At 33.5% G+C, this 72,089-nt stretch overlaps 2 protein-coding genes, 1 long non-coding RNA gene and 2 pseudogenes across 3 annotated transcripts; 2 read left to right on the top strand and 3 right to left on the bottom strand.

Moving 5' to 3' along the window:
- Window positions 1-7,280: 7,280 nt before the first annotated feature.
- LOC145562347 (U-box domain-containing protein 11-like) lies at window positions 7,281-11,689 on the bottom strand. Its single transcript, XM_081622595.1, has 4 exons — window positions 11,204-11,689; window positions 10,643-10,759; window positions 10,119-10,553; window positions 7,281-8,536 (listed from the first exon to the last, which is right to left on the bottom strand). Exons 1-4 carry the CDS (start codon window positions 11,522-11,524, stop codon window positions 7,460-7,462), a joined length of 1,950 nt encoding a protein of 649 aa, XP_081478721.1. The 5' UTR covers window positions 11,525-11,689; the 3' UTR covers window positions 7,281-7,459.
- Window positions 11,690-25,442: 13,753 nt separating this feature from the next.
- On the bottom strand, window positions 25,443-33,283 carry LOC145563779 (multicopper oxidase LPR1-like). Its single transcript, XM_081624204.1, has 6 exons — window positions 32,898-33,283; window positions 30,147-30,687; window positions 29,075-29,410; window positions 27,158-27,738; window positions 25,899-26,000; window positions 25,443-25,804 (listed from the first exon to the last, which is right to left on the bottom strand). The coding sequence occupies exons 1-5, from the start codon at window positions 33,093-33,095 to the stop codon at window positions 25,947-25,949; spliced, it is 1,710 nt and encodes a 569-aa protein (XP_081480330.1). The 5' UTR covers window positions 33,096-33,283; the 3' UTR covers window positions 25,443-25,804; window positions 25,899-25,946.
- Window positions 33,284-36,572: 3,289 nt separating this feature from the next.
- LOC145565035 (rRNA biogenesis protein rrp36-like) lies at window positions 36,573-39,416 on the bottom strand (annotated as a pseudogene).
- A 12,626-nt stretch (window positions 39,417-52,042) lies between these two features.
- Window positions 52,043-55,699, top strand: LOC145563778 (uncharacterized). Its single transcript, XR_014094602.1, has 4 exons — window positions 52,043-52,305; window positions 52,656-52,818; window positions 54,858-54,954; window positions 55,384-55,699. It is a non-coding gene; the product is annotated as an uncharacterized LOC145563778 (long non-coding RNA).
- Window positions 55,700-57,076: 1,377 nt separating this feature from the next.
- On the top strand, window positions 57,077-60,756 carry LOC145565034 (disease resistance protein RGA2-like; annotated as a pseudogene).
- Window positions 60,757-72,089: the final 11,333 nt, after the last annotated feature.

Below are 72,089 nucleotides of genomic sequence, written 5' to 3'. Positions count from 1 at the left end.
ACATGCTTGTCTAAACTACAACATCGAATGTTCATAATTAAGGCAATGCATTTCCTAAAATATCTCATATTTTAAATCATAATTAGATAATATCGTATATTATTCATGACCAATTATAAAATATCATATACTTTAACTTAGGCATGAGATAGGATCAAATCATATTTTATTCTTGAAGATAAATCATATTTATTTTTCGTGATTATCCTAACTTATTAAGAAGTTTCTATCCTAATTATTAGCCAATCAAATAATTTTAAAATCAATTATATCCTAATCTAATTATGGGATAATCACATTATTTAAATCAATTATTATCCTTTTGGAATATGCTTGGAATATCCTAACAAATCCTATCTAAAATTCAACATTTTAATTATGAATAATCACCAAATTTAACAACTTAAATATGGATAAATCAAATTAATCAACTTTTGAAATACTTGATTTTATCCTAGAATTAAAAAAAAAAAAAAAAAAAAAAAAAAAAAAAAAAAAAAAAAAAAAAACTGATTTTATCTCAAAATAAAAATCTGATTTTATCTTGAAATATTTTTAAAACAAAATAATTTTTTTTTAAATCCTTGTGCCACTATCGGCCACCGTGGTTGGCTAGCCAAGGCTAGCCACGGTGGCAAGCTGCATTTAAGCAGCCACCGTGGTTGGCTAGCTGAGGCTAGCCACTTCCGCAAGGGCAACAGCGAGTAGCAGCACCTGCTGTGGCTATATGCCACCGTGTGTGGTGATAAGTGTTTTATTTGTCCACTTATCATGGCTTTCTAAACACAATTTTGTACTCTTTCCCCTACTCTAATCCCTTTTTCTAACTCCTCTTGTGCTAATTTGCATCTTTTGGCTTCCCCGTTTCTTTTTATGTGTGTGCTCGTGCTTGTAGGTACGATGAAAAATGGGCTAATAGCATAAGCCTGAAGAAATACTCTTTGGAAGCAAAAGAAAGCAGGAGCGGGCGTGCAGCCTTTTAGGAGCGGGCGCTCCTGCCTGAACTGCCACATTCTGCCTCCCCTGCACTTTTAGGAGCGGGCGTGCACCTATATAGGAGCGGGCGCTCCTCCCTGTTTTCCTACAAACTGCCTCAAATTGCTGCAGGAGGAGAGGGCGCGCAAGAGCCAGGAGAGGGCGCTCCAGCCTGAGGAGCGGGCGCTCCTGCATGCAGACCCGACTTTTTGGGCGGATCTTACAATGTTATTTCGGGGTGTATAAATAGGACGCTTGGCTTTAGTTTTTCGGGGCTTCTTCCCCTTTTAGTTTTCTTAGGTCCTTAGTTTCTCTCAACCCTCATTAATTATCTTAGATCTTCTCAAACTCAATCATTGTAATAGATTAATTGAAGATTGTTCTCTTGAATTCAACATTTTCTCAACTTTGAAGCATTTTAAGTAATCTCTTTCCTCTATCTCTTACTCTTTAATTTCAGTTTTTATTTACTTTGAATTGTTAATTTCTCTCTTGATCTTGCTTAATTGTTGTTGCATGTCCAATCTACCTTATTCCTACTACTCCTCTTAACTTGTTAACTTAATGTTTGAATTAGAACTTGTTGTTTTGATGTCCCTCACCGTGATTAGTGAGTAGTTAATTAGCTAGGGGTTGGGTGAAGACCCAACCAAGCCATGGGTTGATTGTTAATTGTGCTTGCATGTTCATTTTGGGTTGATGATTGATTATTAAAGAATTGGTTAATTGCATGTGTAATTGGATGGCCACTTATTGCTCATGTATTCACTTCTATGCTTGCATTGAGAGATGGAGTCTAGTTGTGAGCCTATTCTTATATGATTATGCTAAATTCCTCTTGATTATGGTTCCTTGTTTGAATGATGTAGTAGTCTTAGTTGCAACAATTAGGTGAGAAATCCCAATTGTTTGTGCCTTAATGCTTTCTTGGACCGATTGAAAGACAAACCCGAGTTAGTAGTCTACTTCCCATCGTTAAGACTTGGTTGGCCTATCTTGTTAGTTGAGTTTGGTTTAGGATTGCTTAGTGTTGTGGCTTCGAAAGAAGGCAATGTTGAGTGCCCTCTCTATCACCCAATTTGTGTTCATGCTTTCCTATTGATTTGATCCGTTGGTCTGGTTGGAGTCCGTCCCTATTTCCCCCTAGTGTTTGTCTCCATAGTAGTTACCTAATCAAAACCCCCAATTTGTGACCGAACTAGATTGCAACCGTTTCATACTCTCGGTGTACTTACCCATTCCCTGTGGATACGATCCTCTACTTACCCTAGACTTGTCTTAGGTTGGTTTAGGTAGAAATATTGTTTGGTTTTAGGGTGATCGTCCAACGACCGATATATTCACTCTACCATGTGGCCAGCCAAGGCTAGCCACGGTGGCTCGCTGCATTTAAGCAACCACCGCCGCTAGAAGCAGCAGCAACAGCAGCCGCGACAGCTGTCGTGCAACGCTTGCACGTTGCTGCCCAGCCACCCGGAGCACCTACCCTCCCTCCCTCTTAGACTGGCCCTAGTTGGCAGCCACCGTGGCTATACCGCCAAGTCGTGGCTGCCGGCCACTTTTTTTTTTTTTTTTTTTTGCTGGGAATTTAATTAAAATAACCTTTATTAAAATTAAATTAACTCAGTCAAAAATTAAAATTATATCCCTATTCAATTTTAAAATTAGGGTTAATCATAAAATTCATCCCAATTTAATTCTAACTCTTAAAATTAAATTGATGATTATACACAAAACACTTTTATGCATAAATCAATCTAATTAAAATTACAAAACATGAATCAAATCGAATTAAATAAAAAACAAGCACAAAAATCAAAATTTTAGGCTATTATTTTCGAAAAATCCGAAAATTAGGATTAGGGTGTTCGAAAATTTCGAGCAATTTAGGGCTAAAATTTGTTCCTTTTTATGGCTAATTTGAGCATAATTAAATCATATTTAATCAACTCCAAGAGTTAAATCAAATTTACGATAATAATTGAACAATAATTAAATTAATTATCCCTCTTAATTGATTAAAAAATTATAAACATGGACTTCAAATAATTGTATTATTATAACAAGCATGTTCATGCAAGAGGCTAACTGATACCACTGTAGGACCTTTTAGGTACTTTAAGCATAATTTCATGAATCACATTCATACGCACCTATCAGGATTGCATGTATAACACACAAAAGTCACATAATCATACCTTTGAAGTGTGATCTCCACGTAGCTATTCGATCGGCAAATCAAGGAGAGAATAGAGCCCCAAGCGTGACTCCTCTACTTAGTCCACGTGATTCGAATGAGTCGTCCACCAATACTAGATTGGTCGAGTGAAGGGGAAAACTACGATCACCACCTTTATGGACAAGCGGACCACCACGAACGATCACCACCACCACTGTGCACCACCGGACGAAAGGAGAGAGAGGCGGACAAGAGTGAGAGAGAGTTTGAGAGGGGTTGGCTTGTGTTTGCTAATTAAGGTTTGATCTTGTAATACTCGAATATTTTATGATATTATACGTATAATATTTTATTGATAAATTGAGTTATTTTAATTGTTAAGTAACCTTCTTTATATACATAGTTTATTTTTGGAAAGTTTGAAACCTTATTTTTATATCTAATAGAACTTTTGTTTACAAAACTATAAATACTTGGTAACCTAGCTTAATTATTATTCTTTCTTATGTATAATAGCCGTGATTTCCATCCTTTATTCCTAGCAAGCAAAGAAGATCTTGTTTTTTAGCCAATATCAATTTCTCATCACTGATACACCATCGCATCATCACCAAACCCAATTTCCCAATGTAATTCTTTGATGATCAATCTCATACTTATATATATTATCATTACTTGACAAACCCATTATGATTTCTCATATTTTGAGTGGATTGGAGATGGTGCTGCTCTGGTTTTGCGTATAGTTATAATATTTGGATGTCAATTCTAGAATGGTAATCACACGACCTTAATTAATTTTTTTTTGATTTGTTTGATTATAAATTGTTAGTATTAATTGTACTCCGTATTGTTATGTGTAAATTTTATAATTTGTAAATTATTTATGATCATGATTTATATGTATATGATTAGTGTGTGGTATTATATGATTAATTGTCGCATTGATTGAGTATTTCTAGGGTTTTAATGTTGTTGCTATAGAGAGTATTGTTTTATTGAGGTTTTTGGGTTGTTAATGCAGATTATTATTTTTGGGTTGAGATTTGATTATATTTGGATTATTAGTGTTTTTTTTAAGAGTTGAGATATTATGAATGGAATTGTCATGTAATTTGGGAACTCGTGCCATTATTGAGATACTATGTATTAGTTTGTGAATAATTATTTTATCGATGTATGAGATCAAAAAGGTTGAGATTATTATTTTATTCTTGGTTTGAGGCTCAGCGTTATATACTTTGGTTCTTGGCATGTTGGTAATGAGATGATGATCATGAGTTAAGAATGAGGTACAATCTTTATTATTTATTTTTCTATGGTCCCCTACAGTGGAAATTGGCATGTATGTGGTCTGGTTCAAGGTATTTTCTGGTTATTGAGAGTATTCAAGTTTTTTATACTTGTTGGTTTATTTATTCGAATTACCCATGTCCAAGACTAGGTATATAACAAAGAGCATGGCACACTTATTGGTTATGAGTTAATTGAGTGAAGGATTGTATTATTATTCGAGGTTGAGTTGATAAAGGTTATTTTTTTCAGAGTACAATGTGTAATGTAGTTTCGAACTACATTGTTTAATTGATCTAATAATGTTAATTATTATATTATTCTTTGTATTCTGATATGTGGTGATTACTCAGCTTTTTGTTGACGTGTGTGTATTGTTTTGTTGTGCTACTTGTGTTTGCGGCCATGTCTTTTTCTTATGGTGGCCCTGCGACAATGTATTTTGGAATTTGTCCTTAATGGTGAGCAGTCAAGATTGTAACAGGTTGATCAAGAGATGATCGTAGCTAAAGGAGCTCAAGTGTTTCGATTAATTTGTTATAACCAGTTTAATTTATAGAGTTGTGTAAATACCTCACTTAGATTATTGGGTTGTAATTATTGGGATTTTGTAAGCCTTAACACTTGACAAGTTGTTAAGTGTGGCAGTGATACCTCCAATTTAGGTGTATGCTTCCGTAATTATTGGGATTTTGTAAGCCTTAACACTTGACAAGTTGTTAAGTGTGGCAGTGATACCTCCAATTTAGGTGTATGCTTCCGCAATTTTATTCAGAGGTTGTCTATTTTTCTTTTATTTATTGTTTATTATTAATAGTAAATCGGGGGTGTAACAGATCTAATGATCACTGAATGTTATGTTCAACTCCAAACACCTAGTCTACAAATAATCATATTATAATTAGACTAGGAAGTAAGCCTAAAACCTCCTAAACTCTCCATACGGTCGGCCACCTTGTGGGAGAAGGCCCATCATAGGCCTCTTCCTCTTATGCTCAATCTAGACCCTTTGTATGACCTTATAGAATCCGTCCAATTAGATTTTGGCCTATTTTACTAGCCCAAAGATCGTTAGTACCTCTAGTTATGATATAACATATTTTACCGTCACCACAAACAAAAACATCATCACTACCTAAGAAATTCACGTAGATGAGTAGATTAATAAATTTGGGGCAAATGAGAGAAAAAGGAAACATACAAATATACGAGGAAAATACCAGAAAAAATAAAGTTTTTGGGTGTTTTTTAAAGGTCACATGGAAGACATATGCAAATCAATGCTGAAAATGTGAGGTCAATGGTAAGAAAATTCGGATAAAAGTCCTCTCATCACAAACAAAATCCTACAAAAGGTAACTAATTTTGACATTATCTTTAAAATATCATTTGCGACAAAAGACCTATTATTTTTTAGGCGTTAAGAGAGCTATAAGGACGGATGATGAGAATCGATTTAAGGATCCCTGAAATCAAAAAGAAGCTCTAACTTGAGGTATAAAAGGTCCTTTATGACAACTATTGTCTTAAAATGATGGAGTATTGGTGCACAACAATTTTAAGAGCATCAACACTCGTGGTATAATTTTATACCACAATGTAAAACTCATCTAAAATCTGCAATTTTTTACTACATTGGTGATATAAAAGTATACCTTTTGATGGTATATACAATATACCATCCCATGGTAAACATTTGCTTTGCTCCCCGTGAAACATGAACCAATCATATCACGCCATGTGGCCTAGTTATCATATATCTTTTTTTTTCAATTGTATTTTAAGAAAAAATTATAATGTAAAAAATTATGAAAAAACTACCATTGGTCATAATTTTTCAAGACCTACACATAGACACCCATTGATATAGTTTTATATATTTTATCGAATTCGCTTTTTACTACCTAAATTGCTTATTTTACTTTAATTAACTTTACAAACATTAATTAGTTATTTTCAATAATAAAATGAAATATAAATATAATTTAATTAAATTAAATGTATTGTTAATACAAATAGGAGAGAGAAAGTGTGGTGGTAAACTTTTTTTATATTGTGGTATAGATGATGTGGGGGAGTGAAAAAGTGGTAGAGAGAGAGGAATGGTACTCCCTCCGTCCCTTTATTACATGCCTATTTCTCATTTTGTACGGGAATTAAGAAAGTTAAAGATTCCTTAAAACTAATAATTAGGAGTATAAATATGCATGTGGGGTTAGAGAGAGATAAAGAGAGAAAAAGTAGTTGGGAATTAGGAGAGAAAAAGTATTGGAAATTGATGTTAAAGTACAAAAAAGAAAAAGAAAAAGAGTGACAAATCATCAAAAAGAGAATAATATTGTAAAAAAGTACAACCTATAAATAGAAACAGACACTTAATTTTGATCACCCCAAAAAAATACAAGCATGTAATAAAGGGACGGAGTATAAATTTTTATACCATGAGTGATGATATGTGACCATGTGGTCCATGTCTTAAAAGTTGGAGGCAAGCCTGGAAAAGACATACGTACATTCTAATTGCAAGAACCGAAGAATACGCAATTCTCAGTTACAGAATTTTCAGGAGTTTGGAAATTTGATTCTGAAACGAGTTAGAAGCAAAAGTTACTTCCATGAGTTTAATACTTTAATTACAATCAAATTACAGGTAGAAATCTATCTCTTAAACTTAGCAAAGGAGAACTACATAATTCTTTAAAAGGGGAGGAGATAAAAAGAGAAAAAAAAATATATCATAAGAAGAAACAAAACAGTAAAAAACTGTATCTACAATTATTGATTAAAGATGTAAGCAATAGCTTCGTATAAAATTGATTACAAATAACAGATGAATTGAATTTCCTTCACACCTTCACCAAGTAAAAAGGTATAAATACAAAATACAACAGCAAGAGAATGGCTTTTCATTCTCATGCGTAGAGCTCGCAATTTCTAGATCTCGAAAGAAACCCTGTATTGACAAACAAGAAAGAAAGGAGCAGATTGAGGATGAAAAAGAAACAACACAATTTAATTCTGTTGTTGCTGCAGCTTTTTTAGCAATTCCAATAATGAAGTGGCTTTCCTCTTCGCTCTCTCTGTGCCACTCTTCGCAATTTCTGTTAAAGGTATGGCAGCACCTAGCCTACTCAAAGACGTGAGATTCTCCATATCTCTCTTACACAACGCAAGCAGAATAGCTGCAGCATTCTCCTTGTTCCTTGGGAGACCTGTTCTTAAAAGATCAATCAACACGGGTATTGTGCAGGCCTTAACAATGACGATCTTAGCCTCTTGGTGACCAGCAAGAACGGAAAGTATTGTCAAAGCCTCGTCTACCATGGCACCATCAGATTCTGTCAGCATCATCATCAATGCTGCAATTATCCCAGCTCTCACAGCTCTGCCTTTATTACCCTGATATATGCACAAATTAAAAAGTGCTGTAGCAGCATCTTTCTTTCCTCTGGGACTTCCGTTCTGGAGCAAATCCACCAATGCTGGTATCGCTCCAGAAGCACCAATTATTATTTTGTTTTCATCTGCAAGCGACAAGCTAAAAAGGGTAGCCGCTGCATTTTCCCTTGCTTCCATGCTCCCATTGCGGAGGATTTGAACGATGGACGGGATTGCCCCCGCTAGCATTATTAGTTCCTTGTTATTTTCATAAATAGAAAGGTTGAGAATGGATGTAACTGCATTCTCTTGGGTTAGTGCATCATCATTTGTTAATAGGTGTACCAGGACAGGGATAGCTCCTGCTTCTGCTATCAGTATCCTGTTATCTGTACTTCTTTTAGAAAGAGACCGGATTTCTGCCACTGCGCCTCTGCGTTCATCTACCAATCTGCTAGAAAGCTTACGCACAAGGACCTGAATTGCTGCAATATCTCCACTTACATCACGGAATGACCCATCGCTCTTCTTAATTTTACCAGTCATTAAGGCAGTGGGCTGCTCAATATTGTTCTTAGCACACCATTGATAAATTAAACTTCTTAAGACATAATTTGGTGTTAGAGTGGTGTTTTCGAGCTTTTGTTGAGTTTTTGGACAAGTCTTGTTGCCAGAATCAATCCATCTTTGTATGTAAGATCGCTCATAGGTCTGCAAGTAAATAATTATTATCAATAGACTAGTAAGATATAAACCAGATCTCCAACAGAAGCTAAAATGAAGATGAGTAAAAACAAGACCACAGAAGCTACTTCAGGTATCTACATTAGAAGATCTAAAGACAGGGTGATTTGGATGGATAACAAAAAATAAATAAATAAAATAAAAGGGCCCTTTCAAGATTATTGAGTATGAATGACGGCTAAGTTACCCAAACTCAACAATAAGTATCAGATATGGGTATATGAGCTTTCTCTTCAGATTGGCCAAGACCCAGAGGTCCTAGACTATTTATCCAAAGGTAAGATGGGCCATCTTATGAGAACTTTGTAGAATTTAGTCCAAATTAAGTGGCCAAGTGTCATAGCCATGCCGAGTATCCAGAAAAGATTCTTAAGATAAAATGTAGGGAATTTGAAAACCATCAAAGGCTTCATTAGAATCCCTCAGAGAGGAGAGAAGGGAAGGGATTCTGAAAACCTTTACCCTCTTACCACAAAAGGTTTTAATACAAGGCATAACAAAAACATTGGCATGCAATTCATTGCACTATTCCCTCTCCGAAGAACCAAGCTTGAGAAACCCATGCCAATTTTGATAATCAAAAGTTTTATATATAATCTCACCCTTAAGCAGGGTGACTTTTCACGAGTCAATACAAAAGTATTGTATGAATCCACCCTTTAGCAACAATTTAAGTTTTAGGTAATCAACGAGGTGTAAGCAAACTCAACCACCACTCCAATAAAAGACCTTATCAAGCACCCAATTCATTTCCACCACCCCTCACTATGAAATGGATGACTGCTACCATTGTTTTAGTTCATGCAACTCAAGTCTTGAAACCAATATATTCCTGTCACCACCACCTAGATTATAAACCCTATACTCCTAAGCTCCAACGACACTTATTTATATTTGTGCTGACCAATATCATTAGCAAGTACGATGAGGGATTGATGGATCCTTCCTACACATTAACTTGATATCAAAAGAAGATTACTAATGTAGAAAAGATATCCACCATCTAGAAGAAAGTGCAATCACAAATAAACAAATAGCTTTACATTTCTGTTACGGAAAAAGATCAAGAGATAATATTTGGCCACTAAGGTTTTATAAAATCTCAAGCAAGGTCATCTTATTAGACTGCTAAACAGCAAAATCTGAAAGTAATTCTCAAATAAAGATTCTAATGAAAGTTATTGTGAATATGAGAGGCATAGGTGGTTGTGGAAGCTGGGTGACACTTATTGTGATGAAAATATTAACTATTCAATTAAGGTTAATGAGTGGCAGTTAAAACAGAAAAGAAGAAAAGAATGACAGAGTACATACAAAAATATAACAGTGAATTGACGGAAAGTGATGAGAGGCTTTGAAAATACTAATAACGAGTAAGTTGATGGAAAGTTTGACAATTTTTAAAGAACGTTTCATACATTTTCATTCTTTTACTAACAGGCATTATTTCAAGCGTGTTTGTTTTTTATTGGTCTTCCTTTAATCATGGATCTTGGCTCAATTGAACCTGCAACAAGTCTAGTAAGATTTCACAGCATTGATAAAATACCTGTCCTGTAGACACAATAACAGGATCTCTCATTATTTCAAGAGAAATCGGACAGAGGAAATCTTCAGGAATCGATACAGACTCAGGCTTACTGCTTTCATCTTGATTTTCGACAGAAGATTCATCTCCCTCTTCAGCACTATTAGATGCACAAACAGATGCTGAAGCAGAGGAAACTTCTACCCTTAGCGAGACTTCAAGGGAATCACTCGTTGAAGAATTCCCTGGTCTACCATTCTTGACCTTCCGCTTAAATTCCTGATCAATATTACCTATACTACCCAAATGCAAACAATCAAACCCTTTATTGCCTGATTGCAGCATTTCCAATTCATTTAGCAAAGGCTGAGATGCAGCACGACTGATTTTGCTAACACTGAGTGGACCGCCATATCTTTCAGTAGCTCGTTTCAGCTGCGTTCTAACCAGCTCAACCTACAAAACCATACGACATCAAACCCCACGATCAATTCAATTCACGTGTTACACATAAACACACGACATATCAAACTCGGTTTTTATACCTGCTCCTGAACCTCCTCTGAAACACCAAACTGTTCATACGGAATATTCGCTAACGCCTTCTCCAGTTTCCACGTTACACACTGAAACTGAAACGCAACTCTCTTGGTGGCACCATCCTTCATTAAACAAAAACAGTATTCACAATTTACTCATTTTAACAGCAAAAATTTACGATTAAATCCCAAATTTCTCGATTAATAATATTTCAATCGAGCTAAGCTAATACTTCAATCGAACAAAGCTAATACTTTCATCAACCATATAAAAATTTAATCCTTAATCAACAATTGCTAATCTATGTAACACAAAATTTTCATTTCCCATTACTAATTATTACAAAAATTTGGCATTCAAATTATCGTATTGCTTAATTATAGATAGGAAAGATTTTAGCAATACATGATAAACTTTCTAAAAATAAATAATTTAACAGCTCCAAAAATCCAAAAAAAAAAAACATGTAATAATAAACCAATTAACAATATAAACAGAAAACGAAATTTAAAATTGAATACCCATTTCAGAAAAAATAAAATTAAGATGATCAGATCTGAACATACTTCATTGGGATCGAAGCTGGAAGCAGCCAAAAGAAGTCTTCTAGAGTCTTGAAGAGAGAGAAACAAATCGAAAAAAGAAGAAGATGAAGAAGAATGAGCAGCAGATTCCGAAGAATCCAAAGAAAGAGGTTTATAATCACGGATCTCTTCAACCAAATGAGATAACAAAGAAATTCTACGGCCTAAATCAGTGCAATCTTTCTTAAACAAATCGGTGAATCCGCCATTACTGGAGATTCTGACAACGTCGGAAATTACAAGATCGAGATTCTCGGCGAGCTCACCGTCCATGGGAGGAGGAGGGGAGGTGGGGTCCGCCATTAGAGGAGAGAAGGAAGGAAGAGGGAGAGGTGAGGAGAGAGAAAATGAGAGGTGAAGAGGAAGAAGAAGGAGGAGAAGATGCACATGGTGTGGTGGGGTCTGGGTTTAGTGGGGGGAAGAGAAGAAGGGAGAATGAGGAGGAAGATGTGATGTTATGAAGAAAAAAAGGGTGGCCGAGATTCTCGGGAGTGTAATGGAAATTTGGAGTATGGAGATTAATTGATTATTCAATATGGGGGAATATGGGGGATAATTAGTGCAGCTGTTTGGAATTAGTTTTTACGTTGATTTTTTACCTACTGAAATAAATATTATGTATTTTTGTTTGTTGACTAAATTTGTTGGGATGTATTAACTGAGATAAAAGTGATATTGTGCTTTGTAAGTTGACTAAATCATGGGAAGTATTGAGGTAAAAGTGATACGAGTATTGGCCTTGTTCTGTTCAGTTTAATTTTAGTTCAGTTCAATTTAGTTTCAAGCAATTCTGTTCTTAATTTCCTTCTCTCATATTAATTCATTTCAACTATATTCAGTTCAGTTCAACTCCAATCACTTCAATTATTTTCAGTAAATCGTAACAGGCCTTAAGTGTGATTTTTTTTTCGATTTACAGCTTGTATGTTTTAAGTTTTAACCTTAATCAACCTCGACCATTAGTTAGCGGTGTTGTTTGGAATTAGTAGTTACGTTGATTTTTTTTTTTTTTTTTGTAGGTTAATTAAATCTGTTGGGATGTAATGTGGTGAAAGGGATACTGTGCGTTTTTGTAGGTTGACTAAATTTGATGGGATTTCCAGTGATAATGGTGCGTTTTTGTAGGTTGACTAAATCTGTTAAGATGTACTGAGGTAAAAAGTAATATTTCGTTAATTATCGCATTAATGTTGTAGGTTGACTAAATCTGTAGGGATGTATTGAGGTAAAAGTGATATGAGTGCATGTATGGTCTTTATTTTGACTTTATAACTTGTATGTAGGTTTTAACCTTAATCAACATCAACCGTTAATTAGTAGCAATGTTCGAAATTAGTAATCACGTTGATGTTTTTGTAGGTTGACTAAATTGGTTGGGATGTGCTGAGGTAAAAGTGATTATGTACATGTATTTTTAACACTATATATGTTAACAATTGAACTACGATGGCTTTATAATAATTTTTTTGACGAACTTATCTAAATTTATGATATGTTGTTTGTATTAAACTAAATGTATATTATGTTTAAACCTATTTACTTTTGAATTTTTTTTATCTCACATTTAATAGTTAAAAGTTGACATAATATATGTAATGGAGATAGTATATATATATATATATATTTTTAAAAAAAAATGAGTTTTATATGTAAAATTATTTTTTCTAAACTTACTTTGTCTGAAATGAGATTAAACAAGTTAAAATATGATGACATAAATAGCAATTATTATAATTTAAGAACGAAAAAAATTGAGTGAGTCAAACTCATGGTGAATCCAATATATTTGACAATAATAATCTAAAATCTGATGATAACATTCTAATATATGATATTAATAATCTAATATTTGACATTAATAATCTAATATCTTATATTAAATTATTAGATTATTAATGTCATATATTATACAGTAATATTAATGTCAGAAATTAGAATATTATTGTTAGATATATTGGACCCATGATGAATTCGATCTCACGGCAAAAGCTTTTCTTTTAAGAATAATTAGATTTCATAAGCTAAGTTTGGTCTAGTGGTAAGGATTGTACCGGTTGGGGGTTCAATCCCCACTAGTGGCACTTTAAGGGTGGGGGATCCCTTACCCTTTCCCTCTTAATCTCAAAGTGTCTAACCCGCATATATTGGATCAAAAAAACCGTAAAGGTTGAGGTTCGGTCAGAATCCTTCTCCTTACCGTTTAAAAAAAAAAAAAAAAAAAAAAAAAAAAAAAAAAAAAAAACAGTCAAATTGATTTTTTTTTTTTTTTTTTAAGGCAAAAATTGAATATTAATTTAGGAACGGATCAATTTCTATTACAGTCTAGCTACTTTGAATTGAGTTATCTTAAATTTAAGTCATTTAAAATCATAGTGCCTATACTAAATTAAACTTTGAATTAGATTAAGTGCATTGTTTTTATCCGGTCAATTTTAATAAGATTTAATCTAGAGTTTTAAACTTTTAATTTGATTGCGAACCCTTCAAACTTTATTCGGAATTTCGGATCAATAGTTCAATAGCTACCTTGACCGTGTAAAAGCAAACGAGTAATGACACAACAAAATCCTCAAAAACCTTAATAAGATGGAGTAGTATTACTAGAATCAATTATTAGGGGACATATTTTAATGGATAAAATACAAGGGAATACAGTTGGATTGAGAATATTGTGAATTGGATTTTTACAACTAAACACCGTATTGCCCCTATGCAGACGAGGCTAATTTGCTGGAAAGATGATAGCTTTGATGCATTTTTTTTTTTTTATTTTTTTTTTTAATTTATTATAAGGAAAATATGACACTTCGTTGAATATAAGGCATATAATTTAAAGTGGCAGATATATTAACTAGATTATCTGAACAAAGTTAGGTACATTGAGTTTGATTGGAATCAACAACAACATCATGGATGCATGGACTTAACATTTTTTGTTGTTTGTTTTTAAGGTGCTTCCAACTTCTTTATTTCCCACATCTATAATATATACAATTAATACAAAGGTGTATATAACAGTTTTGTTTGTTTAATTTTTTCTTTGCAAGAGAATAATAGAGATTGAGGTACGAAATGAAATGGTAAAACCGTAAAATAGTGGCATCACTCTTTTAGGCCCTGCTCTTTTGAGCTTCTGGGCAGAGTAGAGCAGAACAAATTTCAGCAGAGCAGAACAAATTGAAGCAGAGCATATTGAAGTAGAGCAGAGCAGAGCCGTGTGCTGATGGGTACACAATTGTGTAGCTAGCCTCTACTTGATCTCAGATTTCTTCATGTATGTGCATGATCGTGTAGTTAAGGGGTACATGACCGTGTAGGCAGACTTCATATGGAGATGACATTACAGGACCGTGTAGTTAGGGGTACACGATCATGTAGCAGGAAAACGCGGATGGAAGAGTCACGTGACCATGTAAGTTATGGTACACAGCCATGTAGCATTATCATCATCTAGCACTCCAATACACAACTTCTCACGACTTGCAAATGTTCTTATGAAGTTCACCAATCTATCTCAAAATGTCGTAGCATGTTCATCATCACTCCAAATGCTCTAATTCATCCTGGAATCACAACATAACAACCAGAATAGAAGAAATCGAGTCCAACTTGGATAAAACATTTAGAAACACAAACTATATGTTGAAATTCTATGGTAAACGCATCCCAAATAGCCCAAAAATAATGGTATAATATCGACTTATCATCCCTTCTCCATTTCTTTTCTCTCTGCTTTTCCCACTCCACCACAAAAACACCGTTTTCAAGGGGTAGGGGAAAAGTTTCGGTGGGAAAAGGCTTTTGATTAGATTTTTAAGGGGTGGGGGGAAAGGTTTCGGGTGGTAGAAAGGAAGAGAGGTTGGGTTTAGGATGGTTTTGGTTTAAGGATTCGAGTTTGAGGTAGGTTTGGGGGTGTGGCTATAGAGGGGGAGATGTTCTGGTCATGTGGATGTGGAAGGAGGATGGTTTTGGTGATAGGGCAGGGGAGGAGGTGGCTATCGGGGTTGCGTCTGGGTAAGGGGCTGGTTGTCGAGCTGGGTTTTTTCATTTTTTTTTTTTTAGTTTTTCTTTTACAATCCGAAATCGATTAACAACCTATCATTGGACCACTAACATATCGACATGTGTTAAGTAACCTACAATAATAGGTTCTTAATCGGTTTCGGATTATAAAAGAAAACCAAGGTGAAAGTTGAGATAATTGCAAAATAATCGTCAAAAGTTAGGATTATCTTAAATAAATCGGGCAAAGTAGGAATTATTACAGTGTATTTTTCCTATTCGAATTTGATCTACAAATTTAAACACCAATAAGGAAGGAGTAATTCGAAATGATGATAGCTCCTGTCTAGTTGGTTACTTCTTGTTAGAATATATCAGCGTTTTGCAGATTTTGTAGCCACTATTGGTTTTTCTCACAGTAAATCTGATAACTCATTGTTCATTTATAGACAGGGCTTGGATGTGGCATATATCTTATTGTATGTTGATGATATTATCCTTACAGCCTCTTTTGACAGGTTAAGAAAGCAATTCATGGCTCTTCTGAGTGGCGAGTTTGCTATGAAGGACTTAGGTCCTCTCAGTTTCTTCTTAGGGATTGTTATATCCCGCAATGCTAATGGTATGTTTTTGTCTCAAATACAGTATGCTACAAAGATCATAGAAAGGGATGACATGGCTAATTGCAGCCCTTGTGCTACTCCAGTTGACACCAAGCCTAAACTCGGTGCTTCGGCAGGTTCTACATGTGAGGATCCCTCCAAATACCGCAGTTTGGCTGGTGCTTTACAGTATCTTACTTTTACCAGATCGGACATATCTTATGCAGTGCAACAGGTTTGTCTCCATATGCATGATCCCAGAACCGAGCATATGCATGCTCTCAAGCGTATTCTACGGTATTTACAGGGTACTTTGTCCTATGGTCTTCACTTATATAATAAATCCTCTTTGAGTAAGCTGATTTCTTATACTGATGCTGATTGGGAAAGATGCCCGGATACTAGACGTTCTACTTCCGGCTACTGTGTTTATCTTGGTGATAATTTGATTAGTTGGTCTTCCAAAAGGCAACCAACTTTATCGAAATCCAGTGCTGAGGCCGAGTATAGAGGAGTTGCTAATGTTGTTTCCGATTCATGTTGGATCCAAAATTTATTACTTGAGCTCCATTGCCCTATTCATAAAGCTACTCTAGTTTATTGTGACAATGTGAGTGCCATTTATTTATCAGGAAATCCGGTACTACATCAACGGACCAAACATATTGAGATGGACATTCATTTTGTCAGGGAAAAAGTCGCTAAAGGCTAGGTACGAGTCCTCCATATTCCCTCTCGTTATCAGATTGCAGATATTTTTACAAAGGGATTATCTCGTGTTATATTTGAAGATTTTAGGGTCAATCTCAGCGTTCGTGATGCTCTCGTTTCGACTACGGGGATGTGTTAGAATATATGATAATATATTCTAATTTTATTGTATATCCTTAATTAGTCATGTATTTATCTTGTGCATAATTATAGGTTATTTAGCTGTAATTTAGCTCCTAAATCTATGGCTTAATCCTAGGCCTAACTGACTCTTGTACGCAGTATATACTCTGACTTTTGGTTAAGGAAATATCAAGCAATTACATTCTATTCTCCTTCACTTCTTGAAGTTTCACTCAGTCTCTCCTAAAGCTACAGAACTGATTACCATCAAGGAGGAGTTTATAATTGCAAAAAAAAAAAAAAAAAAAAAAAAAAAAAAAAAAACCCTTACATTCATCATCTTGAATTAAATATAGATGTTGAGACCTTGAAGAAGATGATTTAAAATGCTGAAGAACATCTTAATCATGAACTTGATATGATAATTCCGGACATTGTCAAGCTTCTCAAGGAGAATTGGATCGTAACTATCCTCCATGCCAAGCATTAAATGTAGTGGCTCATTAAAACCTCGCAAAATTTGGTATCCAAATGAATGAAGACTTCGAGCTCCGTTAAATCCCTCCTACTTGTGTTGCTACTGCTCTTCTTCTTATCCTATACAACTATGAAGCTATTACTAATATATTTCCTCTGTGAGTAAGGGTAAGAATAGCCCCTAATGTTTGGCCCAAGTTTGGTTTTAGTCCCTAACATTTAACTTGTTTGGTTTTAATCCCGTCCCTCAATCACCACTTTGGATGGTCATTTTGATGACTGAACCAAACATTAGGGACCTTAGTTAATGATTGTACCTAACATTAGGGATCTTTGTTGCTGACTGTACCAAACATTATAGACCTTGACTATTTTTTTGGATTTTCTTGCTGAGTAGACCAAACATTAGGGAATGATTTCATCACCATATATAACAAAATACGAAGCTGTTAAAACTTTAGGGACTATTTTTTTTTCAATTTCTACTAAAATAGATGATGTTAATTACCACATAAATATTTTAAACTAAGGTCCTTTTCACTTCATCTTAAAAAATAATATTAAGTAAAAATAAGTTCAGTTCAGTAAAAATAAGTTCAGTTCAGTAAACTTAATTTCAGTTCAGTAAAAATAAGTTCAAATTCAGTTATCTTAAAGAAGAATTATAATAGAAAATCAGTAAAAATAATTTCAGTTCAGCAAAAATATTTTCAATTCAGTAAAATTAATTTAAGTTCAGTAAAAATAATTTAAGTTCAGCAAATATAATTTTGTTTCAGTAAAATTAATTTTAGTTCAGCAAAAATAAGGTGAAGTGAACGGGGCCTAAATCTATTTTTCTTTTCAATTGCTACTAAAAATTTACAAAAAAGATGATGTTAATTACCACATAAATATTAAACTAAATCTATTTTTCTTTTCAATTGCTACTAAAAATTTACAAAAAAGATGATGTTAATTACCACATAAATATTAAACTAAATCTATTTTTCTTTTCAATTGCTACTAAAAATTTACAAAATTGGATTTTACCACCACTTAACTAATTCCGTTCAAGAATCCATCAAGTGGGGTCCAGAATGACACGTGTCGTTATCTCAATATGGTTGAAAAAAATAAAAGAAAAACCTTAAAACTAAACCTAGCCACCCCAGCCCCACCACCGGCGCCGCCTTCTCCACCATTACCCAGCATAGCCGCCCCCGTCGCCCCACCTTACGCGCACCCCACCCCCCACCTAACCGGATTCCATCCCCTCCCTATTCGGCATCCCTAATTCACACCCCTCCCCCATTACTGCCTGTAAACGTCTCTCCTTATCAAATAAATGGCCATGAAATCGGCCACAAATGGGCAAAATCGGCCGATTTTGAGGCTGAGTGGCCTAAACGGGCCAATTTCAGCCATTATTCACTGACTTCGTGGCCATTTGTGGGCCATTTATGGCTGGGCAAAAAGGATGGGGCGAAAGGGAGAGGGCGAATGCCGGTGCTCTGGAGGTGGAGCAAGTTCATGCAGGGGCGAATTCCGGTGGTCTAAAGGTGGAGCAAGTTCAGGCGGTGGTCTAGGGTTGGAGCAGTTTCAGGCTGCGCTGGGTAACGGTGGAGAAGGAGGCGCCGGTGGTGGAGTTGGGGTGGCTAGGATTAGATTTAGGTTTTTTTTTTTCAACCATTAAGATGCTGACATGTATCATTCGTGTTGCTCTTGATGTTTTGATGATAACACAAGACAAATAAATGGACTAATGCCTTGATAAGTTGTGTAGTTTGTTTTGACAAAGTTACAGGATTAATTCGAGGTAAAGGGACAAGAGCTTAAAGAAACAGAAAACTTGTTGCAGTATTCTTTTGAACGAACAGAAGCTTCAGAGTAGAAGCTGGAGAATGAAGGCTCGGAGCAGAGACTTCTTAGAGAATTATAAAGTCTAAAATATTATATGTTTTAGGTTTTATGTAAGTGAGAATAATTAGGAGTTGATACTTAGTAGAATGCAATTTTAATTGAGTTTAAAGATAGGATTTTATGGTTGCTTAATTATAGGAAAATCAGTTTATGGAAAAAATATCTTTTTTGTTTTGATATTTAAAAATATCTGTTTATCTTTCGGAAAATATCTTTCAAAAAGATTGCAACTAATTTCCTATTCTTGCGCTACTGAGTTTTGATTAAATCTCCCACAAAACAAGGAAACTACTTGTTATGTAGTTCAACGTGCCCTGAGTTTTAGGACATGATTGAAGTACAGGAAGCGGTGGAGTTGAGTGGCGTTGATATGCAGCAATAGTGACGTAAGTGGAGGAGGTAATGGCGTTTTCTCTAAGCCAAGTTTTTCTATAAATACTAAAGTAAAGTTCCGGAAAAACTTACCCTTGCTCAATCATATTTTTCTATCTACTTTGTTTTCTAATGAGTCAAGAGTCGCATTCAACTTTAAGTGCTTAACTTTCTTAATTACTTTCATTAGAGTATTTTATTTCAAGAGTTGTAATTGGGGATTGAGAGCTTGAGTGAACTCAAGAGAAGTCAGAAGAGAAAGAGAGAGAAGAGAAAGAGAAGAGAAGAGTAGTGAGTAGAGGGACGAATTAAAGTTCATTAAGGAACTTGAAGATAGAATTTTTAGCTTGTAATAGGTTGATTGCCCTATTCTAGTACAAAATCTTTCCTAAAATCCCAAGTGGTCGTGGTTTTTCTTCTTGTTAGGGCCAAGAAGTTTTCCACGTAAAATCTCTTTGCGTGACTTTCAAGTTCCTTTAGCTTAGTTTTATCAATTCCGCAAAAAGTTAGCTAAATTCTCTTAAACTACAATTCACCCCCCCTCTTGTAGTATTCTTCTAAGTAACAATTCGAGACCCCACTAAACGGATTCTTGGACAGAATCAATTAAGTAGTAACAATAATATGGTATTGTTTTTTCTTCTTATTAACTAAATATATAATTAAGCATTTTAAAAGTATATATTAAGCACTATGGGCAGGAATAATAATTGCCAATTAAAAGCATTGTATGTCTCTTGTGATCTTGATAGTTTTTACCTAAGGTATTTTATGTAAATTAATATATTTTGACCAAAACATCTCATTTCATATATATGTCATCATATTTACTGATACTGATTAATTATTATTAAAATTTTGTCAATAATTATTGATAAAAATATTCATAGTTTTCTTCACCAAACATATTTCTACATTCTCATTTTAATAAATAATTTTATTTTTTTTCCCTTACATCATGTTTTAATAAATGAAATGTTGTCAAAAAAAAAATTTAAATAAATGAAATAATATGTATTCCATATGATACTTATACAAAGTAAAAGATATATAATAATATTTCATACAATAAAGAAAATCTGTGAATATTTTCTTTTAGGAAATGAATCACAATTATATGATTTGGGGAATACGTTTTTTTTTGGGAAGTGAATCACAATTATATAATTTAGTGAATATTTATACATATTTTATAGTAAGTAATTGATAATATCTAAACTTTTGAATTTTTTCTGGTGTTAAAATAAACTCTTTTTTTTTTTTTTTTTTTTTTTAGTGTTAAAATCCATTTTTGAGTTATTTTGTGGCCTAGTGTTAAAATTCAAAATTTACTAAAATTAATGTCGATAATTAAATAAATTCAAGATTAGAATGAGTAATAAAATAATATTATTAGATTAATTAAGGGTATATATGGTTAATTAACAATTTCAGTAGCAATTAAATAAAAAAAAATACAAAGCCCTTAAAGTTTGGTCTAGTAATCACCCAAAGTCCCTAATGTTTGGTCTACTTAGCAAGAAATTCCAAAAAAATAATCAAAAGGTCCCTAATAATTGGTACAATCATCAGCTATGATCCCTAATGTTTGGTCAAGTCATAAAAATAACCACCCAAAGTGGTGGTTGAGGGACTAAAACCAAACAAGTCAAACGTGAGGGACTAAACCAAACTTAGGCCAAACATTAGGGATTATTCTTACCCTTGACTCCTTCCTCTGTCACTATTTTATTGCCCCACTAGATTAGATTCCGTGCCATGCACGGTAATTTCACTATTATTCTATGTAGTACATTCTATTTGTAAATAAATAAAAATAAAGATGTTTTATAAAAAAAAAATTGTAGATAAAGTATAACCATAATATGTATTTTTACTTCTTATGGTATACGATGAAATGAAACATGAACTATAATGAAAGAGTAAGTGTTGTAAAAATAATATGGTATTGTTTTTTCTTCTTATTAACTTAATATATAATTAAGCATTTTAAAAGTATATATTAAGCACTATGGGCAGAAATAATAATTGCCAATTAAAAGCATTGTATGTCTCTTGTGATCTTGATAGTTTTAACCTAAGGTATTTTATATAAATTAATATATTTTGACCAAAACATCTCATTTCATATATATATATCATCATATTTACTGATACTGATTAATTATTATTAAAATTTTATCAATAATTATTGATAAAAAATGTTCGTAGTTTTCTTCAAAAAACATATTTCTACATTCTCATTTTAATAATAATTTTATTTTTTTCCCTTACATCATATTTTAATAAATGAAATGTTGTCAAAAAAAAAATTTAAATAAATGAAATAATATGTATTCCATACAATACTTATACAAAGTAAAAGATATATAATAATATTTCATATAATAAAAGAAAATTTGTGAATATTTTTTTTTAGAAAATGAATCACAATTATATGATTTGGGGAATATATTTTTTTTGGGAAGTGAATCACAATTATATAATTTAGTGAGTATTTATACATATTTTATAGTAAGTAATTGATGTTTGTAAAAAGAGGAAAAATAAGTTTTGGAGGGAAAAAAAAAGAACCAAGAAATGACACTTGTCATTCTTGGTGTCTGTTTTAGTATTATGTTATTAATTGCCACAAGTTAGGTCAAATTTTGAAAACTTTGACATAATTTCTCGTTAATCTACAAAAGATAATATAGTCATTGGGGATTTTGTTTACCTCGTCTAATTATATATTTTATTAATGTCAACTTTTTATAGCTTTCATAAATTTTACATGTACGGTGATAGGGATATAAATGTTTTAATACGTGTTTTGGAGACCGTGCAAAATCAAATGGGGTATAAAAATGAGTACATAGGGTGTACGAATTAGCTTTTACATACCTTTTTTGTTGCTCTTAGGACTAGTTGTCTTGGTTTAATTACTTCTTTTGGTGGTGGGTAAGGACTTTGATGCCCCCTTTGCTTTTTTTTTTTTTTTTTTTTTGGGTTTTTCTAAGTTATGCCCTTCAAGTAATCGAGTTTCTAAGCTGTGTCCATGTCTTTTCAAATTTCTAAGCCATGCCCCTCAACTCACTGTTAGTAATTAAGAGTACCCTCCTTGGGTGTTTACAAGTTAATTGAGGTTGGTGTTTCGTCCCTAGAATTTCGGTGGTTATGGTTGTGGTAGCTAGGGTTTCTTTGTTTTCTCCTTTCCTTGACTTCTCGGTTTTTTTTTCCTTTGAAATTTAAAGCTAACCTCCATTAACTTATAGCGTCTAAAGAGGGAACAATTCATTAATGATAGTGAATTCAGGGGCATAGGTTAGAAAATTGAAAAGACACGGACATACCTTAGAAACTCAACTACCTGAGGGGCATAGCTTACAAAAATCCTTTTTTTTTTTTAACTAAGATACATGGAAGAGATTAGGTACGTCTTCTCACAAGATCGTGACCTAAATTATCAAGGAGTAAAAATAAGAAAATTTACTATCTAAAAACGGATCTATATCTTAATTAATGAGTCAGAGTAGAATATTCAAGAGAGGCAACATAGTCTGCTGCCCGATTTCCTTCTCGATAGATGTGTCTTGCCTGAAAGCTAGAAAAAGTATCCAAAATAGCCTTGACATCCGCCATAAGAAGTTGAAGTTTCGATAGACAGCTGAAATGACCCAGCAAAATATTAATAACAATAAGATTGTCGCCTTCAATGAAAATATCAGAAATATTAAATTCCTTAGCAAGAAGAAGCGAGCCCATTGCAAAGGGCAATAGCTTCTGCAAAGTAAGCGGAACAAGAGCCTAAATTATAAGTACGACTGGCCACATGATTACCCAGGTGGTCCTGAATGACCACGTACACTTGCAGAATTCTTATTGGCATAACAATCAAAACTAAGTTTACAAAAACCTAATGGGGGTGGAGACCACAAGACAATGTGTTGGGGGGGGGGGAGGAGGCGACGGTGGAGGTAGTCGTAGTACAAAAGTGGATGGCGTCAAGAAGTGATTGAGACTCCCATTCCTTAAACATGGAGAAAGCTCGAATAAAGATACTATGAGTACTAGCAGAAGAGTAAATAAAAAAATAATAACTACGTTACGATATTTCCAAATAGTCCAAAATAAGATAGCTATCTTAGGAAGGGGTCCAAGAGAATTGACTTTGAGAAAGCGAAATAAATCATGGATCTGATTAATCTGAGGGATGCGACCAAGCCACTGAATGACAAAAGAAGAAGAGCAAAGTCCCATAGGAAATGGGCAAGAGATGAAACGATGATCTTGAGATTCAGAATGATTAGAACAAAGAGCACAAAAACTAGGGATAACAATATTACGTGAAGATAAAGTATGGCGAGTAGGGAGATTGTTATGGAGAATTTGCCAAAGGAATATCTAAATTTTAGGAGGAATGTCTAATTTCCAAATCTAGCTAAATTCCCATTTAGAGGTAGGATCAATGAACATGAGAATGAGCAAGCCAGGTATACTTGTAACTCTTAATCGTGTACAACTCTATGCGAGGACTAAAATAAAATTGGCAGGCCATTTATAATATTTTCTCTTTATTGGTTAATATTATTATTTTGCAATGAAGTTCACTATATAAATTCGAAGTATAACATACTTCTTTATAATTTTGCAATTACATATATTAGCAAATAGCCAAATACACCTTGTCTTAGATATATAAATCAAGTTTTTGTAAATTTATAAACATAAATCTAAGACCGAAGTTTCAAAACTAACACGTTACACATTCTCCAGTCATAACTCATAACCACAAGTGAGTCAAGAGTTTAATATCCTAAATTTTATATTCCCCAATTGTAATTTCTAAGTTTTGCATCAAATTGGACATTGAATGTATGAAAATCTATGTTAGAATAATCTTAAAAACAAAGTCACTCATTTCCAATATAGATTTGGATTTTGTGAGAACCAACTCGTATTGTGAGAGCTTGTGTTATTGTGAGAACCTTAATCTTAGCCATTGATTTTCAACTGTAGACATCTAAACATGTCTCCACGATCGAAACTCGATGATGAGTAAATGATTATTGAAAAAAAGAACACTTTAGTCTAGCTTAGAACTCCATGCCGTTTTCATATTATTCTATCATTTCATAAGTCATTCTAGTTATTTAATAGTCCAAGCACTTTTTCTAGTCCAAAATCCACATACCTTACCATTTTCATATTTTCATAACTCCAGTTCCAAAACCATGCAAATATGACTTTTGTGCTTCATAATTATCCAAATCTTTCATGGTTGGATGACCCTTGAAATAAGCTTCCAATTATACATCAAAAGTCTAATTTCGAGTTATAACAAAAAAGATATGATTGAAAAAAAAAATACCAAACTCGGTCCAAAACAACACTCTTGCACTATGTTGACCATATCTTTTCTAGTGACCTAATTTCAATTGGGTTACAAAGTAGACTTTTAGGGCTTTCCAAAGATATTTGTATATCCATGAGATCCTGCTTAGGTGCATGTGATTCATGAAATTTCACTTAGAATATTTAAAACCCTACATTAACGAGGGGGATTATTTGACTTGTATAGGTGTAAGGGATTGTTTGACTTGATAAGGAAAACAATCAATTGTAATAAACAATCAAGTTTAGGATTTTTCACAATATTACCCCCAAAAAAATAATGAGAAAATCTTCATGGTAAAAGAGGGTTTATTTGGGTCCTTCATTAGCAACGAAGATAAACATATTGTGTAGGCCCTGTTCACTTCACCTTAAAAAATAATATTAAGTAAAAATAATTTCAGTTCAGTTAAAATAAGTTCATTTCAGTAAAATTAATTTTAGTTCAATAAAAATTAGTTCAATTCAGTAAAATTCAGTTTTCTTAAAGAAGAATTATAATAGAAAATCAGTAAAAAAATAATTTCAGTTCATCAAAAAAATTTCAGTTCAGTAAAATTAATTTAAGTTCAGTAAAAATAATTTTAGTTCAGCAAATATAATTTTATTTCAATAAAAATAATTTCAGTTAGCAAAAATAAGGTGAAATAAATGCAGCCTTACTCACTAATAGAACAAAAATAGTTTACTCGCTATGACAAGCATAAGAAAACTCTTTGAACTATTGTTTCACATTAATAGATCTAGCTAGTATAAGAAATTAACAACTAGTTAAGTATATTTTTCATTATACTTATATTTTATTTGTCTCACTCACATTAAAGTCACCCCTTGAAGAATTTGACAATTCTTTATTTGATTTACACTAACTTAACTAAGCATCTTGCAATTGTACACAAACCCTTGTATGGAAATTTGCCATTCAACATCATACTTGTACATTCAACTTTGACTTGGTTCAAAGAAGACATGCATAGTTGATGATTTGGGGGCCATTTTGATTTATGACCAAGTAATTTTCCTGCAAATCCCAGATATTAAGGGTCAGCATTCATTGAACATAATACAAATTAAAGAAAACAAATAATGAAATGTTTGAAAATTTTAGCTTGTACCTCTGTTAAACTGTAATAAAAATGAGATCTCAGGTCGTCCTCCAAATTCTAATTTACCAACTTAAACGGCCTCATCATGACGTTGTCTTCATGATCTAGTATCTGCAAGTTGTAAAGCCATTTAATTTGAGTTAATTGTAATTTCATATAAAGAGCATTTCGTTATGCAAAATATTATATTATCCCCGTTCCTGAATATCAGGCTAATTGACACATTTGACAATGTATACATGCATTTCCTTATAAGTATATGCACTTTTTATTTGCAAACAGATAATTGATATACGTAAATTAAAGTATACTCTATAAAAATGAAACTTCTAAATTGAAACTAATCCAACAGAGTATTACACAATAAGTTTGATTTATATATAAGAAAATGTGATCAAGTTAATGTACGAATAGTGTGCAGTAAATATCAATTTGTTGTAATATTTAGAAAGTAAATTTTAATTTTTACCACCAAAAAATAGCCCGATATTAATTGGCTTTTATCGCCTACTTTTTTTTTTAATCATTTTACTACCGCAAAAAAGCTAAAAATTACTTTTTACCACCTATCGTCAATAACATTTCGTTAAATCTAACGGAATTAAAACAAAATCTTTGATTTTTGTACTAAAAACATGGTTTCTTGATGTAATGGAGGTCATTAAGACCCTAAGAGACCTAATTTAAGGTCGAAATTGACAAAAAATTATCGAAAGTGCCTTGTTTTGCGAGCGAGGTACTTTCAGTAAGAAAAAGAAGCATTTTTGTTACTTTTTTGTCAATTTCGACCACAAATTGGATCCTTTAGTAGGGCAAAATGACCCCAAAACCTTTAGAGACCATGTGCTTGACACAAAAATCAAATAACAAAAATTAAACCATTAAATTTAACGGGTTTTTTGATAGCCGGTGGTGAAAACCAATTTTTAGATTTTTTTTTTCTTTTTTTTTTTTGTTGTTGTTGTTGTGGTGGTGGTAAAGTAAAATAAAATAAAGAGGAGGTGATAAGAGTCAATTTTGTTTTTTTATTTATTTTGGTAAAAATCAAATAACCATTTAGAAATGTGGATAGAACTTGTATGCATGATTCTATGCATAAAATGAAAAGATAGGTGCAATTTTACGAAGTCAACATGAGCCAAAAGCACAAACAATAAACTACAGACACATCACACATGTTAACTTGCCTAACATAGTTAAGCTAACTAAATTTACGTTGTATGTTTAATACGAGTATTATGTAAGATAATAGGGATAAGAATACGTACATGACAATGATAGACGTAACCAGGCTCCTTGGTAGCATCAAAGGGGTAGGATACGTTAGAATGTATGTAAGAAAATCTCACATATATCTTGGTCATATACCCTGGCTTCATTTTGTACACATTCTTCCAACCTCTTTCATGCCTTGGAACAGCTTTTTTCTTACCTCGTGCATGTTTGTGTACGTTACACTTCTCTGCATTGTTCTTTTTTACCATACAATCTTGAAACTTGTCAAAATCCAACAATTTTGTTTGCTCCAACGCCTTAAATAACCCGAAATGGACGTGTAGCGGGTGATTGTCCTCTGTTAGATTGATAACGTACCACACCTCACTAGACCCGACCTTAGGGAATTCAGTCACTGGAGCGTCGAATGATAGACCATTGATGAAGAGATGGGTGGGTTCATCGGATGGACTTGTGTACTCGTACATGGCAATGTAGCGCGTTTTCAAAGCAGTTGATAAATATGGTGACGGGTACTTGACTAGCCTTTTTGGTACGTGGCTTGGGTCATTTACATGGAGATCTTTGATGATGAATTTCATCACCTTGCTGTTTACATCATTTACAGGATCCCCTATGTAATGAAAACACAATTCTAGTAAATTAAAGATCATTTTCCCTTATAAAATTGAGGCATTGTGACCAATTTGACTAGCCTTATACATAGAAAACAAGCCATATACCCTTATCTAATGTTTTGTTCATAATCTTTTGTTATGCCAATGTTACAACCGGCTTTGAACTGTTTATGCAAAATGTATAGTTTCTCTAAATAGTGAGATAAAAATAAATAAAATAAAATAAAATAAAAAATTATCTTCTTTTACCTTTGAAAAAATGAGAAAACTGTATAGACAATGATATAGACAGAATTCAATTTCAAATCTTAAATACCAACTTTAAAACTTTAATCAATTATACTAGTTAGTAAATTCTAAAAACACCACGAAAATATAAAATGATTACAGGTCGTATATATAGTACCCACTAAACAAATATGACGGGTCTATCAACTAATGTACCAAAATACATTCAAATCTAATGGTTTTCCAGCAGTTAGCTTAATTCCAAAATGGCCCCATTAAGCCATGCTAATCGACCCATTACTTGTTGTTTGTTGCGTGCATGCCACTAGGCACTAAGTATATCTATGACCAAATATTAATCCATTTTCAGGGTGGCTTTTTTGTTCGGTCAAATAGTTATTATTGTAACTTTGTAAGATGTAATCATGTAAAGTTATGAAGCTGACTAAGTTGCTTAGTAAAAGACTAAAGTTGTGGAAAAAACTAATCCGAGTTGTCAAATTATTATTATCACTTTTTATATTATTCTATTTAGAATTAGTTGTCATATTATTTCAATTTAATCTAATATTGTGACAAATAATAAATGACTTCACAAGTATTGTCTATTATAATTATGTTAAATTAATAGAGCATTCAATTTTTATGAGATTTGAAAACTTCACACATGCTTAGACATCATGCTAAATTTTCAACTCATCCAAAAAATAACTTCATACAAGTCAGACATCATGTTAAATGGAGTATATAGTTTTCATAAGAGGGATGAATGAGATTTGAACATCACATACATAAATAATTGATAGAAGTACCAAGTGCTTAAGAATATTTATGGTAATATATACCATAATTATTCTTAAGCACTTTGTGTCTTTTCATAACCAATGTTAGGTTAATCATGATTAACAAAACCAATTAGGCCTCTAAGCACTTAACTTAGTCGCCCATTAACAAAATTAATCAATACTTTACCATGAAAACCACACGAAACTTTCAACAAAAGTATGTTAGTAGTAGAACATCCAATGTCCACTTTCAAGAACACTATTAGACTAATGAAGAAGATGCTGGAAAACACCAAAGAAAAACATACACAATAATTACCTGATGGAAAAGGATAAGCAGCATCATTAGCAAGCACAGCAACGCTTGATTTCGATTTCGAAAAGTCGATAACAACATCAGAAATCTCTGAGGGAGCCACAAGCTTAGTCTTACTCGTAGTGGGTCGATCTAGATAAGCTGAATCAGATCCTATATGAATGAATGGAAGATCATTGCTTAGGTAGAATCTGAAAAAACGAGCGTTGCTCGTGTTGATGATTCGAAACCTATATTTCCGACGTTGAACCACCATGTGCGGCCATGCTTTTCCGTTTACTACTATTACGTTTCCGAAATATTCTGGCTGCCATTGTGGGTGTATGTTTGGGTTGTTACCTGTTTAACAAATCATCCAACCTTAGCATTACAATAATAACCGAAGATAAATCTTTTATCCCACTTTTTGTGTACCATATATAAATATGATACTGTAAGTGACATTTATTTAATTTGGGAATTATTAACACTATGTACTATCCATATAATTTAAATTAATTGCAATTTTATTGCGATGCATTAATTAGAATATAACAACTAAATAATGGAGTAAATGGTTTGATGTACATATGAACATTTTGACTGGGCTTGCCCCTCTCTTGCACCAAAAAAAAATTGAACATTTTGATTGATAGAGAACATTGTACGGTAAGAGTCATTATATAAAAATAAATAAATAAATAAATGAAAATTATGCGCAAGAAATGCTTCTTTATTGTATAGTAAATCACTTACTTGCCTTACATTTGTATGGAAAACAAATATGACCTAAGAAATTTATTTATTTTAAGCAAGAAAACTTTTCTAGAAAAAACATTGTAACATTTTTTTCTTTCATGTGCCTTTCGGAATAAGTTACGACTTAAAAAAGGTAATTTGAGAATAATAGAAGAGACAAACCATGTTCAAGGACAACTAAAAACTCGTGCATTAGCACAAATAATCAAAAAATGACTCGCATAATTAAAATTTGCAAAAACTTATTTCGTGACAATAAAAAATACACGTTGTAATTCAAAAATTAAAATAAATGGAGGCAGTAATCGTGAAAATAAAAGTGCATGTGACGACTTACCAGTGGTATTCATGTAAAGGGATCCATTTCTATAGAAGTCTCTATCACAAACAACCAAAACCCTATCAAATTCATTTCCAGAAGGCAATTTAAGAGGATCCTCAACTTGTGGTTGTCGAATAATATAAGACCCAATTAATCCAGCCAAAAGATTAGCCCTAGTTAATCCCATTGCATGATCATGATACCACATATTTCCTGGTTGTTGTTGGTTATGATAATGGTACATTTTCTTAGTCCAACGAGGTCCATGGTCCTTAAACCCTTTGGTAAACCACGCGTGTCCATGACCATCACTCTCTGGCTCGTCGATCCCTCCATGGAGGTGCACCACCGTGGGAACCCCTTGGTGATCTTGTGGGATCGCGGTTGGTATGGTTGGGTCCCATGGAAGGATGTGCTTCTTAGGGAGATTATTTTCCCATGTTATGTAAGTGTCTACGCCGTGGAGGGCCTCAATTGTTGGCCCCGGAATTGTTGCCATCCTCTTGGAAGTACCATAGGCAAAAACCGGTGTTGGTGGAAGATCTCTATGAAATTTCTGAAAATCATGAAATAATATGTTACAATTAGCAATAGCATATTGTAATTTTTTCTTTCGCAATGATGCGTAATAACGTAACTATGTCACAATTTCATCACTATTCTTCTATAAGCCAATTTTTACAAGCTCTTTTAAAAGGTAATCATATATATTATTTAAAATTTGAAGTATACATCGCGTACATGTAAATTTAATTAATAAGTTAAACCGAACATAGTCTTAGTTCGTTACTAATTAATTTGCAAAGTCAGCAACATGTTACAAATACTAGAAAGTATTACGACACTCTAATCTTATGTGGATAGCGTAAAATTGTCGCCTTTTGCATGGCCCTCATGGACTATTGTAAACTAGACTTGTATTTTCCACGATATTATCATCAAGTCCAGCTTCATGTGGAACCCAATCTATTTTGTTTTATATGTTTGTACTACTATAGAATGAACTATGAACTACGATATCATCTCATAGAGGTGTCAAAATCACACCCAATTCAATTAGATTTAAAACTGATTTGAAAAATATTTAATTTAGATTTTTTAGTCATGTAAACACGATAATTTAGCAGGATTTAAATTTAAAATTATTAGACCCGATTCGACATGATCTCTCCAAATCCAATCCAGATATCCGAATTGACACCTCTATGAGATGATTTTGTTCTTAAACTCTCAAATTAAAGTATCATTTAAAAATTTATATCTATTGCTTACCTGCTTAATTAGCTATATAAATTTGCTTACAATCATAATGATGTACGGAGTAGTTAATAAATTGATACTTTGTCCATACAACGAAGCACTTTAAATTCATAATTTACTTGCACAAATTTCACCATATTGCTTATTTAAAGTAAGATAAGTTTGCTAAGATTTATGTGGCTTTGACCTTTGGCACAAATTTTTTTACTAAGGTAGTTAAACGTACTCTAAATTTTACGGAGTAATTTTAATTGGATGGAATACAAGAATTTACTCGTATCTTAATTATAATACTAAGCTATTCGCTACTCCGTTTAACTTTTCAACAAATTGTTACTTCAAAGTCGAAATCCTTTTAATTATACATGTTAGTAAGATTAAATATTATAACACACACCCAATATATAGGGCGAAGGTATATTGTTATATCGGACAAATCAATAAAAACAGAATTTTAGCATCATATGGTTGTGTGATATTGTCTAGTACTTGTACAATCACAATTTAGGTTGTAAGCTAACGGACATAAATTGATAGAAACAACAAAATCACTGACTACTAGGGTTCAAATAAAGACGTTACTTGATCAAGGCCAAAGCCCGTGAACACTCAACTATATCTATCTTAAAGATTATCAGCAAAAACAGGAATTATACCTCAAAGGACCAATAACATTTCAGCTTGTAACTACATACTAATTTAACTTCTGTTTGAATTCGAATCCTTCTGCTCTAATCTAAGAATATAGAGTTCATAGTTCTAGCTAGTTAGGTAACTTTATTATTTATATTTAAACTAAAAAAATTATTTAACTGAAAAGCAATGATTGACAACAGTTATATGTCCATTTCGAGTTTAATATAACAGTTTGACTAGCACACCCATCAATACACATATCTATTAATAGTTAAAAGTAATTAAAAAAAAAAAAGATATATTGAAAATATACTTGAGCTAAATAAGAAAATAACTTATATATTTACACAGTTACACTGAACATTATAAACCAATAAAAAAATTAAAAAATTAAAAAAAAACGATTAAAGTTAGATGTGTCAATAATGCAAAAATCAAGCTGTTGTATCTTATTTTACATTTTTTCCAATCTTCAGCAGAAGTTTGAAATTAAAATTTTTAGTGACATATCTTTTATCTAATTTCAGACATTATAATAAATAATTAAATAAATTAAAATACTACAACAGTCTCATATATATTATGTGACCCTCCTAATCCATATCAATTATCAACTAACCTTAATCTAATTTCTAGCTCACTGCATTAAAAAAAAAAAAAAAAAAAAAAAAAAAAAAAAAAAAAAAAAAAAAAAAAACTAGAAACAGAGCATACTAAAACAACAGGAACACACCTAATTATCTTAAACTAATATAAATCTCATTACATTTCACCATAATCAATGTCCAAAAATAGAATTTCAGATACAATAAAGAAAAACTTGATTAAAAACCATAATTAGTATAAAAGCAAGGGAGATTAAGAACTAACCCAATTCTTCTGGAACATGCCAATTTTCAAAGAAGTGGGAACAGCTTTACCATGAATAACTTCATACCCAAATAACTTGGGCATATCAGGAAGTTCATCAACAAATAACCTTAATTTATTGGTACTAATTAGATTCTGGGAGTTAACCCCTGTTCTAATTACTCCCAAAATTAGCAGAAAAATCACAAATTTAATCATTTTGACAGCTATTGTGAGAATTTTGTAGAGAAAGAAAAGATGGTTATGAATTTTAAGTGTTGAGAGAATTCAGAGAATATAAAGGGTAGTGGAAAATAGACAGAGTATTCCAGTATTTTGGACAGAAAGAATTAGGATCTTTTTTTAGAGGACTAAAAATAAATTTGAAGAAAATGCCAATTATTTTACTAAAAAGAAAGGGAGCTGCTGTGGACAGTCATACAACCATGCATTAAATTTGTGACTATACTCATTGGTCTACCTATCTTTTTACACTAGATTCCTATTATTAAATTTTTTGTTGTTTAATATGGGTTTTAATTAGAATTGTCAATGAAAAGGAGATTAGTTCACACCACCATTATTTAGGTTTGCTTGATTAAGTGTGTTTATCATTTGTTGCTAACTTGTGAAAAGAATATGGAAGGGCAACTTTGTATGTAAGAGTGGTAAATTATTAAAGAAAATGGTAAAGGTCACGAACAGAGAAAATAATACGAGTAAAAATTAAAAAATAAATAAAAAGGTTGTATATGTTGCAAATATTATTATTATGGGGATGTGTAAAAAAGAGCAGATATCACCAGAGTAGAATAAAAGTGAGCATAGCAAAAAAATACAATCCAAAAAAAAAAAAAAAAAAAAAAAGCATGACCTTAATATATGCGAGTGCTAACAAGTTTGCAATAAACAACAATCAAGAACAACAAAGAACGAAAAAAGCATGCAACAAAACAAGGAAATTACCAAGGGAACTCGGGAGAAAACTGACCAATTCACTATAGGGAATAGATTAAACCTTGATGATGATAAGCTCTCAAACAAACATGAAAGCTCACACCTCTTTCTATTCAATTCCCTCCCTTAAACCCTAAGAGAATGATGAATAAATGCAAGAGATTTTTTTACTTTCATAACACATTATCCATATCACTCATAAAACTAAATTCATACAATAATTGAAAGTTTACGTGTATCACCTTTATATTTATTACAAACTTATGTTTTAAATTATGTACTGACACTCAATCACAATAATAGTTCATTTCAATTTTCAAGAGTTAAACACACACATTAAAAAAAAAAAAAAAAGTAGAGTATGAATGACAATTAGGGGAAGCGAGCACGAATAGAGAGGGGTTTGTAACCATTGTCTCCAGACTTTTGAGAGTCGTCACCTAACTTCTTTTTTTCCTGCTTGCAAGACTTTTAGAATATGTACCGATAAACATACACACAAATACATGATGTTGTTCATAAATGTGATTAACGACCTCTTCCCTACTAAAACACATTTGAAAACCTAAATTTATAATAATATCTCATTTATGTCAACAATATTTCAAATAGCTCACAATTAAATCCTTGATTAAACTTTTCTTGTTCATTTCAAGATGTAATTCATAATTTTGATAAACATTTGAATCTTATTCATTCTTGTGTTTGGCAATATCCCTTTCCATCTAATCTTAAATATATTATCTGAGTTTTATTGAAAATAATTTTTAATTTACTTGGATTCATCCCATGAAAAATAAACCTGAGGTATTTAATCATTAAAAAAAATAAATAAATAAAAAATTGGTTGAAAATTTATTTTATACTAATATAAAATATTTTCAAAGTGATGGTAGACGAAATTCGATCCAAAAGGTTTTGGATGAGACCGTTTCACGTGAGTCCGATTTATAATGCACACACTCATCCCCCACCCACTGCTACTGCCACAACCTAATCACTTCTCGGCGGCCAGCGGCCACCCTCCCCCTCACATCCCCTGGCACCGGCGACCTTCCCCTGACCATTCCCCGACGCTGGCAACCTTACAACATTGTATAAATTTCTTAGAGCATACACCCAACTCAATTATCCTTAAGCTGCTGCAAAGATTCTCCAATCTTAAGAAGATACAATTCTGCAAACCTGCAGTGACTTCAGAGGAGACCTGGATGAAGCTGTTGTTGCGATTGCATGATCCGGGTTGGACTTGGAAGAGTTGTCGGCTTTGTCAGATGAGCAAAGTCAAGAAGCAGTTTGGTTAAAGGAGATGGGTTCAAACATGAAGAATCTAAAAGTACGCAAGGTTGACAATTACAAATATTCTGATCAATATTGTCTAATATCTTATACTTATAAACTAATATCTGACTATTATAATCTAATTTCTAACACTTTTAATCTAATATCTGATAATTATAATCTAATTTCTGACAATTACAATCTAATATCTGATAATTATAATCTAATTTCTGACGATTAAAACCTAATATCTGACACTTATAATTTAATATCTGATAATTAAAATCTAATATCTGACCATTATTATCTAATTTCTGACACTTTTAATCTAATATATAATATTTATAACTTAATATCTGACCATTATTATCTAAATTCTGACAATTAAGAATTTTATTTTTTTCTATTTGTATGACCGGACTCACGTGAGTCCATTCGATAACAATAAATTTGAAACACGGTCACTTATTCGAACTAGCTAGCTATAGAACCATGCTTATTCAATCTAATCTACCTCACCATTTTTGGGTGAATGTCGTATTTATCTCCTACATTGTAAGTAGATTGATCACTCTTATCTTGCTATGTTTATCTTGGTTGTGAGTGATTTCCTAATTTTTCGGCTATGCTCTTCATCATAAGGGGTACTGTTGTTTGGATCCTAAGTCATTGAAATATTTTATAAACCCCGGATTTACCTTGCACCCAACTAATCCAAAGTTAGTTTTTGCTCTTACACTATCTTAAGATCCTAATCTCTTCCCTATTTATTGGAGTCCAACTCCATTTCCTAATGAGCCCAACTCACAAATAATCAGCAACATCACATGTGGGCTTCTTCTTCTCCAGCTCACGCAAGCCCTGCCCAGCAAATGTGTTGTCTTGAAGCCCATCTATTCCCTTCTTTTGCTGACCATCCAATTAACATCACACATTACCGGCCCACTTGTCCATCAATACACTTCCTCTATATCCGCCGGTTCTCCCAAATTGTTCCTTCTCATTCTATGCGCACTAAAGCAGAAGTTTACATTTTTAAACACAAATTTTTTTCTGAACTAGAGCAAAAGATGACATTTTTAAACACAATTTTTTCTGATTATGTTTGTTTCAGTGCAATTGAAAATTTTCCAGATCCTACATGTTATTCTTAGGCTTCTAAGGATCCAGGATGGCGAGAGGCCATGGCCGAAGAGTGCAGTGCACAGTATGCACTCATTGCTAATGACACTTGGGAGTTAGTTCCATTTGATGTCTCTTATGTTCGAGTCTTAGCCGCTCAGACGACAACTAAAAGTTCTAAACAGGACAATAGTAAAGAATATTTGCTACATTGTTCATCAACATGGCTGACTTGTGTCATTAAAAATATCCACACAGACAAAAAGACAATAATAAATAAAATAACAAAAAATTAATATGCCCTAATTAATTAATGTATACTTCTAAGGGTAGATATTAACCTAAGCTAGCACCATGCATGAACTCACAATCCATGTACCTATGGTCCTTTGCAGCGTTTCTCCTCCTCTTCTTTTCCATAAAAGAATCCAGTTTACCTTTTTCCTGATTATAGACAATTGATCAATTAGTAATAGATACACATAATTTATTAATCATCCACCAATGTATCGATAACAAGAAAGAGGTAGGAACATACCTTTAGCTCTTTAAACTTCTCCAAGAGAATCTGATATTGGATTTCAGCTATAACAAGAAAATCAAATGAGCATGTGCATGCATATTTCTCCAAATTAGCTCCTGGTAACAACGGATTAAAAGGTTGAGAAATGCATATTGAACAAAGAAAATAGTGTTTTTTTTTTTTTTTTTTTTTTTTTTTTTGAAAGCCCAAATTTGAGAAGAGAAAATAGAAAAGGAGATGGAAAGGATTACATTTCTTTACAAAATATGGACACTTCCCTTGCTTTACTGCTTCCCTTGCCTTCTTTTTGTGTTCAGAAAGAATTTGGTCTATCCTGAGTTTTGTAGAGTCTGACTTCATTTGTTTGCCCTATGAAAACCCACATATCAGCAAGTAAATGAAATGACAGTCACAACTCCATAAGGATTAAAGGTATTAGCTCCAAGCAAAAAAGAATAATGAAACAGACATCACAAAAGCTGCTCATAAAACAAAAACTTTGGGTCAAATATACTTACAATCAAAGCAACGCGATTTTTTAATTCAGTAATTTTTTCAGGGTCTTTTGATGACTCCAGCAACTTCTTTAACTCCCGTGAGAAGATGAAAAAATTATGACAATGGCTCAAAAGGCAGAATATTGTTTGAAACAAGAGTACACAATACAGCACTATAACCAAATAAACATACTTGCTTTTCAGTGGGAAGTTTCTCTTCATAGATGAATTTATATCTTTGCTTGAACCTGCAATTTGCAATGTACACAAACTTCATGTCAATATTTGAATGATGCAATATGCAACTTTCATCAAATGTGTGTTAGATCATAGTTAAGGTCATCGGATTTTTACTTCATATCATACAATTTCATGTGGCCTATACACAAACTTCATCACCTACCTTTAAAGAAGTACCCTTTCTTTATTCGCAAATGAATAAAACAATCAATTAAAAAACAATATCAATGTCAGAATAAATTATTATCTAAGATCAGCATTTGTGAATTTCTGGCACATGCTCGAGTACAACATGAACATATTCACTGATAATTTATTACAAAAATAAATAAAGAAATGGATAAAGCAATTAAAGGGTATCTAGAACAACACAAAAAAAAAAAAAAAAAAAAAAAAAAGCCCACAGAATGGCAGATAAATTTCAAACAGGAACCTTACCCCTCTTCATGAAGATTGCCACAAAAAGATTGAAATCGTGGATCGCGTACTACCTGTTTCAATCACAATATAAGAGTTATTGTGATAATACAATCTAGAGCTTACGTACATCAGCCTAAACATTCAAAGGGATAATATAATTCCAAAGGAATAACACCAGCCTATGTTACACTGAATCTTCATTTGCCCTAAAGTAGCCACATCAAATACTAGACAGTCAACATTGGTGTGCCTTTGGATACTTCCTTTTGGGACAACTTCAGGAAAAAAAAAAATAAATAAATGGCCGGGTCTAACACACTTAGATACATACCTGTGCCTTGACACTTTTAGCCGAGTTTGACTAACATAAATATAGAGAATGACAACCCAGAAGCCCTTTATTTATCAGTCTTCCAATTCACAACATAATAAGGCCCTATTCTCATCAATTTATTTTCAGTTTAGTTCACACTCGGCATTAATAAGTTCACTTCAGTTCAGCTCCTAATTTCTTCTCTCATAAAATATTCAGTTCAGTTCACTTCAGCTCTAATAAGTTCAATTCAGCTCTAATAAGTTTAGTTCAGTTCAGTTCACCTCATTTCAGTCAATAAGAACAGACCTAAGTTCTCGCAGAAGCTTAGATATTGGTCATGCTTAATTCAACACATCTGAGTTTTACCTCTCATCCCAAGAAACAGGAAATCGATTATGTTGAAATGTCAAATAGCCTCAGAAAACAAAAAAAATGATAAGTCTGACCAATTGTTCTGGTACACAGTAACTATCTTATGCACTGAAGATATCAGTAATGCACATAGAAAGCCAGAAAGGTGAATTGTATACTGAAGTATAACTTAAAACCTAAGCAAGCACTGATAAAAGAGCTCACTTCAGATGATTTCCTCTCTTTCAGACACATCTAATTCCCAAATAGGCGCTAATTTTGGATTAAACAAGATCATAATCATCATATAGACATATAGTGGCAACTTTATGGTTTATTTAATTGTAGAAATCCCGATTGTAGATATATGGTTAGGATTCCATATAAGGAGCAATGCTATGATAATTACCCGAACACCCATCATTGAAATAATAATATTCAAATCCCTTTAGAAAGTAATGAACAACAACATTGGTCACTTTGAGCAGAAATGTATGATAATCATAATAATATGTTAAACACAGGTGTTATGTGTTATGAAGCTGACCTTTACAGGCACTTGAGTCACTTCTCGGAATCTTCGAACCGGCGTTTTGCAACTCACTTCCATTGGCCTTGATTCAAAAAAGCAATTCTAAATGATAGTACAAATATACATACTTCATAGCAATTGCACAAAGTAACAATAAGCAAGAAAGCTATACATGTTTTTATTAGCTCGCTTAGATTTGTCTCTCTCTTTCGCGCTTACGGTGCAATGCAAGGGTACCATCAGAACGAGCCTTTTGCAACTCTCCAAAAGGTACATCAGCAAGCTTATTCTCTAATTTCATACTTCAATCCTAACATTAAAGGGTTGTGCAATACATTAGCAAAAAACAATTAAATTTCATTCAATTATCTCGAAAAATCACATAATTTTAGGATATGTGATTCAATTAGGCTCATAATTTCCTTTTCATAATGTTAGTATTTAGTTGAGATTTTCGAACCCTACACTTAGTGCACTGACAATTAAATTAAATTAGATCAAAGATTGTGGAATTGATAGGATGATTACTAAAAGAAACAACTTACCTCAGAAGCTGCTGAGAATAGTGCTGTCAAATTTCAAACCGAAACCGTTTAACTGTCCGAAACCGACCGACCCAAATGAGAACCGAACCGATTAAAAACCGAGTTTTTTTAAACCGAAAACCGACCCGAACCGTATTTTAGTAAACCCGAAACCGAATCGACCCGAATAATGTTAAACCTTATAAGAACCGAACCCGTTAACAAACCGAACCGAATATAAACCGAACTGAAAGAAAACCGAACCGAAAAAGAACCGAACCGTATCTAACCCGAAATCGGTTCCAACCCGAAACCGTTTAAACTGGCATAAAACCGTTTACACCGAACCGTTAGCAAACTGCTACCCGTTTGCACCGAACCATTTAAAAACCGAACTGATTGTAAACCGAACTGGTTATAAACCGAACCGTTTATGAACCAAACCGCTTATAAATCGAACCGTTTACAAACTTATTTTTTTTTATTTTTTATTTTGAATAGTACAAACTTTTTTATATAATTAAATGGATTGAATATTAGAAATCTTAGAATATATTTAGCATATATTCCAAATTTATCAATTTTTCTGAAGAGCCACACACAATATTCCAAACTTATCATTAAACCTGCAGACTACCGGTTTCTCTAGAACAGTCAAAGATTGAAATTTTGGAACTTGGACAGGACAAATTCAAGTGTCTCAAACTGTTAGACATGGATTCAATGGAAAAAAAGCTTTTCATTAAATCAATAGGAAGATTCTAACTCCATAGGCCATTGAATATCACAGTTAATTGCACATCCTGAATAGTTTGAAAAATCATAAAGGTTAGGATCCCTTGGAGTCAATTCAAAGGCTTGCTATATTTTTCTCAATTGTTTTGAATGAACTTCAAATGTAAGAGGAGAGCTACCTTCAAATACCAAGGTTTTATACTTCCAACTTCTAAATTCATCAAGTTTTCATCTACATGAAACACAGTAACAATGTACTCAAATTTACCCCAAGCAAATAATACAATCACAAAGTGCATTGACCAACAATGCCACTCATCACCATCATCATCATCACTATCAACAGAAATAACCAAAAGCAGCCAAACTGCCAGTTTACATAATATTTTTTTAAATGCATTTAGCAAAAAAGTTTCTTGAAATTACTCAACAAAAGCCACAGCATTTACCTACACCCTTAAAGGCTTAAAACCCGCGGATGTCAAGTAACTAAAACAGTCAGTAGACACAGCAGAGACAACAGCAACAGCAGAGAAGAGCAGCAGAACAGCAGAGACACAGCAGAACAGCAGAGAAGACACAGCAGAACAGCAGCAGCAGAACAGAAGAGCAGCAGACACAGCAGAACAGCAGACACAGCAGAACATTCACCCCAATGTAGCATCGCCTATGCTTGAGGAAAAAGAAAAGCTATCTTGATTCTGAACAGTGTCTTGAGAATCTATAGTGTGCTCATCATAATTTCCAAACTCTTGCTCCATTACTAAAAAAATAGAAACAAAACAACAAATTTCATCATAAGTGGATGTAGTTGAGCAAACCATATTTGAAACAAAATCAATACTAGGCCACATATTCAGCAATAATCTTAACAAGAATTACAAATTTACAACACATTCAGCAATCTATCTTGATGAAAATGAAGCACATGTTAGAGTTAAAATGCAGCATATATTCAGCAACAATATTATGCAGCATATATTCAGCAACAATAAAATGCAGGCACATAGCAAGATTAAAATGCAGGATATACTCAGCAATCTATCTTAATAAGATTAAAATGCAGGATATACTCAGCAATCTATCTTAATAAGATTGAAATGCAGATACAAAAATGCCTAATACCAATTGCATAAATCCTGAAATAAAATCAAGCGAAAAATAGAATAATCAAGCACTAAAGACTGGTCTAAACTTAGAAGAATCAACAATTAGATGAATAACAGGACATAAAGCAAGGAAACATGCCACAATAACATAGGCACGTACAAAAGATACATAGCATAATAACATATTAACATGACTTTCTGAAAAGTGAATGAATAACAGAATATCAAAGAAAACTACCTATAAATCTAAACATGTATAACAATGACAAAACCCAAAATAATCAATTAAAACACTAAAAAAGGCTAAAAATAGGATACCAATTTGATATCTCATTATAAATTGAGACTTCCACTAAGTAAACGAAACTAAATTGACTGAGGGGTACATCAAAAAATATATGCCAAGTAGTGATTATGCCTCTTATCCATGCAAGGAAATAAGGAGAGTACAAAACCAATATATCCTTAAAATAAAAATAAAAACTAAAAGGGGCACTCAAGATTTACCAACACCCACATCTCCCTGCTTAATGAGACTCTTTCCCAAAAGTTTTAACTTGTAAACACTACTATACCATATTTTTTCACTCCAAGTTTAAAACAGCAATGATGAACCGCTTTTGTTCATCTTAATCATCACAACCCCATTCTTCAACACTTTCAGTCAATTCATCCATTCATCCCAAATTTACATTTTCAATTGCCATGCATTACAAGAAATACATATACAAAATATAAATAATAAAAAATAAAAAATAAAAAACCAATTCATACCATGATACCAACAAAACATATCAATTAAAATCTAGAGAGAGAGAGTGGTTACCTGAATTTGGAGCATTTAGGGCAGCAAACACCAATGACTTAATGAGAGAGAGGCGTCAGGACAGCTTCAGAATCAGGACAGCAAAAACCGTGATTGAATGTATGTGAGAATGAGAGGCACCGTGAGACGAAGAGGCGATGAGACGTGAGAAGGAGAGGCGCCGTGAGGATGAGTGGTAAAGTGAGAGTGGTAAAGTGAGAGTGAGAGTGAAAGGGTTTCAAAAGGGTGAGAGTGGTTTCATGTAAATCTAACCATTGATTTTTTAATCTATGGTTCAGATTGGTGATCCGTGTGTGTTGTGGGAGAAAGAATCTAACCATTGATTTTTTTTAATCTATGGTTGAGAATGGTGATCCGTGTGTGTTGTGGGAGAAAGAATCTAACCATTGATTTTTTTAATCTATGATTGAGAGTGGTGATCCGTGTGTGTCTGTGTGTTGTACATTCATCTACAAAAATATTATTCCCTCAATTCTTTAGTATTTTTTTGCCCCATTTGATCGGGATCAGTGCCCAAGACACGTATTAAAACATCTACTAGTATATCTTTATTTTCATACACGTAATAATTATAAAAACGTTATATTAATAAAATGTATAAATAGATTAATTTAAAAAGATCACTAATGAGCTATAACTTTGTACTAATACATACGAATAACGATGATACGAATATTTATCTATGAGATATTGAGATGGTTAGATACCACGCGTTAATAGTGTGTACATATGATCGATTGAACTAATCAATATGACCTTGTTAATTAGTCATTAGTGTTTTCATTCATTATACAAATCAAAGCACTTTGTAATATCTTCATAATTTCATGAAAATATATAATGATAAACGATTCATAATTATCAGTCTTGTTGACTAATCAAGTATCGAATTACCAAATTGCAAATTTCCATTTCACAAGAAGTCAAGAACTCATCAAGTCATGATTATGATTGTATGCGTAGTATATAAATGATTAAATAAGAAGCATATAATAACCTAATTGTATAACAATAATACATTAATACACTAACTCTTATAATCTACTTCGTAATAAACTAGTAAAATCAGTATGACTAAACTTGAAACAGAACATAATATGTATTTATAAAATAAATGAGACTTTGTTTTATAATATGTTGCCTAAATATGAAATGATTCGCGACTTGCCGACTTTATTTAAAACTTGTGAACGCAAAAGGTTAGCAAGTACTATCAAATTTCAAACCAAAGCCATTTAACTGCCCGAATCCAAACAACTCGATAAACAATTTATTTTTTGAAACCGAAAATCGACCCGAACCGTAATTTAGTAAACTTGAAATGGAACCGATATGAATAACGTTAAAGTGGTTAAACCATCGAAGAACCGAACCAATTATAAATTGAACCGAAAAAGAACCGAACCAGTTAAAAACCGAACCGAAAAAGATCCGAACCAGTTAAAAACTGAACCAAAAAAGAACCGAACTGTTTCTAACCCGAAACCGTTTCCAACCCGAAACTGTTTGAACCGGGATAAAAACCTTTTGCACCGCACCGTTAACAAACCGCAACCCGCCTGCACCGAACCGTTTACTACCCGGACTGTTTACAACCCGAACCGAATTAAAACCGCTTAAGAATAAACCGAAACCGAATCGAACCGATAACTATTTAAACCGAACCAAAACCGACCCGCGAGACAATTAAACCGATTCCAAACCGACCCGATTAACTACCGAACCGATTTCAAACCGAACCGAAACCGAACTGTCAAACCGTTTTGACAGTGCTAGCTGAGAACCAATAGTTTGTAACGGAGAACGTCAAGTGCGATGTTGAATTGTTGAGTGCGCTTCAATGGAGAAGGAGAGAGAGGGAAGCCCGATCTTTATACGTTCGCCAAATTATGGGTCCTTAATGGGGTGGGCTGAGCTTTATAATGATTTAGATTAAAAACTGGTTTTGGGTTTGGGTGATCTCTTGAATTATAACATGGGGTTGATCATTTACATATGAATTAATTATGATTTAATTTTTTTGTAATTAAATTCGTTAATCATAATGTCATTGGATATTATTATAGATTGTTATTACATATACATGCGTACAGATTTATGAATATGATTGATTATTTTTAACAAAACATTATAAACATAAAACGTATCATTGGAGTAAAGGTTGAAGTTAAAGTATCATGAACATGAGATAATGGGTTACATGGCGCCACATAATCTGCCAAATAATGATGACAAGTGATGAGCTCATTTTTTTTTTGGCGAGCTCATGTCTTCCCATTAAGATTTCTTTAGGAATTTTTTATTTTTATAAAAAAAGGATAGATAAAAAAGGGCAGTATTAAGACTAAGGGCTTGTTCTGTTTAACTTAATTTCAGTTTATTTCCTAATTTTCTTCTCTCATAAACTATTCATTTCAGCTCTATACAGTTCAATTCAGCCCCAATCATTTCAGTTCAGTTTAGTTGTTTTCTATAAATCGGAACAGACCCTAAAACAATTTTGATTTTAATCCCCCAATCAATTCTGAACTCAACTCATTGTATTTATTTTTTTCAATTTATTATAATGGATGCTTACAAAATCTGAATTTTTTTCCTTTTATTTATAGATAAAATGGAATAATTGATAACCCTAGATATAGGGGTTTTTAACCATATTTACATGATTCTTCTCTAATTGTTTTGTTTATCTCTATAGTTGAATACGGCGGACATAAAAAGTCAAAAAGTCACTTTTTTTTTATCTACCAAGAAGAATGAATTTGGATGTAAATTTTCTTCAAAAGTAAAAGGGTCGGGGCAAAAATGATAGGTCTTGACTCTACCTGACCCACCTAAATTTTAATGTGACTCGACCTACCCTTGACCCTTTAAGAATTTATCCACCCTGCCCCTGACTTAATAACTTTGACTTGTTAGTTGTTACTACTAATACATTTGCTCATTTCATTTCTAAACAAGTAAATTTCCAAAACAATGCCTTCAATTGTTATTTTTCCTAATTTTTTGTTTAGTGAGGAATAATAGACGTCATGATATGATAATTAATTATTAACTATTAATAGAAAATATTGGCCTTGTTTGGCAAATGGCTGTTGGCTGGTTCACTTGGCTTGTTTGACCGACTAAAATGTTTGGCTGTTTATAATGGCTTTTGAAATTGGTTGTTTAAGCTGACTGTTTATAAAAGTATTTGGTAAATTAATTGTTGGTTGTTGGCTGTTTATTAGATAATTTGTGGGCCAACAAGTCAAAAGCCAACAAAAAAAAATACTCAAAGCAGCTTTTTCATTTTGGCTTAAAAGCCAGCTTTTTCGCTAACTAAATAGCCAATTACCAAACACATTTTTTGGCTGTTTGACCACCTAAAAAAGCCAAAAGCTAACAAAAAGCCATCAAAAAGCCATTTACCAAACATGGCCATTGACTTTTACCACATTTAAAAAACCACTTATTGACTTTTACCACCAATATAAAAAAAGTTTTAATTTTATCACCAATAAAATTCCCAAAAATTGGATTGCACCACTAAAAATTCTTAAATAAACCTGGTCCACAATAAACTTATTGTAGACCAGATGATAGCACGTGTGAAGAGATTGGGTCTATCTTCTTGTTATTTTATTTTCCTGTCGTTCTTTCTCCTCAACCAATTTCTCTCTCCGCAAAGAATCAAAGCTCTACAATGAACTTCTCAAACATCAAAGCTCAACAAAATTAGCTTTTTCTTTACACTCTCAAGATTGCTTAGTTAATTTCTTCTTCAATGGCATTAATGGGTTAATTTCTTCTTTAATAACACCACGCCCTTCGAATGCAAATTGTGAGGTTGAAGACAATCGTGGTAATTCTAGTAAATTTCTGGTTTTTGATTTTGTTTTTTTAACTTCTTAAGTTGATTAAATTATTTCGTTGTTATTGTTTTTGAATTACAATCTGTTCGCATTTTTTACGCTTATTTTTGGATTTCTATTGCTTGAATTTTGTCTCGTATCAACAAACTGGGGTTTTAATTTGTTTAACAGAATTTCGTTGTTTTACTCTATAAAGTAGCTATTTGATTTAGGTTATTAGGGTTTTGACCTTGTTTATCATTAGGTGGTGTTGTGGTGGCCGAGTTGGGCGAGTGCATGAGGCGAAGCTGTGGTGGTTTGTGAAGCCTGGTTGGTGTGACGAAGTTGTGGAATGGGACAAGTGGGCTGCTGCTCAGCTAGTTGTGTGCTATTGTGCGGGTATTGTGGTAGTCGTCGCTGGTGGAATTGTAGGTGGTAGCAGTTGGGGACCGGCGAGGAGGTGAGGAATTTTGTTGCTGCTGTTATCTGGTGGATTGGTTGAATGGTAGCAGGTGAGTCAGTGAGTGTGGTGTTATTTAATTAGGGGAGTGGTGGTTTATGATAAGATTGGGCAATCTTGCTTGTTTGTTGCAGCTGCTATGTTACTTAACATCAATTAAGTGCAAAGTAAATTATGAAGGATTATGAGTTGAGTATACATGTTTTACTTGAACTTAGAACCCAAACTCGCTCTTTTTCTCTCATATAGTAAAAAAAGGATCACTATAGAGCAACTATAATTCCAAAAAAAATCACTATGCATATGAATAAGGTTGTTTAGTTTATTTAAGGGTCACGATACATATAAGATGACCGTTGTGCAAATAATAGGATCAAATTTATATAATCCCTCTGTTTTAAGAACTTGAACTTCTATTGGGTTTAGGTTTGAACATGTCAACTAGAGTTATCTAGCCAATATTTTCAATTTAAATAATGTGGTCTATCACCCTAGACAATTTGGCATTGATTAATGTTGTTTGTTTTAAGGGGATCACAGACTCCTGGTCATATTCTTCTTGTTTATGTTTTTATCAACAAGATGTTCTTTTATTTCAATATTTGGTTTAAGCAAAATGAGGGACAAATAAAAGGATTGTCCACATATATATAGGCTATTAGCTCAAAGGGTAGAGCAATGTACAATAATGTACATGGTGTGGGTTTAAGTCCCACATAGCCTACAATAATGCTTGCGTGTTGCCATCATTGATGAGTTATGTTTTGGTCATTGTAGTAGCTTGTTAGCATGAGTAAAAATATGGTAAATAAAAGGTGACTATATTTAAATAGGGGTCACTATATGTTTGAAAATGGGTAATTATATTTAAGTAGTAGTCACTATGTGTAATAATATCGTAATTACAAAAAAGATACCTATATCTAATATGGGGTCAGTATATGTAAAAAGGTAATTATATGTGCATAGGGGTCACAAAATGTGATGTGTAAAAATATTGTAATACCTCGTATTTTTATACGTATTTTATTTAAAATAAGTATTTTGAGAAGTATTTAATTGAATTTAAATGTTTTATTTAAAGTATTTTATTTATTTATTTTAATGAATTGGAAATATTTTATAAAAGGAAAGTTTATTTAATTAATTATTTTAATTAAGTTGGGGTTTAATTTAGGAAAGTTTATTTTAGTAAAGTTGTACTAGGGATGGGATTAGGAAAATTAAAAAGGGAAAGTATAGGGAGAAAGGGTTTTAGAGAAGGGGTATAAATATCCCACATATGAGGCAAATCAAACTTTGCCCAGAGTGGAGAAAATCCAAGGTAAACTTCTCTCTCCTTTTCCTTATTCTTTTTTTTTTCTTTTCCTTCTCCCCTTCCCCTTATTTTTTTTCGGCCACCCCACCACCACCGCTGCCAGCCGCCAGCAGCACCAGCCGCCGGCAACGGCAGCCGGCTGGTGGTGGCTGCCACCTTCTTCTTTCTCTCTCTTTTTCGAAAAAAAAAATTTAATTTTGTTTTAAAAATCAATTTAATCCTAGATCTAAATATTAATTATGGGTTTTGTGATTTGATTTTTGATGTTTGATTAGAAGTATTATATTAATTAATTTTCAGATTATGTTTTTAATTAAAAAGCCCCAATTTTTGAAACCCTAGGTTCTTGATTTATAAATTATTGAAGGATTATGATATATAATGGTGTAAACCTTTGATTAAAGTGTTTTAAGACCATTTTACAGCAAGATTTAATTAAAATAAAGTGCAGGAATTTTTGGTAAAGCATTAGAAATCAAGTTTCTTTAAGGAATTTTAATTACCCATTAATTGAGGTTTAATTATGAGGTTTTAAATATAATTTCAGCTTATTTTAAATAAATTATGAGGGGTTTTAAATTAGTATATATTGCTGGAAATTTGTGAAGAGTGGATTTTAATATCCTTTTATGATTTTAAATTGTAGGAGACTTTGAAGTGAGTGATTTCTATTAATTGTGGCGATATTAAGATCGTATTCAAGGTACGTTCGCGTACCTAGCATAATTATGTTGATGTAATAACATGCTAAATGTGTTTGATTGATTACAAGTAGTATCATGCTAGGTTTGGATTGGAAATTGTGATTTGGATGTTATTGGTGATTGGATTATGAAGCATGATTTATTTGTGATGGAATATTGGATGGAAAATAATAGTTTGGAATATTATTTATAAACCACATATTTATTTATGGTATGCTAGAGAGCATGTTTGATTAAACTAAATGTTTAATTTGGTTTGGAATATTGAAAAGGAATTTTATTATGGTTCATATAATTTTTATTGATGCTTTAAGCATGAGGAATGAGCTATATAAGTGTCTATGTACACGAGGAATAAATTGTATGTTGGTGCCTTAGTGCACTTAAGGCGTTTTTAACACTGAGGGATAGGATTTGTGGCGCATTATGCGTTTAAGGTGTCATTGGAACCGAAGTAGAATTAAAAAGGGTTCAACATTAAATATTATGTGATCACTAATTATTCAAGAATTAAATTGATGTATTTGATTGTTTGAATAATTATTGTTGATTGAATGATTATGGTTTGAGAGTCATGACAAAGTTTAGTAATCGGTAAATAACGTAAAGTGAAAGAGATTACGCACCAAAACTCTTGGAACGTATATACCTTGAGTATGAACATATGGGGGGAGTTATGGGGTTTTATATTTAACCATAACTTCTAATGGAGTACAGGACGCTGTATATTCCTTTTTATTATTATTATTATGCGCTGGAATTCCGCCACCTATGTGTGGTTTTTGATGCTGGCACGGTTAGCTCCCGTGTCAGTAACCTCAATTTATTAGGGGAGGCTAGGGGGAAACCCGTTCGATGCGTAATCAATGCTAAATAAATTATTTAGTGTCCAGTGAGAATTTTTATTGAATGTGGTATGCTTGAAAAACAGGTGCAACAAGGTAAGTAGTGTGTTGATAGGAAATTGTATGTTAGTGTGTTAATTACGCTTATGTACTCAGCTTTGCTGATTGTGTGTTTTGTGTGTTGTTGTTCTTGTCTTTATCTTGGCCCTATGATGACCCATTTATAAGGGAGAGTAGTGCAAATAGGTATAGATAAGTTTTTCAGGTGTTGAAGCATATTCATGAATGGGCATGAGTGAAGAGCGTATCATGCTAGTTTCCATAAGTTTATGATGTGTTTATCGCTTTAATTAATTATGATAATATTATTGTGTGTGACTAACGAAAAGGTTTTGAATTTGGTTTGGTTTTAATAAGGGCCTATAATGGTTCCAAGTTGTAGGTTGATTTTATTTTACTTCGTTTGACTTTGGTTTGACTTTTTTTTCGTTGATTTACTTTTTAGGTTGACTTGTTTTGAAAAGATTTGAAATTAGACTTCCGCTGTGTGTCTTTGATAGTTGCCTTAGCCGTTATCACGATGGCGGTAATATCTTAGATATTCCTAATTTGAGATTTTAAACAGAGCAAAACAGGTATTTTAAAAGAAAGGAATTTCTAGGGTGTTACAAATATGGTAAACAAAAGACGACTATATTTAAATAGGGGTCACTATATTTGTAAAAATGGGTGATTATATTAAAGCAGGAGTCAATACGCAATAATACGGTAATTACAAAAAAGATAACTATGTCTAAAAAGGGTCACTATATGTAAAAAAAGGGTAACTATATGTATATAGGGGTCGCAATATGTAGGAAAACAATAACTATGATAACTATTTGCTAAAAAGGGTCACTACATGTTTATATGTTAGCCTATGTAGGATTTGAACCTACATCTTCTGTGCAAATAAAAATACACAGTGCTCGGCCAATTGAACTAATAGGCTTGAATATATAGGTTTAAAGAGTTTTCAATTATATAATTCTCCAATCATAAATGACTTTGAAAACAATGCATGCTCATGTTCCCTGCTTGTCATCAAACATATATAAAAGCATAGATATCTTACCATTTTCAATTCGAACACATGTAATAAGTCTCCTTTTCATTTTTACATGGTTACACTTGAACCAGATATTATAGTATAGAGTTAATGTGCTAATCATCATCAGACCATAGTCACCATCAAATTCATCACTCTAGCTTTAATATCTACTGTTGTTTTAATATTCAAGCAAGGTCTAACCCTCTTACAGAAAATGAAAGTTTTATCTTGGTTTCCTAGAAGAAAGAAGGGAAGGAACCACATATGCCTCTAAGAAAACAAGTTTCCATACACCCCTGTTTTTTGCTTCATGATATAATAAACCCCAACAAAAATCCTGAATGTGCCGATATCCAGTAAGATCGATTATTGACCCTTAAATTGGGTGCAAAAAGAAGAAAAATAGATCCCATTAAAAACACAGGGTCTGACAATGGTTAGCACATTTCACTACCTTCATGCCCCATTTGACAATTTCAATTCAAATTCACAGTTCAGATATGTGTATTCTTAGACTTAATTAAATCAAATTATATTGTAAGAAACTTATATTTTCCACCTAAAAGAACTAAAAATTTGGCATTGGCTGTATAATCAAAGAAATTACCTCTAGAAATTGATTCTAGGTTATCTATTACTCAAATCCTATTACACAACTAATGTCAAAATAGCCAATGACCTTTATTAACTTATAGTCGCCTTTAATAAGTATATTATGTTATTTGTAACTACTCAAATCCTACTAATTAAGATAAAAATCAATGTAACCAAAATCAATTCACCATCTATGTAATCTGTACTTTACCCTTATTAGACTCTTTACTTATGAATCAAAGCAAATAAGCTTCATAAATTCAAAAATTTAATTGATTCGAAATTTTTACGTGCACTAGTATTAGAACTGAATAGACTCTACGATTTTATGTTGATTTCCCCTAATTTTGAAACTTAATTGCATGCTTCAGATCTATTCTCCACATAATCACCCATTGTTCATGAAAACAAAAAATCCAAATTTTGGCAAAATTAAAACAAAATAAAGATTGATACCTTCATTGTTATTTGTGTTTGATTCTAATTCATAAATTGATTTGTTGCGACCAATTGCAGCAAAATTTCATTCTTTGATTGATGAATTTTGTTTCGTGATTTCATCGATGAGTTCATCGCAGAGGAGAGAGATTGTAGTTGAGGCTTTTAAAAATTAGTGAAAGAATACTGGGTTTTAAAATGGGGTTTTGTTAGAATTGGGCTGGAAGTCCGCTTGGGCTACTTTGTTCAGACAAGAGCACGTGAGATTATAAGGTCCACCCAAAATTTTTTTATTTCACCACCAATCAACGGATTCCGTTTATAAATCCGTTAGTAGGACTCACCTTTTTTACGTTTCCTCTTCATCTCCCCTGATCTTCCAGGTTAACTAGTCAGCAATAAAATCAACTCAATTTGTTGGAATTTCGTGTGGGGTTAGGAAGGGGTTGGAATTTGGTGTTGGTTAAGGAGGGGGTCGGAATTAGGTGGTGGTAAAAAACTAAAAACTGCTCAAAACCCGCTCAAAATCAAGCCGGGTCGGGCTTAACTTGATCAGGTCTCTGATGTCTGATCTCACTTATCTATGTCCTCAATACTCACCTTTCTCCATGCTTTTTAACAAGGAAAATAACACAGCAATTTCTGACGACTGCACATGGCGGAGAATTACAAGGGTTGGTGGCCCGACATCACACGCGCCGGAGGAGTGGAAAAGTACACGGCAGCTTCTGAGTAACATTTTTGTTTTTCAACCATCGAATATTAATTTCATAATCTAGGGTTTTTCGTTGATTTATTTTCCATTTTAGGGTCCTTAGATGTATTATTTAACTAATAGTCATAATTTTGGTAATGTAGTTGGAGTTTGAGGTTGAGTCCTTGTTCGAGTATTTGTGTGATTACATGAAGAAGAAGGAAGTATTATATGAAATTCTGCTTATTCTCGGGTTAAATTTTGAGTTTTGTTAAAAATTATGATTTTATGTTTACTTGTTTTGTAGCTAGATTATTGTGTTATTAATTTTATAATTTTATTGATTATTGTGTTATTAATTCAATTTCAGAATCTCGAGTTTGGAAGAACTCCTCAATTTTGACAAGCTGCCTAGCATGGTCACTCTTGATGAGAGGTTTTCATCTGGTTCTTCTCATCCCCGAGGAGAGGATATGGGAATTGGGGGCTCGATTGATTGAAGGAAGCAGGTGCATCACATCAAACAGCTGTAGGTCAGTAAGCTTCGGGCTAATCCATAATCTTATCAAATTCTCGTCAAAGTAATACTTGTAGTATTGAGGAATTTTAGTTTAGGGATGTGATAATAATAGACCTAAGCAATTGGAATTTTTAATTATTCAACTGTTTTTGAGCTTGTAGAAACTTGATGCTATTAAATTGAGAAATGAAGGAAAAGAGTTTAAAATCTCTTCCGTGCTTAGACTGTTGTGTTTACGAATGTAAATGCTCTTGTCCGAAATGTCCAGCTTGTTCAGGGTTATGCAATTGCTCTTGTCCTAAATGCCCAACATGTTCAGGGTTATGCAATTGCTCTTGTCCTAAAGCCTTACATGTTCAGAATTTCGCAAATCTTGTTTAAGCTGTATAACAAATTGTTTGTGTCCCTGTATATGCTTTTAACTTTTAATTGATAGGAAAAATTCACACTAAATTCTTCGTCTCACTTCCATGTTTGTACTCGTTGAAGCTCTGCCTTTACCCTATTCTTTGTTCCACGAAGTATTTTGGTTTTTTCATTGTCACTCAAACTTTAAAAGAAGACATGTGACATTCACATGACTACCTAATTACCACTTTTTCTAAAAAGGTTACCTGTTACAATAGGTGAAAGAGGTATTCGGAGCAAAATGAGAAAATCACCATTAAAGTTTAAATTATATAAGAATAAGTCATTGTTGGGATTAATATTGGAAGACTCCTCATAGTTTGGATTATTGTTTGTGAATTTTTCCTAATTGATATTGCAGACATGAAGCTTTATGTTCATTCCCTGGTTGCTTTTCTCTTAATCATTCTGTAAAATACAATCTTTGTAAAAAGGAGGTAGCAGTATCAAACTTTAATCTGCGTAAAGACATGCGTTGTTTGCAAGCTAATGCACACAACATCAGGAACATATGGAATCATAACTAAAATTTCATTCTGTTGTTAAACCATCAACCAACGTACCATTGAGGATAAAAGTTTCCTTCCATATTTCCGGCCCAATTACATCAAATCGAATGGGCAACATACTTTTTCTGCATCTTGATTGAAAAGCTAGACTAATAATCCTATTCTCGACTAAAATACATTACAGTTAGCACACTTGACCTCTTGTTGCTCCCACCCCTCTCTAAAGCATGTGAATTTGATGTCAACTGCATTGATTTAGAGATTTTGAGCATCATGCTTCTCTCTCCAAACTGCATTGTTACAGCTGCTAACAAGCATCTCGAAATCAGGTGATGCTGCAGAAAATGCAACCACCCAGCTGGATGATAAATAGTACTTACAGTACTTGAGACCATTTGAAACCATGTAAAAGTCACCAGACTTCTAACTTGGTACATCTGACTGGTCCATAAAAGAGACCGAAAGCACTCTTTGTAGGCAGAGTTGTTTACCCTTCCTTGTAACAAAAGTAACTGTGTATTTCTTCTTCTCACCAACACTCCTGAAAAGAAGCCTTGAAGGCCTCACCTTCACTCCTACTGATGGGGGTGCATCAACTTGAACTTGGTACAGAGTTCTGGCAGCACCCACATTGTTAAGTTCACGGGTATAACGGACAGTCCTTGACTTGCCAAATAAGACAGAGAATGACGGGTAATTTAAGGATATGGGTATGGGGGCTCGATGAGAAAAAAGATGAATATTTTTTGGTGATATATTCGTGTCTGAGTGTTAGTCTATTTCTGACACTCCCCCCAGTTTATTGTTATAGGACTGTCCAGTGCAAGGTATGGGACTTGAGTCCCACATCGGTCATATGGGGGGCTCCCATAACCCATAGGTCCTCGGATAGAATTGGCTCTGATACCATGATATAGGACAATAGGAGAGCCACCCCAAAAGCTAGCTCAAGGGGAGGAGAGCTCATTGTCCTATATAAATCCCACATTAGCCCCCCATATGACCAATGTGGGACTCAAGTTCCATACTTCGCAATGGACAGTCCTATAATATTTTATGATGTGGGTTTTGCTTAAATTTATTCTTTTTGTTGTTCTTGACTGTTTTTCTGATGATTCTTGCTTTCTGTGTGTAGAGATTAACAAGGGAAGATGGGAAGCTTGAATGGGGACTGAAGTGATAAGCAAAGTGACATTTTCCGCTCTTAACAATCAGTGAAAGGGAGACATCAAGTCAGTTCTTACGCTTGTCCGAGGCCTTTAGTTTTCTGATATCTTTCTTTGTTTATCTATGTTTAATCCATTACTCATATCTATTTTGGTAAATTGAATATTGGAATTTCGGTTTTCTTTCTTTCTTATTGTTTTTTTTCCCTATAATTAATATGTTAATTTGAGTAATACTTATCCTGCAATTTTGGATAGCTTAGGTAGTTTTGAGATGCAATTTAATTTGATAGCTCAATGGTGTACAGAGTAATTGGTATAGACTAGAATGCTAGAACCAATTGGAAATATGGGTGATTTTAGTTACTGAATCGACTGAAATTCATGCTTTCTCATTCGTTCACAATTAATTTGTCATTGTCTTGTATAATTTTTTATTATTTGTAAATTATAGCTACAAATTTTTGTATTATTAATTTAGTGGATATGTTTCAGGATCATTAAGGGTCATGCTGGTTTGAGTGTGCCTTAGGAGCATTAGAAGGTGCTAATTATATTGCTATTGAGAGACTCCTTATTCTGAGTGAGCAACAGTTGGTAAGTTATGACCATGAGGTCAGTGATCTTAGCTGTTCCTTCAATTCAGTATGTATTTATTTGCATATTCTTATTTGCATTATTCCTCAAATCTTAACCACCTCGAATCTCAGTCTTTATTACCTTGTTATTATAATTTCTTCAAATGGAGCAATCTTTCTTTTTTGTATTAAGAATCTTGAATGCAGTTATATAGTTCATTAATTATATGAGATCATCTATGAATGTATATAGTAATCACCATTGTTTCATTTTTATGTTGAGAAATTATATTATCACCTCATTTGCATTCTAAATTGTGAAATATTTATGTTTAGTTGAGTAGGAATTTTGAGGTTTTAAGGTTTATGTGTTATTTTGAGTTTTTGGGTATGATTGTATGAATATTTGATGGTTCATCTTTAAAAACTAAAAATTGAATATTACATGCACAGGTTTACAGTAATTAGTATAGACAATTTAGGTTCTTGGGTGGATTTTTGAACTATTTTGGATCTTAATTTCCTTTAATATTTTCTAAACTAAGCTCAAACATCACAAAAATCCCGACCCACGTTTCTTATGCTACACCTCTCCACACCCACTTACCACCAATTATTCTCAGATCATAAATTATACAAAGTTATTGTTGGTGATGAGACTAAAAATAGAAGAAAGCAAATACTCCCTCTGATTGATTGACATGAACAAGCACGCGGGTCGATACTTGTCAATCAAAAGCGTGAAATAGATGGTCTGATTAATGGTTTTGTTTTTTAGAATAATATATGTTTGCAACTTTTTTTTTTGGAAACCAATATGTTTGCAACTTTATGTTATTATATTACTACCTCCGTCCCTTTTTGATAGTCCCTTATGGGCATTTTTCACGGGAATTAATAAACACAAATAAGAATAGTAAAAGTACATTGAAAAGATAAATTAACATTGGGTATGCAAAAAAGTAGAGAGAGAAAGTAATAAAAGTACATGGGAAAATAAAATTTATATGGGAAATTTAAATTTGCACGAGTATTGTTGCAAATTGGAGGAAATTTTGGTAAAAAATTAATATTAATGGTTGTTGGAGAAAGCAAATGGGGTGAACATTTTGGGACTAAAATTTGCCCATAAGGGACTATCAAAAGGGGACGGAGGGAGTATTATTATTGTGCTAGTTTGGCTTAAAGTAACCAATTAGAATTATTTATTTGTCTTACTCCGTATAGTTTATTCCCCCAGTCTAATGTTCATATTCCTTTACTTTTCTTTCAATATGATTAAGATAATCTTGTTCTAATCGATGAAATGCACGGTTTTCTATCGCTGATTGCCATTTTTCTCCCCTTTGTACAAAATTTCCTGCTGTGGTGCTAGACTGCTAAGAGGAAACCAATAATTAAAGGTAAGATAATTGATGACAAAAATATTAATAATAAAAGTACTAATCAAAGATGTCTCTACTTTGTATATAAAGTATTTTTATTTTAATCACCCTCCTGCCAAGGGTATCATTGACAGTAGTGGTATCACTAAACAAAGGTCACATCTTGCATTTCAAAAACTCAAAAGAAATATTTGGTAAGAAAAAACTACTTACAAAGAGAGAAATATGGCTGAAGCAGTTGTGTTTGGCATTGCACAGGAAGTCTTGAAGAGTCTGGGATCAAAAGCCCTTGTTGAGATTGCCTCCGCTTGGGGCTTCAAGTCTCGGCTCGAGAAGCTCAAGGATACCATCAACACCCTCAAAGACGTGCTGTTGGATGCTGAACTGAGGCAAGCTGATGATAATCGTCCTGATAGCCATGCTGTTCGTGGTTGGCTTCTGAGGCTTGCCACTGTTGTCTATGCTGCTGATGACTTTTTCGATGAGTTCTACACTATTGCATCCCGCAAGCAGCTTATGGATGGAAACAAAGTGACTAGAGAGGTACAAACTTTCTTCTCTAGCTACAATCAGATGGCATTTGCCTTCCGTGTTTCCCGAAAGATTAAATTAATTCAGGAAAATCTTGATGACATAGTCCGTGATGGTACACAATTTAATTTTGTACCCCGCTCTCATCAGTCTCATGAGGGAGGCAGAGTAATGAATAGGCTGATGAGAGATCAGACTCATTCTTTTGTTCATGTTGAGGAAGTTATTGGTAGAGATGATGATAAAAGAGTCATCTTGGACATGCTGTTAGCTTCTTCTTCCACTGATGACGGGCATCAGCATTCGAAAGAGACGCTCACTGTCATCGCAATAGTGGGAATGGGTGGTATGGGGAAGACAACTTTAGCTAAACTCATATATAACGATCTGAGGAATGCTTTGAGATGAGATTATGGGTGTGTGTTTCGGAGGTCTTTGATATTGAGGAAATCAGTAAAAAGATTCTCAGGTCTTCAACCAACACGGAGATACCCAAGTTAGATATGGAACAACTACAAGGTCTATTGCTAAAAGAAATTCGTGATAAAAAATACTTGCTTGTTCTGGATGATGTGTGGAATGAGAATCGTCAAAAATGGCTTGAGTTGAGGGATCTCTTGAAGATTGGTAGAAAGGGAAGTAAAATCGTGGTAACTACTCGATTAAGGGAAGTGGCCGAAATAATGGGAACTTTTCCTCCTCATGAATTACACAAGGTCTATCAGAGGAAAGGTCCTGGGAATTATTTAAAAAGATGGCATTCAATGAAGAAGCTCTACAAAATCCACAAATAGTGAAGGTGGGTAAGGAGATTGTTAAGAAGTGTGGGAAACTTCCTTTGGCTATAAGAACCATAGGCAGTCTGCTTTATGGAAAGGAGGAGAGAAAATGGTTGCAAATCAGGGGTACAAATCTTGCAAAAATACCTGAGAGCCAAAGTGATATTATGAGCATTCTTAGGCTCAGCTACCATCACCTATGGTCGCCATTGAAAAATTGTTTTGCTTATTGCTCTTTGTTTCCAAAAGGCACTGAATTGAAGAAAGAAATGTTGAAAGATCTTTGGATGGCTGAGGGTTTCATTATTCCAGAAATCAGTGAAAACCAAAGTCTAGATGAAGCTGCAGAGGACTATTTTCAAACTTTGCTGCAAAGGGGCTTTTTCCAGGATATAACAAATTTTGATTGGGGTGCCATTAAGAGTTGTAAAATGCACGACTTGATGCATGATCTTGCTCAAGAAGTGGCTGGAGTTATGTGCAAGGTTGAAAAGTCTGCAGAAAGCGATTTTGATGACAAAATCCTCCACTTATCCTTTGCTTATCGTTTGACATCCTTATGGGAAATTCCAACTGGCATGCTTAATTTGAAACTGTTGCGTACTTTTCTTTTGCCGGAGCAAATAAATGATGGGTCTTCCTTCAGCAAATCAAAATGCCAGCAGATAACAATGAGGTTTTGCTGCTTGCGGGTTTTGGATCTATCAAATCTCAGCCTCAAGAGTTTGCCAAGTTCAATCGGTAAGCTGATTCACTTGAGACTCCTCAATCTATCTAGAACGATATTAAAGAACTCCCTAATTCAATCACAAATCTTCAAAATTTGCAAACATTAGATTTACAATTGTGTTCGCAGCTTAGAACACTACCAGAAAGTATTAGAAAACTTGTTAATTTGAGGAGTCTTGATGTTGATTTTTGTGCCAAATTAACTCACATGCCATCAGGTTTAGCAGGATTGACTTTGCTGAATGTACTACCTAAATTTATAGTAAATTATAATAATTCTGCGGAGTCAAGGTACAAGCCCAACAATGTTGCTAAATTGAGTGATATAAAGGAACTTAATAACTTAAGATGGGGCCTAGGGATAGTTATCTACAGAAATTTCGAAAAGAACATGCTAGAAGAAGCAATGGAAGCAAACTTGACTAAGAAACAGGGGTTGACTGTTTTGAAAATTGAGTTTTCTTAGATTCTATAGCTGATAAGGACTATAACCATGACGAAGCTGTGCTAGAGGGCCTCAAACCGCATTCTAATTTAAGGAGCTTGAGGTTTAACAGGTACAAGGGTCAGAAGTTCCCAAGTTGGGCAAGGATGAGTGATTTGGGTAATACTCTTCCAAATTTGGTTAAAATTGTACTTTTGCGTTGTAGTTGTGAACAAGTCCCTGTCTTTAGTCAACTAAGTTTCTTGAAGTATCTTCGAATTTGTTATATGGACAGTGTGGTATATATGGAGGATGGTGTATGTGACACTTCCTCGTCATTATCAAAATTGCAAGGGATGCAAACTCCATTTTTTCCATCTCTTAAAGAACTTGAGTTGTTGGAAATGAAAAATCTAAAAAGATGTTGGAAAGGAGTAGAAGCAATTGTGAGTACAAATGATTCAGAAAGTACATCGTCATCTGAATTAGTTGGGGCGGGCCAACAATATGATCATCATCTACTATCCATGCAGTTCTGTAATCTCTCGAAATTACTTGTATCAAATTGTCCAGAGTTGAAATTCCTGCCACTTTGTCCAAAAGTGGAGGTTTTGAGACTAAGCGGCACCAATAAGAGGCTCTCAGTATTGAAGGTGGTAACAACTCTATCAACGACTGCATCTTGTTCTAGTTTGGGAATGGCTGATTTGAAGTTGAAGGAGCTGACAATAGGTAATGTGGAAGACCAACTTTTGTCCCTCCCTAAACAATGTCTGCACCAGCTTTCTTCACTAGCTGTCAAATGTGATGACAAGCTAGTGAACACCAAAAGTCTAGGAGAAGCATTTGCAACTCTATCTTTTACACTCCGACATTTGATATTCTCATCTTGTCATAACTTGACAAGCATATCTCAAGGCCTGGAACATCTGACTGCATTGGAGAATTTGACCTTTTGGGATTGTTCAATGCTTGATGTAGGAGTAAATGAACAACCAACACCAAGCGGAGAGGGAGACGAAGGTAACAGAAATATGATGCCATGGAAAACCTTCAAAAATAATCTTGGCTCTTTGATACTTGGAAAACTTCCTATAATGGTGGGTCTTCCGAGTGGTCTTCAATATTTGACAAACCTCCGTTATCTGGAACTATTATGTTTAGATGAATTGAGGGAAATGCCAGAATGGATTAGTTGTTTGTCCTCTCTTGAAGATCTGGAGTTGAAGGTTTGTCCCAATTTGAGATATCTACCAGAAGCCCTTCGCAAGGTCACCTCGCTCAATAAACTCACTATCGTAGAATGTCCAGAATTGACAGAAAGATGTCTACGACCAAATGGTCTCGACTGCCCAAAGTTTCAACATGTCCCTCTTGTTATTGTTAAAGACGTGTTTGTATTTGAAACTATGTTCTCTGCTAAAACACTTGATATATTCTGATTTTGTATAGTGTTATACTCGTATTTGTTAGGGGTATATTGAGCCCTTAATTATAGTTAATCAGTTTTGTATTCTTGTATATAAGCTAACTAGTTAATGCCCGAGTTATGCTCGGGTTTTTCAATTAATACATGATTGGATTATTTTTATGCATAACATGGAAGATAAAATTTGTATAATAATTTCCTTCATCGTCAATTACCGGAAGTAATAGAACTTTTTTTTTTTTTTTAAATTTATTATTTATTTATTTATTTATTATAATTCTATAAACTTAAAAATAGGATTATGTATGTTAAAATTTAAATTTCTATTTTATCTTTTTATCTTGACAAAAATTATCATTTTTTTCATAATGACCGGAAAATTTTTAACATGATTTTGACACATGTAATCTAAAAATTATTTTGGGATTACTTTACTATATTAAGGCCCCGTTCTTTAGAGCTGCTCTGCTCTGCTTTGCTCTGATGAAATCTGCTCTGCTTTGCTCTGCTCTGCTTCAATCTGCTCTGCTCTGCTTCAATCTGCTCTGCTCTGCTCTGCCCTGCTCTGCTCTGCTTAAAATTAATACTTAATATTGAATTATTATAATAATAATGTATATTTAATAATAATAATAATAAATAATTAATACTTAATGATAATAATAATTAATATTTAATAATAATAATAAATAAATAATATTTAATAATAATAATAAATATTTAATAATAATAATAAATATTTAATAATAATAATATATAATTAATATTTAATAATAATATATAATATTTAATAATAATAATATTATTAAATATTAATATTTAATAATAATAATAATATATAATTAATATTTAATAATAATAATATATAATTAATATTTAATAATAATAATATATAATATTTAATAATAATAATATTATTAAATATTAATATTTAATAATAATAGTAATTAATATTTAATAATAATAATATTAATAATAATATAATTAATATTTAATAATAATAATATTAATAATAACATAATTAATATTTGATAATAATAATATTAATAATAATAATATAATTAATATTTAATAATATAAATATTATTAATTATAATTAATATTTAATAATAAAATTTAATGATTATAATAGTAGTAGTAGTAGTAGTAGTAGTAGCAGCAGCAGTAGTAATAATAATAATTGTAGTAATAATAATAATAATAATAATAATAATAATAATAATAATAGTAATAGTAATAATAATAATAATAATAATAATAATAATAATAATAATAATAATAGTAAAAATAATAATAATAATAATAATAATAATAATAATAATAATAATAGTAATAATAATAATAATAATAATAATAATAATAATAATAATAGTAATAATAATATTAGTAATTATAATAATATTAGTAATAATAATAATATTAATATTAATGAAATCTGCTCTGCTCTGCTCGGATCTGCTTTGCTCTGCTCTACTCTGCTTCAATTTGCTCTGCTGAAATCTGCTCTGCTCTGCTTTGCTCTGCTCTGCTGAAATCTGCTCTGCTCTGCTCTGCTCTGCCCAGAAGCTCAAAAGAACAGGGCCTAAGTATAGATGATGCTTAATGAATGATTCAAGGAAATAACTTTTTTTACTCTCTATGGGTAATATTGTATGCTAATAAATGTTTTTTTCCTTTGATTTCGTTCTGGAACAGTGAATCTAGAGGGTTTTTCTTTTTTTTTTTTTTTCTTAATTTTTTTTACTATTACTATTGTACTATTTTTGCTTTTTTTTTTCTTAATTTTTTTTACTATTACTATTGTACTATTTTTGCTTATCTAAAAATATTAAGAAAAACTGCTTGAAATAATCCCACCTTTGGGGCGTCCGCAAATTTGGGATATTTTTAAATAATCCGACCTTTGCCCCTAATCTGCTCCCATTGGTCCCGGGTGACCGGTTACCTGGTAAAAAGGTAAATTTTTTTTTTAGATTTGAAGTACACGTGTCACTATACAATTTGTTTAACATTTTAAATTAAACAAAAAGGAAATTTTAGAAAATAACACCACAAAAAAACACAAATTTTGATTATAACACCATAAAAAAAAAAAAGCTTTTATTATAACACCACAAAAAAAAAATCACAAATTTGATTTCACCACCACTTAACGGATTCTTGGGTGGAATCCATTAGTAGGCCCATAATTTGACACGTGTTAATAGCCTATAGTTTTATAAAATTGAATTAATAAAATGAAAAAAAAAGAAAATCCCTAACCCAGCTAGTCCCACCACCGGCGCTACCTTACCTCAGCCGCCGACACCGTAACCGAGGTCGCTGGCACCCATCTCCTTCACCAAAACCGGCGAAACCACCCTACGCTACCGAATTTTGCCTTCCCCCTCCCCGAAAACCACCCACGTTGCCAAAATCCTTTCCTGCACCAACCCAAAAACCACTCACGTCGCCGAAATCCTCTTCCACACAACCCAAAAACCACCCACGTCGCCGAAATCCTCTCCCACACCATCATCATCGCCGAAATCCTCTCCCTTACCCAAAACCGTCGTCGGAACCCCAACCCAAAAACCTCCCTCACCTGAACCTTAACCCATTTCCAGAAGCCGAATTAAATTAGGGTTGGGGCTGAGGCTAAGCTGGGTAAGGCGTTTAAGGGTTAGGGTGGTACGTTGTTCAGGTGGTCGGTCAAAGGTGGTCGGCTGTGGAACCAGCAGTGACGGTGGGCAGGAGGAACCGACGCCTGTGGTGAGTACGGTGGCTTGGTTCGGATTTTAGGATTTTTCATTTTTCATTTTTTTTTGTTTTTTTTATTATTATTTTTTTAATCCAATATATATCTGACACGTATACTATGTGGGGGCCACTAACGGTTTTTTGGGTGACGTTAGTAAGTGGTGGTGAAATCAAAATTTTTGGTTTTTTTTTATAGTGTTATAATAAAAGTTTTAAAATTTGTGGTGTTATAATCAAAATTTGTGTTTTTTTCTGATGTAATTTTCTAAAATTTCCAAAAAAAATGCTATTTTTTTTTTTAAAAAAGGAGTCAGCCAGCCACTCCTTCACTAGCCCCAGCCACCGCACTCGATCGAAGCTCGCGATAACCATTAGTTCGGAGCTCACCGAATTGCAGCAACCATCAGGGACGCTGAACTCGAGCCGGGGAAAGGGTTTGGAGGTCGGGATCGCAACCATTAAACCCTGGCGGGATCGGGACAGCGATGGGTTTCGAAGGTGTTTGGTGGTTCAGGGGGAGGGATACGGGGGTCGGCGCGTTCAAGGGGAGGGGTAAAACAGTCGTGGCAGCACGGCGCGTCGCTTGGGTGTTGAGAGGCCGGCATGCGATCGGGCTGGTGGGAGGGGGCTACCGTGTTAGGCTGGTGAGGGTGGTTTTTTTTATTTATTTTTCAAAGGTTGTTGGTGGTTCAGGGGAGAGGGTGCAGGCGTGCCGCTGACATCGGTGTAGGCGGGCCGACGTTGGTGCTGGTGCTGAGGTCTGGGTGACCGGAGTCTGGGGCAAGGGTGTAAGGGGCGGCAGGGAAGGCTTGGGCTGGTGGTGTTTTTAAATTATTATTAATTTTATTTATTTTTTCTGTAAAAAAATTTAACTTTTTTTAAAACTAATTTTGTTTTATTTTATTTTATTGACAAATCACAGCCCAACACGTGTCAAGTAACTTGTAATAATGAGTTACATGACCAGTAGAGGCCATTTAAAACGGATTGATATCAAAGGTGGGATCATTTAAAAATATCCCAAAGGTGAGATTATTTTTTGTGAACGCCCCACAGGTGGGATTATTGCGGGCAATTTTTCCTAAATATTATAATTGTTTTTAGGGAAATTGATGAAATATATATTTATTAAATACCCTTATGTGTTTGTCATATATTTTTAAATTAATACAGTACCAAATAAGGAAAAATCTTTTACAGAGTAACACTTATTTGTAGTTTGCAACCTTATGGGCTACATATAACATTATCCTTACTTTTAATACTCTATTTAACACCTTGATTATTATTATTATTATTATTGTTGTTGTTGTTGTTGTTGTTGTTGTTGTTGTTGTTGTTGTTGTTGTTGTTGTTGTTGCTGCTGCTGCTGTTGTTGTTGTTGCTATTATTGTTATTATACCAAACTATATATTCTCTTCTTTTAAATACTTGACAAGCATATCCCAAGGCTTGGAATATCATTGGAGAGAGTGATTGATCTGTGCACCCGGGTGCACCATGCGGTAAAAATAAAAAAAGGCGGAAATAACATACTAGTGTTTGAAAAAAAAACGTACATGTATTTGACTAAAGAACATGTTTGTGTTTGACAAAGAACATGGCATTATAAAAGAAAATAATGTCTTTACAAAAGAACATGATAATATTTTTTATCAAATTAGCCATTGAAAAAGAAACTCTTTTGTTCATTCATTCTCACCATAGTTACTCAGGCGGTTGAGGCCAATTCTTCAACCCCACCTTCTTCTTCTTCTTCTTCTTCTTCTTCTTCTTCTTCTTCTTCTTCTTCTTCTTCTTCTTCTTCTTCTTCTTCTTCTTCTTAATCTTCTCTTGGTCATGTTTAGAAAACTCAGACTTTAATTTGTGCTTTTAATTTTCTCTCTCGTGATCTTTTGATCTCCTTCCGACCTTCACCTCGGCGATGATGGTGATGTTGATGAGGTTGTTTCGCCTTCCGGTGATGCTCAATTGGGTGATTCTTCCCCTAAATCGAATTAAGTGAGGATTTTTTTTTATCTATTTATTGTTTTGGATTTTGAATAGGTTTTGTTTGAATTATAATTTTGTGGTGAATTTAGGGTGTTTTTGTTGGGATTTTTTTTTTTCTTGCTAATTTGATTGTTTAAGTGATTGTTCCTTTGATTCATCTGTTTTTTTTTTTTTTTTTTTTTTTTTTTTTTTTTTTTTTTTTTTTTTATGGGTTTGTTCAATTTGTAATTTTGAGTTGAATTTAACTTCTCTTTTAAAATGTACATACATTAAAGAACATACTGTATAATGTAAAGAACATATAATTCAAACTCAAAGAATATATTATGCTCACGTTCTTTATAAATTTTTATAATGTTCTTTTTCCGCCCATGTTCTTTAAAATATGCACAATGTTCTTTTCATGGTGCACCCAGGTGTACCATAAAAATTTCACATTGGAGAACTATTAATACTATGTTCTTTTCATATGTTCACTATTATATCATAAAATTGAAGGAGTTGTGTCTTCGATAAGTGCAATCACTAGATATATCAAGGATCACTATTATGGAGATAATAAGTTCATTCTCTTGGGGCGTCATCATCTGTTGCTAGACTATGAGAGATGATCTTTGGGCTAGTAAAATAGTCCAAACCCCGCTAGAATGGATCCTATGAGGTCATACACAAAGGTATTGGGTTAAGCAAGTAATAAGCCCATTAATGGGCCTTATGAGCATTTAACTAATCATGAATAGGATTGGGCTAGTGTAATTTGATTGGGATTAGGAATTGGGCTTTGTCATGGACTCTTATTTAGAGATGTGATCTATAAATAAGATCCATGCCTATGGTTGAAAAGTTAAGTCACAATTAACTTACAGTGAATTGTGAATCAAGGCAACCAAAATCCCAAAACCCTAACCTCCCTCTCTCTCTCTCTCACGGCACCCCCTCTCCCCCCCTTGGACTTGCGGCCGGCCACCCCTAGTGGCGTTCGTGGTGGTTCGTGACTAGTTCGTTGTTCATACTTCTCCGTAGAAAGTCGATTGAAGAGTTCGATCGCGACTAACTAGCATTAGTGGAGGTCTTAATCTGTGCCTGTGGACCAAGTAGAGGAATCACGCTTGGGGTTCTTTATCTCCCTTTGTTCTTGCTCGATCACTTGTGGAATCACGCTTCAAAGGTATTAATTCTAATTCTTTATCTGTTATGCATGATCTTGGGATTAGGTGCTATATGAATATGATTCATGTTTTCCGCATTCGTACCTATAAACTCTTACAGTGGTATCATTTAGCCTTTGCATGTACATATATTGAATATTAATTCTTTGATAATCCACAATTTTAATTCAATTAGGAGGGAGAATAATTTAATTATGGGTCAATTATTATATTAAATGTGATTTAACAATATAGAATCATTAAAAGTTGTTTAATTTGCTCCAATATGATCCGAAAATTGCCCTATATTATTCGAAAAATTCGAACCCCCACCCTAATATTTCGAAAATTTCGAAATCATAAACCCTAATTTGTGAAATTTGTGTTCTTGGTTTTGATTTAATTCGAAAATTTTATGTTTAGAGAATTTAATCTGTTTGATTTCATGTTAAATTATGAATTTTTTATGATCAAATTATTTAATTTAAAAGTTAAATTAAATTGGGATTAAATTCATGAAGAACTCTAATTTTGAAATTAAATATGATTTGATTTAAAATTAGAAGGACCACACTAATTTAATTTTAATAAAATTGTTTTTGTTTAAATTAAAATAAAATAAAAAAAAACAAAAGGAGTTTTGGGTGTGGCAGCCGCGGCTGGGTGGCGCCGCCACGGCGACTGCCGCACCGGTGGTGGACAGGAGGGTGGGGGGGCTGGGCAGAAGCCGAACAGGAGCAGCATAGCAGTGCACCACCAGCTGCATGTGCTGCTGCTGCTGTGCTTTGGCTGGCCAAACCACGGTGGCTGGCGCAGCTATTTTAAAAAAAAAAAAATTTAATATAAAAAAATCAGATTTCAAAAAAAAAAAAAATTAAAAGATAAGTTTTGATTTTGAAAAGATAATTAACAAAATTAAAGTTGTTATATTTGTTAAGTTTTGATAATTATGGAGCAAAATATTCTATTCGGATAATGATTGATTTAATGAGATTATCCCATAATTAATTTTGGATAATAATTGATTTAAAATATGTGATTGGCTAGCAATTAGGATAGAATCTCCTAAATTAGTTAGGATAATCATGGAAAATAAATATGATTTATCTTCCATAATTAAAATATGATTTGATTCTATCTCTTACCTAAAATAAAATATATGACATTTTATGATTGGTTAGAAATAATATATGATATTATCTAATTGCAGTAATTAATTAATTAAAAATATGAGATATTTTGTGCCATGTTTCCTTAATTATGATAATTCGATGTTGTAGTTTAGGAAAGCATGATGAAAGATTTATTATGTGGCACTTTATAATATATGATATTATTTATTGCTTATATATATAGACTAGTAGGGCCCATAGATTCTAAATACGATCTGCGCATCGTTTCGTATTTTTGTAATCTAAATACGGTCTGCGTGCCGTTAAGTATTTTTGTAATTTTATTTTATTTAAGTAGTAGATAGAATAGAGTAATATTACAGGTTGCAGTTGATCCAAGAAGCCAATGGAGTGGAGGCCCAAAGGAATAAGGTGGATGAGATCCATGAAGATTCAATTTATTAGTTTTCTTAGGATTAAGGGGCCATACTATGTCATGTTTTATTTATGCATTAGTAGATTATGCATGTTAGATTTATTTTATGTTGATTGATGATGTGTTAGAGTTCACTAAATAATCACAACATAATTGAATCTAGGTCCCAGTAATATTAAGGTTGCTTTTCCAATTGAATACCCAACAATCCTTAGATCATGAGTGATGGGTCGGCCTCAGCAGAGTGTCACTTGTTATCGTAGGTAATTTGGGGTAGATCACGTTCTACACATTTAATTGGTTATACTCAACAAGGTTACCTAAAGCGTTTAGAACCTTGAAGCTAAGTGTAATAATTAAACATGTGATGGTTAATTATTCAACCAAGAGTTACAAAGAGTTGTAATCAGTAAAGAGTTTACTCACCTTGAAAATGTAATGCTTGATGGTAGGGTCTCAGTCCGGTCAACTATTACACAAACAAAGGGTCTTGGAATCATTTAATTCAATAGGGAACTTTGCCTCGTTTTGTTTTTGTTTGTAGATGAATAACTATAATGACAACACTATTTTGCCAACAAAACTAAATTTAAGGCTGAATCTCAGAAACTTCAGGGAATGGGTGAACGAGTTGAGAAATGTTCTCATAAGCCATAAGCTTGAATTTCGTTTATACATACCTGTTGAGGGCAAGTATACTGAAGGCTATGATCCTGAAAGGCATGAGAAAATTGTTTCGGATGCAGAGAAAATCAGGAATCTCATTTTAGAATCTATTCCAAATTGTTGGAAAAGAAGGTTCGGGCAATATGAGTTAACCAACTTGTGTGAATGTCTTCGTGCCATCTGTCGAGGTGGCATTGGGGCATTAGGAAGTGGAGGAGGAAACTTCAACGACTACAATGTAAGAGTGGTCGTTAATTCGATCCCTCAGATTTACTATTCCTGGACTGACAGCATAACGTATGAGGCTTACAATGTTCATTGTAAGATAATGGCTAAGAAACTCATGTCTGGTCAGTCAGTAAGGACCCATGTCAATGAACTGATTGATTTATTCAATCAGATGGACGTCCTTGGGAAACCGTTTGATGATGACTCCGCACATGATATAATCTTGTTCTCACTCCACGATGGTTTTGATATAGTCAGGCTTACTCATAATGATGAGGGCTCGACGGTGACATTAGTCAACCTTTTACTCAACCATGCTAAGGAGTACCTGAAAAGGAGACAAAGTGAATGCTTCTATTGCGGTGATTGGCTTCGTCATACACCAGGGTGTCCCCATTATACACCAGTGAAAACAGAAGGTAAGGAGTTACTTGATGTTTTTGTTGTAGAAATTAATCTTACCTCTTCTTCAACTTGGGTATTCGATACCGGTTGTGGTGCTCACATTGTTAATAACATGCAGGGCCTAGAAGGGAGTAGGGCATTAGCAAAAGGGGAAGTCACACTCCGAGTAGGAAATGGAGCAACAGTTGCTGCACTTGCTATTGGAGATTATCATTTGAGACTTCCGTCTGGTTTAATTTTGGTTCTTAATAAATGTTATTATGTTCCAACTATTACCAAAAACATTATTTCAGTTCCTGTTTTAGATACTGAAGGATTTTCTTTTGAAATAAGAGACAAATGTTGTTTTATTTCCAAAGAAAATATGTTATATGCTAAAGCGAAATTATTTAATGGCTTGTATGTCTTAGATTATACAACTCATATCTACAACATAGATCATAAAAAGCAAAGAACAGATGGATCAAACCCGACTTACCTATGGCATTGTATGCTTGGACATATTAACCAAAAGCGCATCCAGAAATTACATAAGGATGGACTCCTTTCAATATTTGATTATGAATCATTTGAAAATTGTGAGTCATGCTTGCTTGGTAAAATGACTAAGTCACCCTTTACGGGTGTAGGTGAAAGAGCTAGTGACCTTTTGGGACTCATACATACGGATGTGTGTGGACCAATGAGTTCAAAAGCTAGGGGTCAATATAGATACTTCATTAATTTTACTGATGATTTAAGTAGATTTGGTTATGTTTACTTAATGAAGCAGAAGTTGGAAGCCTTTGAAAAGTTCAAAGAATTCCAGAATGAGGTACAAAACCAACTTGGGAAAACAATTAAAGCATTACGATCCGATCGTGGTGGTGAATATTTAACCCAAGAATTTGATGAACATCTGATTAACTGTGGAATACTTTCACATTTACCCCTCCAGGGACGCCACAGTTAAATGGGGTGTCAGAAAGGAGAAATAGGACCTTACTCTACATGGTTCGGTCCATGATGAGCTTTACTGATCTTCACATATCATTATGGGGATATGCACTAGGAGCAGCTGCCAGAGTACTGAACAGAAGCCCGTCCAAAGCAGTTGAAAAGACGCCATATGAGATATGGAATGGAAGAGTTCCAAATTTGTCTTTTCTCAAGATTTGGGGATGTGAAGCCTATGTAAAACGTTTACAAGGCGACAAACTACACCCTAAATCAGACAAGTGTTTCTTTGTGGGTTACCCCAAAGAGACAAGAGGGTATTACTTCTACAATCGCAAAGATGACAAAGTGTTTGTTGCTCGCGATGGTGTCTTTCTAGAAAAGGAATTCCTCTCTAGAAAGCCAAATGGGAGTAAAGTAGTTCTCGAAGAAATTCGAGACGAGCAACAAATGGATGTGGATAACTCCACATCAGAGGCGAGGGCGCATAACCATGCGTCGGAGCAAGCTAATTCAACTAGCAAGACTCCTATCATCCCACTTGAATCTAATTCTTGCGAAAATCTTCAAAGAGTTGAAGAGAACATTTCTATTGTTGCTCCTACCCCACGTAGGTCTACCAGAATCAGAAACAAACAGTTTGTTGAAGTTCTGTTAACTGAGGATTCTGAAATCTTCTTATTGGAGAATGAGGAACCTGCAATCTACAAGCAAGCTTTGGTGAGCCCCAACTCAAATGAATGGCTTGAGGCCATGAAATCCGAAATGGAATCGATGTCTGAAAATGCTGTGTGGACCCTGGTGGACTTGCCTAATGGGGTAGAGCCTATTGGATGCAAGTGGGTTTACAAAATTAAAACAAACAAGGATGGAAATGCCTGCATCTATAAAGCAAGATTGGTTGCGAAAGGGTACAGACAGATTCATGGTATTGACTATGATGAAACTTTTCTCTAGTAGCAATGCTTAAGTCCATTCGGATTCTTCTAGCGATTGCTGCATTTTTCGATTACGAAATTTGGCAGATGGATGTCAAAACCGCCTTCTTGAATGGGTTCTTAATGGAGGAAGTGTATATGACACAACCTGAGGGTTTTGAAGATCCAGAAAATCCTAGAAAGGTATGCAAGCTTCAGAAATCCATTTATGGATTGAAGCAAGCATCAAGGAGTTGGAACCTTCGTTTTGATGAAGCAATCAAACAGTTTGGTTTTGTCAAAAGCGAAGAGGAACCTTGTGTATACAAGAAGTCTAGTGGGAGCAGTATAGTTTTCCTAGTCCTGTATGTGGATGACATACTACTCATGGGAAATGACATACCAATGCTTGAGTCATTCAAGGAATGGTTGAAGAGTTGTTTTTCCATGAAGGACTTGGATAACGCTGAGTACATTTTGGGAATCAAGATCCATCGAGATAGATCTCGAAGGATGATTGGACTAAGTCAAGAGACTTATATTGATAAGGTTCTTGACAGGTTCGAGATGACAAACTCCAAGAGAGGATTTCTCCCCATGTCCCATGGCATTATGCTCAGTAAATCTCAATGTCCAATTATGCCAAATGAGATGAGAAGTATGACTATCACTCCTTATGCTTCTGCAATAGGATCGATAATGTATGCCATTATTTGTACAAGGCCGGATGTTGCATTTGCTCTAAGCATGTGTAGCAGGTTTCAGGC

Source organism: Chenopodium album, chromosome 10 (genome assembly GCF_948465745.1).
Source record: "Chenopodium album chromosome 10, dcCheAlbu1.1, whole genome shotgun sequence".
NCBI lineage: Eukaryota > Viridiplantae > Streptophyta > Magnoliopsida > Caryophyllales > Amaranthaceae > Chenopodium > Chenopodium album.
The sequence above is the reverse complement of the archived record's forward strand: the minus strand, read 5'-3'. Positions and strand labels throughout refer to the sequence as shown.

Bases quoted from the DNA above. Each gene is read 5' to 3' on its own strand.
- LOC145562347 (XM_081622595.1), bottom strand. From the start codon at position 11,524: ATGGCGGACCCCACCTCCCCTCCTCCTCCCATGGACGGTGAGCTCGCC. The intron at 10,760-11,203 runs GTATGTTCAGAT...TGTTTAATGAAG, and splicing joins CCAGCTTCGATCCCAATGAA to GATGGTGCCACCAAGAGAGT. The intron at 8,537-10,118 runs GTATTTTATCAA...ATTTACTTGCAG, and splicing joins TTATTGTGTCTACAGGACAG to ACCTATGAGCGATCTTACAT.
- LOC145563779 (XM_081624204.1), bottom strand. From the start codon at position 33,095: ATGATTAAATTTGTGATTTTTCTGCTAATTTTGGGAGTAATTAGAACA. The intron at 29,411-30,146 runs GTAAGTCGTCAC...TTTGTTAAACAG, and splicing joins CCTTTACATGAATACCACTG to GTAACAACCCAAACATACAC. The intron at 27,739-29,074 runs GTAATTATTGTG...TTCATTACATAG, and splicing joins TGCTTATCCTTTTCCATCAG to GGGATCCTGTAAATGATGTA.